The 72089-nt window shown below is 40.5% G+C and overlaps 2 protein-coding genes, 1 long non-coding RNA gene and 1 pseudogene across 7 annotated transcripts; 2 read left to right on the top strand and 2 right to left on the bottom strand.

Annotated features, from left to right (window-relative positions):
* Window positions 1–3143: 3143 nt before the first annotated feature.
* LOC130683801 (uncharacterized) lies at window positions 3144–8453 on the top strand. The gene is made up of 2 exons (XR_008997768.1): window positions 3144–6177; window positions 8064–8453. It is a non-coding gene; the product is annotated as an uncharacterized LOC130683801 (long non-coding RNA).
* An 11411-nt stretch (window positions 8454–19864) lies between these two features.
* On the top strand, window positions 19865–20147 carry LOC118918222 (small nuclear ribonucleoprotein G-like). Its single transcript, XM_036896783.2, has one exon. It carries the CDS (start codon window positions 19897–19899, stop codon window positions 20122–20124), a length of 228 nt encoding a protein of 75 aa, XP_036752678.1. The 5' UTR covers window positions 19865–19896; the 3' UTR covers window positions 20125–20147.
* A 30739-nt stretch (window positions 20148–50886) lies between these two features.
* CCNG2 (cyclin G2) lies at window positions 50887–59501 on the bottom strand. Of its 5 annotated transcripts, XM_036896785.2 has the most exons (9): window positions 59175–59314; window positions 58317–58620; window positions 58088–58225; window positions 57314–57451; window positions 56018–56268; window positions 55746–55824; window positions 55565–55663; window positions 53443–53648; window positions 50887–52314 (listed from the first exon to the last, which is right to left on the bottom strand). In XM_036896785.2, the coding sequence occupies exons 3-9, from the start codon at window positions 58223–58225 to the stop codon at window positions 52191–52193; spliced, it is 1035 nt and encodes a 344-aa protein (XP_036752680.1). In that variant the 5' UTR covers window positions 58317–58620; window positions 59175–59314; the 3' UTR covers window positions 50887–52190. The 5 variants fall into 5 exon arrangements, 4 of the variants coding, with proteins under 4 accessions (XP_036752680.1, XP_057358339.1, XP_057358338.1 ...); XM_057502356.1 differs by lacking the exons at window positions 58317–58620; window positions 59175–59314 and adding an exon at window positions 59371–59501; XM_057502355.1 differs by lacking the exon at window positions 58317–58620 and having other exon boundaries at window positions 58088–58262; window positions 59175–59309.
* Window positions 59502–60617: 1116 nt separating this feature from the next.
* LOC118918233 (U4 spliceosomal RNA) lies at window positions 60618–60768 on the bottom strand (annotated as a pseudogene).
* Between the last annotated feature and the right edge of the window lie 11321 nt (window positions 60769–72089).

Here is a 72089-nt window from a genome sequence, read left to right as displayed (position 1 = left end):
AATATAAAAACACAGCAAAACAGAAGGAACAAAACAGTATTAGACTCACAGACACTGAGAAGTGATAGTGGTTACCAAGGGGAGGGGAGTGGGAGGGGGACTGCTAAACCACTGTGATGTACATTTCATAATAAAAGAAGAGAGAGATCTAGAGGAGATTACCCCAGGGCATGAATACCAGAAGTGAGGATTATGCGGGGACACCTCACACACTGCCTACGCCATGTGGGCTATGCTTTCTCTCATTCATTAGGTCCTTATCTCAGACTCTGGCTTTGGGCCATGTTGCCTTTTGGCTTATTTACTCTGTGCCACACCTTGGAGACCTCAGAGTTGGGACCTGTACTTTCATGTTCTTCAAAGCATTCATCTGTGAGAAGGGTCAAAGCCTAAAGGAGATCATGCTCATGCTTGTGATAAAGAGTTTGATGTAATTCAAGGTAAGGGTCAGGAGTTGATTTTTCCACATAACATGAACAGGCAGCTTCCCAGAACTCCACAGCCCATTCTAACATTATCAACTCAGGAGCAGATATCACCATTTGCAAGGCTGCTACTATTGAAAGTTAAAGGCTTTGCTTAAAACATCCTTTCCTAAGAGCGATCTCTCAGGGCACCAACACAGCACTCATGGCCCCTGGCAAGCATCCATGCTTCAACTAGCACCGTTTTAGGCAGTAGACACCCCTTGTAGGCTCTTCCTTTTATTCTTTCCTTGCCATAGCTCCAAGTTGGTAAAAATCATAAGATTATAAGAACTGCCTTGACTAAGAACACTTTTACCAGTGTTCTTATCATTTACCAGTTTTTCTGCAAGAGACAAAAACCTCCAAACTTTTTGAACCAAAGTTCAACGGCAATATTCTTTGCAATCTGAACTTACCCTCTGTGATTTGTTATGATTGGCACAACGTTTCTAACCAAGAGTTGCTATGCAAAATGTTGACACTAAAAGAACCTGTGGGTGCACACCAGCAAATGCAGCTGCACAGGACAGTGGGGTGACGGTGCCAAGCTGCCATCTGCTCAGTTTCCCTCAAGGGCCACAACTCATGCTCACTGGTTTATGTGCTTTATTCAGTATCTTCCCCAAATGAGAAAAATCAGATGAGCCCTGGAGGCCTAGAAAAGCTCCTAAGTTCGAGGAATAGTAGTTTGCATTAAACGTCTTGAGAAATGAAGGCATGAAGATACACTTAACCATACCTATTCCTTCTGACACCACATTTTTTTCTATACTTGAGAGGAAAACGTGAAAGTCTATTTGCAAAAAAGAACCATTCTGCTCAAGTACAGGTACTTTTGGAAATACATCCTCCGCTACTATGACAATCTACTTGCTGGGCATCTGCCTTCGATATATGACAAGAGCTAACTCTTGCTTCTCTTGGATACGGTGCTCTGTGTTAGCCGTCAGAGTCTGTTCCCCCGCTGAGGTGTTCTTTCTGCTAAAGAGCTTCAACTTTGCATTATCTGCTTGAGATCAATTTTATTTTTGGCTTAACGCCTTCCCTTTCTAAAACACTGCCTCCATCCAGGGTCAGATATCCTTTAGGATCCCTGGGATATCCTTTAGGACCATCATAGATAATCAATGTTGGTTTTTTCTATCCAAAAGCCTTCTCAAAAGCAGTCCAGCTGAGGCCACAACCCAGTGACTCAGGGAACACAGAGCTCCCCTGTATTATCAAGTGCTGCCATCTTCTAGCCAAAATTCTCAACTCAGTCCCAGCATGCGTGCCCCATAGCTCATCTCTGGGCCTTGTCTGATTTCCCTATCTGCATTTCCAGCCAGGATGGGAGAGAAACTCAGGAATACCCCCATTTTATAAAGACATAAAACATCTTATAGTAATTTAATACAATATTCTACTGATTCAGAACCGTTTTTTCTAGACCCCTAAAGCATCTCCCTCAGAGAAAATTCAGCTCCAATAGTCCAATCTTCTTTTTTGATTCTCTGGTCAAATGAACCAGGTGAAGAGGTCAACAGAAGTGCTGCCTAGCTTTTAGATGCATAACTGCCTTCACATGGAATACAGACTTGATTCTTTGTCAACTGGGGTAAGATTGGTTCCTGTGACATGTGGAAGGCAGACCTTCTGATGGAAAACTCGTTATAAATAGAGCATCTACAGGGTAGGGTAGATGAACTTTGCTTTCTCAAAAGACAAACAACTGAAAGGCAACATCTCTATCCAGGAGCAAAAGATCTTCTACCAAGGACCTGTAACCAAGGCCAGGTCCTTAGCAACCCAGTGTATAAGAGTTATCAGTTTGAAATGTAGGTAAATAAATGAAATGCATTTACCACATCAGTAATATGCCTCTTCAACATCTGTAACAACAGAAGTGGCTTGTAGCTGCTCCCCCAGGCACATCAAGGCACATCAAGACCCCTCCTACAATTAAAGTCATAGATCTGCCTGGGATCTAGGATTGTTCCAGTCACAGTAAGTTCCCAACTCTGTATACATTTTGGCACACCAACAAAAGGTTGAGAGGAAAATGTGAAAGTGTATTTGCAAAAAAGGACCAAGAATGGCAGGTATGTTATATATCCTCTAATCTTAGCCCCAGAAAGCTCATCTGTTAGGAAATTAGAAATGTCAACCTTCATACTAAACTCAGTACAGAGATGATGTGAAAAGTCATTATACCTTTGACATAATTTGTTACATAGATTTCCAACCCATCCTGAAGGACAACAATGACAGGTGATGCACCACACTTTATCCAAATGGAACAGGGCTTCGAGACAAGGTCTACCAACTGGGTAAGAAATCCATCCCCACCACCAGAACCCCCTCTTCCCACTGACAGATGTCACTCAATTCTTGTTCCCTAGCCCTTCCTCGTACATGGCACTGCCATCAAGCCTAGTTAGTACTGTCTAGGATCCAAAATCCCCCAAGGCAGTTTTTACTTTCCACTTCGCCAATAAATAAAAGTCACAACTGTACTTCAGAAATTTCCTCATTATCCAATAATTAAGTACTTTTTTTATACCTAACCAGAAGGAGCCAGACACCAAAGGCTGCTTTACTCTTGAACTACAGCCTACATTTTAAGTATTTATGAACTATCAGCATCACTGATATTGTTTACAATATCAATGGGTATTGTAATCCATCACTGGATCAGGAAAGAGACCAAATATATTCTAAATGGTAGCTAAAGACTATTTTCAATTGCTAAGCATCTTGGCTATACTCTATGATTGTGGCAACCTTTAAATTATGCCCCACAGACCCCCTACTTAGGGGAGAATAACTAACCAACAGCCCCATATGCCATACAATGAATCATCTTTAAGTGGAATGATAATTGGCCCAAGAGGAGAATACAAACTGATCCCTGGCCATCTAGTCCAGGTCCAGAAGAAAGAGGATTAGAAAAATCAGAGATGAGGAAATACAGGAAAAGGCATATGATACAAAAAATCTGCCCATCTTGTATATGCGTATCTTAATATCCACAAGCCCTGATGAGGCATTGAACAACCAAACAGAAAAAATAATTCTACAGTTTACAGTGAGTTTTTATCAGCCAATGGGTAAGTAAGCAGTGGCCATAGTTGCAGAGATGGAAGCTACTTATGTGCCCAGCTACATGGAATGTCAGTTTTCAAAGACAATCTAGCTACTGTTGCCTCTGGATGCCCAGCCTGTCAGAAGTGACCACTGAATCCCCTATGTAGCACTATTTGTTAAGGACACCACTTGCCACTTGGTAGCAAATTGACTACCTTAACTACATTAAGCCTCTTCTATTCTAGAAAAGTCAGAAATTCAACCTCCCAGGAATAGATATCTAATATTGGACTGGGTTTATCTGGGGGCTTCTGCAGTGTTCCATCCATTAGCCTGGATGGCACAGAGCAAAGCACCTGACCAATGGACTCACTTCACAGCAAAGTAAATGTTGACTGGGTCCTCTGATCATGGGGTCTGCTGTTCATACCACAAGACACACAACCATTCAAAAGGAGCTAACCTAGCCTCTTAGACAGCTGAAAGAGCATTCAGAAAGCATAGCAGAAGCACTAACTCAGAGTTAACATGCTGTAAGTTTGGGATTAGTTCTGTCAGCATGCAGTCTGTTTATTAAAGAGACATCTGTAAAAAGAGGGGGTGGGGAAGAGATCTGTATATTATTTTGTCCCTGTGAGGGAGACCACATGGGCACAAGAACCAGGAGGTAAAAGCAAGAGCAGTCCCATTGTCCATCACTCCAAAATGGCACATTGATTTCATAAGTCATCATAGTTGCAAGGATAACTGACTCTGATCAGGAGGAGGCTGAGCTACTTTTACATGATGGAGCAAATAAAAATAGGTGAACCCAACTGATCTGCTTGGATATCTCTTCATACTTCTTTCACTGTCCCATGGTAATTGATACACATTAATACACTCAGCATCCCAGGTTTGAAAAATTTTGAGTGGTAAGAGTTCAGACCACTTAAGATAATGGTTTGGGTCATACCACCAGGTAAGTTAAACTTCAAATGAGGTGATAGCCAAGGGTGAAGAGAATTTAGAGTAAAGAGTAGAGGCAGGAGAAGATGGGTATCAGTTGTGACCCAAGGTCAGCTCCAGCAAGGGTTGCTGTATTTCATCCCATTTATCCTCTTTGAGTTTTGGTCTGGAAGAGAGGCCCATGGGAACCATGGATTTGCTGCTCTGGGGACCCGTGTAGAGAAGTAGATCTGCCAGCACAAAGGGCAGACTGTGGGGGCTGTTAGAATGCCATGCTTCCCGCAGGTTGTATCCACCCAGTGGCTGAGTGCAGCAGGGACACCTAGGCAGGCCTATTCCTGGAAGCTTGGGGCTCCTCTGAGAAGTGGTTTTTGGTCTGTTACTGTCCTTGACCTTATCAAGGCAGTTAGTGTTGCACAGCAGGCTAAGTCACTGCCTACTAAACATTTCATCCTCCTTGTTCCTTCACAGGCAATGTTCTAATGGCTATCCCGCAATCTTCCAGCTCCCTCATCTCTTTCCTTCACAGGTTTTATATCAAAAAATAGAAATTTTAAGTAATCCAATTCTGGCATCTGCATCTCAAGGGACACAAAACAACAATATAGATGGAAGTTTTGAGTCCCAACTAAAGGCTGAAGCACTATAGTCCATTCAGCTGTGAAAATAAGCCTATACACACATATAGCCTACTTATATATCCATAAGCCTGCTCCACTCAGAGCTAAGATGATCGATCATCCATCCGGGGCAGGGGAGGGCGAGGTGCAGCCCTGAGTCACCTTAGCATTATGGATAGTAACAGTCCCACACTGATGTGATTTCTGTGGTATGTGGATCTTCCTTTCCAGAAGTCATTCCCTTCCCCTTCCTATCCCAATATTTCACCATTTGCAAAGTTACCTCCTCACATTTGCTCATGATAGTTTTGGATTCTTCTGTTCCAATCTTCTCATGCTCTACCATACACTATTTCTTTCTACTGACCCAGATCAACTCATGACTTTCCTGGGCTTACTTACCCACTTTTGGCCCCCAAATGTCCCCATCCTGACAAGAAGCTAATCACCAAGTAACAAAAATAAGTGGCTAAAAGGACCCAGACTGATGAGCGTGGCCAGGACTCAGATCCATTCCTTTGGATCAATGACTCACTGGTTCCAGGCTGACAGGAGCCTGGACAGTTCTTTATTACCAGTGTTAGCAAAAGGGCTAGCCTTATTAACCATGACACCACTCAGCTAACCCTTCATATGGCATATGGTGTCACCACTAAGTTTCTTCCTTCCTTACAAGCTTCTGTCATTTCTAGATGTCCCAGAAGTGGCGGTAGCTTCCTAGGGGTTTTTTTGTTGTTGTTTTTGACTTGTATTATTCATGACATACTACTTGAAAGCACCACCTTGCCTTTATAAAAATAGCATATGCCGATAAATTGAATTTTTTAAGCAAGATAGCCATATGGCTATGGAATCATTTCCATTTATATTGGCTTTAACATAACCTTTCACACTCCCTTTAGGATATTCCTCCTTCCCACCTCATTTTGCATTATTTTAGTCTGACAGCCTTTAATTTTACTCTACTATTTAGATCCCCAAATTTCAACTAGCAAGTTGAAGAAAAACATTGCAGATGAAGAAAACCAAATAATTCTAATACCCACATTTCTGGGATATTCCATCAGGCTGTACCTGTGAGTATTCTTTTGGTTGCATGTGACGGAAACCTCAAACTATAATTATCTTAAGATGGAAATACATTGGCACAACCCAAAAAACCTCAATTTAGTGTTGTCTCTAATAAGACTGGTTTAAGAGGCTCTACCTTTTTGTTCTCCCTTTCTGAAAGCAAGTATTCTACCTTGATATCTGTTACATATTTCTTCCAAAATGCTCTTCTCAAAAATAAGTTATTCCTTTCCAGCATGGTCACCTTGGGATGTAATGGCTAATAGCATGCTTGTCCCCGAACTAATCACTATAGTCACCGGTATGTGGGTAGGGAAACAATACCCTAACGAGCTAAAGTCAGAACTCTGGCTGGGAATGACTAAGGACAGAAGGAAACTGAGAAATGATTACCTAAAAGACCAGCAGATATGTTTGGCTGAAGATGTGGGAATAAATGTTGAGAAAGCATCTGACAAGTCTCTTCTCTAAGTCTCAAGCTCAAAGTGGATAACTTTTCTCCTGAGTTCACAACTCTTTTCTACTGAGGAATTCCCACTCTGAAAATCCCAGGTTTAGCTTTGACATTAGTTATTATCCCTTGAGACTTGTCAAGTTGGCCTCCCTAAGGGCAAGAAAACACAAAAATTATAACCATTTGGTTTTGGTATGCCTACAAGCTTTATGAATTATTTCTGAGATGACTTTGATGAGGTATTATAGTTAATATAGTTAACAGCTCCTTAGACAGCTGAGGAAAATGTGGATACCCTCCTGCTTGACACCATCCCTGCCAAAGGACTACTAATTAACAGATTCCACAGTACATCCAGGGCAAAAGAGTAACTGCATCATACCTAGTTTCCAACTAGGCAGAAAGCCACTTAACCATTTAAGGACTTGAGTTGAACCACATGACACATGGAACTCAGGCATGTAGGTAACTGGTAAAATTTCTCAATTCTAAGTGCAGCTGGAATCAAGAACCATTGAACTAGTTGATTACCTTTACCCTATGGGATCTAGAGTTAAAAACATGAACACTCATACTCTGCCTCAGACATAAGTGTATTTTAAACCTTTTGAGTATCCAGAAATCTCTAACCCCATTTTCTAGGTTGCTTCTTACATTTCATAACCTGCTCCATTATCTGTACATCCTTGTCCATGCCAAAGAACCCTCATAAAAATAAGGAAGTGCTCTGGAGACCACAGAAAGGGGATCTACTCAAATACCCTGCAATAGGCAGTGTAACTGACTGACAGGCCAAGATCATGCCCCATGACAGGAAAACTGAGGCAAGCCCATTTCTACAAGACACAGGACCTCTCTCAAACAACTCTGAGTAAAAGACTCCCTGTCAGTCTATCCAAACCTCTTGTAGGTGAAGCTCCTGCTCTTTTCCTTCAATAAATTCTTACACATCCAATTCAGTCTTAGCATTTGCTTCTAAGATTCCACCCAGCTCAAGAAATCACCAGGTTTTTCCACAACCTTGCGCAAGACCCTAGAAACCAGTAAGCTCCTATATACATTCCCCAAACCTCAGCTTTATGTGCATGGTACTGAAAGAGACTTGTGGTCCTAAATTCTCACTAAGTCTGCCTTATGCTAGGCACAATCCAAGCTGACCTAGCCAAGTAAATCAGATTTGGGGTTAAGAAGCATCCAGATTATGGGAGAGACTCTAGAAAGTTTGAGACATGAGATCAAAGTGATGGAGATGCCAGCAATTGCATTTTCTGTCCTGCTCTACTGTATGTAGATCTGTGTCCAAACCAAGAGGATCCCAGCAATAGAAATAAGGGCCAGGACTACACACAAGGGCTGGCAAGCAGCAGTAGAAAAAGGGACCTATAAATCAAACCTCACCGCCAATATTTCTTCCTCCATTCTCCTACCTCTTTCTAGCATCAAGAAATCTCCTCTGAACCCTCTCAGGACAGTACCTGGAGCTGCACTGAAGCCTCAGACCTTGCTATCCACTGGGAACAGGGAAGCAGAACTTCCCCCGGACCTCTGAGCAAAGCCACGTCCCATCCTGCACAATCATGTGGTGATGTCTGAGACTCCTTAACCTGCTTCAGAGAAGGAACCAACTCATCTCATGACTTACGGTCACAAGTTATACACACAGTGTGGATGTGCCTTCAAAGCAGAGCCCCTTGACTTTCCCCACAAAATCTAGTCATCTTCTCAGGTCCCCCACCTGAGAGAACATTTAGTTCTAAAATGTCATAGCAGTGTTGTGCCCAGATTGGCTTCTCACATATAAAATTAAATGTTTTAGAAGAGATCTGATTATTGCTTTGATTATTCTTCACAATCCTTGCATACAAAGGTTTGATTTCCTCTGAGGACCCAGATCTCAGATTGTTTTGGTTGTGGAGACAGAGTAGGTAGTAATCAAAAGGGTAGAAGAGGAGACTCGGTTTCTAGTCACATGGATAGAGCTTAGAGATTGCCACTCTGTCCTAACAAGTGAAAACCTTAACAGACTGAGAAAAAAAAATTCTTCCTGGATGCTAAAGAGAGAGGAAGACACAGGGCAAACCTCTGCCCCTAAAGTGGGGAGAGAGGTGAATATAGGGAGTCCTGGCTTAAAAGAACAGAGAAAAAAGGGTAAACCACAGAGGAAACAACAGGGGGAGGAAAATTCAAACTGTGCTTGGCCAATTTCTGGAAGTTCAGTGCAGCAAGTCTGAGATTTAAGAACTCCAGGGGTCCTCAGCCATAGGGAAACACCTGCCCACTCCCCCTGCCACCAAGTACCTTAAGATTGACCTTTAAGAATTCTATTAGGTTCCCACAGCAAGGATCCTATTTCTAATAAGAGACAAATCCCATTTCTGGCAAGGAGAGAAGAAGAATCATTTGAAATATTATTCCAGAGCAGTCTGTTCTTAAAGGTTGCCCTCAATAGAAACTAGTACACCAGAGGCTAACCTGCTGAGATATTATCAGAGCCTAAGTGACCTGGAAGGGAAACACCCAGCTCCAGCCCACTCTGGCCATAATGTCCTCCCTACAGGGGGAGAAAAACAACTGATGAACATTTGTGAAGTTCATAATCCCATGGCAAAGGCTCATGGAGAGCTTGTGAGAACTAATCATACGACTATGAAACCCTTCTCTCACATCATCACCACATAACCAAGTTTATGGCAATTTGTTGTACCTAGTATGCCATGCCTCACTATCATTAAAGATCATAAGGCACACCAAAAGGCAAAATGGCAGAAGACGACACACATGCTTTTATGCTATCTCCATTATACTCATCTCTCCTTCCATCACCCCCTGCCTGGTATGGTTCCCACACTTGGGAAGACTCAAGATGACACTGATTCCTCAGTTGGCATCAAGATCTCCAGAGAAAAATCTGCTCATAATGGCCAGTACATGGGCACATAGATCTTCACAGTAAGAACAAAATCCTCTGGGCATCTCAGCAAAAAGGCAAAAAACAAAAAAATTTCATGACTTTAACACCAAGCCCGAAGACAGTGTAGAAAATATATCAAGAAAATATAACCCAAAGATTTTATGAAAGAATTGACTTTCATGAATGTGCACATAAGCTATTGTTAACATGTAAGTCTCAATATTGCTCCAATAGCCCTTCCTTAGAATCCACTAGAGAACAATCTTCAGAATCAAAATGAATGAGATGCCAGTATTGAATCTTGGCTCTACTAGAAGGCAGTACTATGATATACAATGTGCAAAGAGAAAAAGAAAAGAAAGAAAGCAAAAGTGTTTCTATAATAATCCTTTGCCTACCTCTATTAGAGGCTATGAGTGCACAGCCCACACCTCCGTAGGCCCCCTTCCAGTTTTAGGCATATAGCTTCTGGTGAATTCGCTGTCAATAGCCAGTACTTGTCTTTGTTGTCAGGGTGGGAGCAGGGGGAAGGGGCTGCCTGAAGAGGCCCATGGTCTGGAGTTTTTGTACCCTCACAGTGGGCAAGCTTTAGTCCAAGAGGGATGGACAAGATGACACCAATAATTTTGTTCTCTTTCCCTTGATTGGAACTGACATGTCACCTGTACTGCCTCCAGAGGTCCCCTGCCATACTGAACTATTTTTGCCATCTTAAGACCCTTCCTTAGCCTCCTCTTGCCATCCTACTTCTTTACTACCCTATGGTGTTTTACTTGATTCTATGTCCTAACTCATTAATTCTCATATTTGGTTCTGCTTCAGTAGAGGCCAACTTAATGCTCCTGGCAAGCTCCTGACCCAGGTAAGTTTCTCCATAACAGCACCTGACTCTCACCATAAGCTTCCATATACTCCAGGGTAGCTCCATGCAAGCAAATTATGCTGTCAACCTCCTGGTCAATTTCTATCTAAGCACCCTGTACACTGGGCGTTTATTTTTAGTGCAAGAATATGACCCTAGAGGGATTAAACAAGATGGCAGCATGAGAAGTGAGGCAGAAACCTCCCCCTAAAACTACATACAGCACAAAAATATGGAAAATACAACTAATCCTGAAAAAAGCAACCAGAAAGAAGACTTCAATAAACAGCCTACAGCTGGGGAAAAGAGAAGACCTCATGGCAATGGGTAAAGTAGCCAAGCCTTGATCTGGTGGGACCCAAGCCCTCCTCCCATCCCAGCTTATGGTGGGGTTTGTGGGGAGAAGGAAGTGAAACAGAGTGGGGAGGGAGTACAAGCCCAGGACTTCTAAACACTCAACCATGGAGATCATATCCAGTAGCACAAACCCACATTATATGGTGCTCTGCAGATTAGAGGGGTTGGAAAGCAAAGATGGGCAGAAAACTCAGAGAGACTGAGATTCTAGCCACTTGTGGAGAACAAGTACCCACAACCAGCTACTCCAGAACAAAAGAAAGGTGAGCACTTTGAAAGACTTCCCAACAGCAAGAGGGCTGCTAAAGGAGCAAGGATTACACAGAGCTTGCTGCTCAGGAGAAAGGAAAGATGGACAAATCATCTTGGCACACTCAGGCCCAGCAGGTCGGGAACTTTCAGAAGCTTCACACATTCGATCTCCCTGGCTAGCAATGCAGCCACAAGGCCCCCCACTGTGATATGAAGCCTGCTGCTCCCTCCTCCCAGCCAGTACCACTTTGCAAACCTGCTGCCCCTGCCATCACACCAGGCTAGCCAGAGGTCAGCCCCACCTATGGTAGCTACAGAGGTATAGCATAGAGGCTCCTCCTTGCATGCTCGGCCCACTGGCCATAATAGTGGAGGCAGGTAGTACAGCTGGGAAGCAGGAAAGAGCTCTGTGACCCTCACTATCCATCCAGGTGCTGGACAGCTGAAGAGAGTAGAGTTCCTGGGCACTACAGGGTGCCACCTACACAAAGTTATTATTACATAGTAATAATTAGAAATATGAAATGGCAAAAGAACTGGTACAAACCAAAATCCCTCAAACAACAGAAACAGGGTTAAGGGAAACTAAAATCACCAATCTTCCTGATAAAGATTTCAAAATAGAAATCATAAACACGCTCACAGTGCCGCAGAAAAATATTCAAGACCTCAGAGAGGACTTCAACAAAGAGATAGAAACTTTTAAGAATACAGTATCTGAAAAGAAACATACAATGAGGGATTTAAAAGCAGATTAGATGAGGTAGAGGAGACAGTAAATGAAATGGAAATTAGAGAAAGGGAATATAAAGAAGCTGAGGCACAGGGAGAAAAAAGGATGTCTAGGAATGAAAGAATATTAAGAGAACTGTGTGACCAATCCAAACAGAAATATATTCACATTACAGGGGTACCAGAAGAAGAAGAGAGAGAAAAAGGGATAGAAAGTATCCTTGAGGAAATAATTGTTGAAAATGTCCCCATCTGGGGAAGGAAATTGTCTCTCAGGCCATGGAAATGCACAGATCTCCCAGCTCAAGGGACCCAAAGAAGACAACACCAAGACATACAATAATTAAAATGACAAAGATCAAGGATAAGAACAGACTATTAAAAGGAGCCAGAGAGAGATATAACATCACATACAAAGGAAATCCCATCAGGATATCATCAGACCTCTCAGCAGAAAACTTACAGTCCAGAAGGGAATGGTATGATATATTTAATGCAATGAAAGAGAAGGGCCTCAAAACAAGAATACTCTACTCAAAACCAGCAAGAATATCATTTAAATTTGAAGCAGGGATTAAAGAATTGCCAGATAAGCAAAAGTTGAGGAAATTTACCTCCACAACCCATCTCTACAGTGTATTTTGGAGGTAGTGCTATAGATGGAAGTGCTCCTAAGGCTAAATAGCTGTCATGAGAGAAAATGAAACCACAGTAAGGAGGCACACCAATTAATTACTAAACAAATGCAAAATTAAATCAACTACCCACAAAGTCAGACAGGAGATATAAAATAGGTGTCATACAAAATATGACACCTATTATATAAAAAGTGGTGGAGAAAGAAAAAGGAAGGAAAAAACCTTTAGACTGTGTTTAGAATACCATAATAAGTGAATTAAGTTAGAATGTTAGACAGTAAAAAGGCTACCCTTGAGCCTTTCATAACCATGAATCTGAAGCCTGCAATGGCAATAAGTATATAACTATTGATAATCACCCTAAATATAAATGGTCTGAATGCACCAATCAAAAGACATAGAATTACAGAATGGATAAAAAAAAAACAAGACCTATCTATATGCTGCCTATAAGAGACTCACTTCAAACCCAAAGATATACACAGACTAAAAGTGAAGGGATGGAAAAAGATATTTCATGCAACTAATAGGGAGAAAAAAACAGGAGTTGCAGTACTTGTATCAGACAAAATAGACTTCAAAACAAAGAAAGAAATAAGAGACAAAGAAGAACTTACATGATGATTAAGGGGTCAGTCCAACAGAGGACATAACCTTTATAAATATCTATGCACCCAACATAGGAGCACGTAATTATGTGAAACAGGTGCTAACAGAATTAAAGGGGGAAATAGAATACAGTGCATTGATTTTAGGAGACTTCAACACTCCACTCACTCCAAAGGACAGATCAACCAGACAAAAAATAAGGAGACAGAGGTACTGAACAACACACTAGAACAGATGGACCTAACAGACATCTACAGAACACTCCACCCAAAAACAACAGTATACTCCTTTTCTCAAGTGCACATAGAACATTTTCCAGAATAGATCACATACTCAGCCAAAAAAAAGAGCCTCAATAAATTCAGAAGGATTGAAATTGCACCAACCAGCTTCTCAGACCACAAAGGTATCAAACCAGAAATAAATTATGCAAAGAAAACAAAACCCCACAAACACATGGAGGCTTAATAACATGTTCCTAAATAAACAATGGATCAATGACCAAATAAAAATAGATCAAGCAATATATGGAGACAAATGAAAACAACAATGCAACACCCCAAAATCTGTGGTACACGGCAAAGGCATATCTAAGAGGAAAGTATATTGCAATAAAGGCTTACCTCAAGAAAGAACAATCCCAAATGAACAGTCTAAAGTCACAATTAATGAAACTAGGAAAAGAAGAACAAATGAGGCCCAAAGTTAGTGGAAGAGGGACATAATAAAAACCATAGCAGAAATAAATAAAAATGAGAATAAAACAATAGAAAGAATCAGTAAAAGTAGGAGCTGATTCTTCAAGAAAATAAACAAACAAAATAGATAAACTCCTAGCCAGACTTATCAAGAAAAAAAAAGAGAATCTACACACATAAGCAGAATCAGAAATGAGAAAGGAAAAATCACTACGGACACTACAGAAATAAAAAGAATTATTAGAGAATACTATGAAAAATGATTTGCTAACAAACTGGATAAACTAGAGATATGGACAACTTTCTAGAAAAACAAAACTTTCCAAGACTGACCCAGGAAGAAACAGAAAATCTGAACAGACCAATTACCAGCAATGAAATGAATTGGTAATCAAAAAACTACCCAAGAGCAAAATGCCAGGACCAGATGGCTTCACTGCTGAATTTTATCAAACATTTAGTGAAGACCTAATACCCATCCTCCTTAAAGTTTTCCAAAGAGTAGAAGAGGAGGGAATACTTCCAAACTCATTCTATGAGGCCAGCATCACTATATACCAAAACAAGACAAATCAATGCAAAGACACTGCAAAAAATAAAATTACAGACCAATATCCCTGATAACATAGACACAAAAATACTCAACAAAATATTAGCAAACTGAATTTAAAAATACAACAAAAAGAGCATCTATTGTGATCAAGAGGAATTTACTCCAGGGATGCAAGGATGGTACAACATTCAAAAATCCATTAACATCATCCACCACATCAACAATAAGAAGGACAAAAACCACATGATCATCTCCATACATGCTGAAAAAGCATTTGACAAAATTCAACATCCATTCATAATAAAAACTCACAGCAAAATGAGTATAGAGGGCAAGTAGCTCAACATGATAAAGGCCGTATATGACAAACCCACAGCCAACATCATACTTAACAGTGAAAAGCTGAAAGCTGTTCCTTTAAGATTGTGAACAAGACAAAGATGTCCACTCTCCCCACTTTTATTCAACATAGTAATGGAGGTCATAGCGACAACAATCAGACAACACAAAGACATTAAAACATCCAGATTGGTAAGGAAGAAGTTAAGCTGTCATTGTTTGCAGATGACATGGTATTGTATATAAAAAAAACCCTAAAGAATCCACTCCAAAACTACTAGAATAACAGAATTCAGCAAAGTGGCAGGATACAAAATTAATACACAGAAGTCTGTTGCATTCCTATACATTAACAATGAACTACCAGAAAGAGAAATCAGGAAAACAATTCCATTTACAATTGCATCAAAAAGAATAAAATACCTAGGAATAAACCTAACCAAGGAAGTAAAATACCTATACCCTGAAAACTACAAGACACTCATGAGAGAAATTAAAGAAGACACCAATAAATGGAAATATATCCCATGCTCATGGATAGGAAGTAATATTGTCAAAATGGCCATCCTGCCTTAAAGCAATCTACAGATTCAATGCAATCTCTATCAAAATACTAACAGCATTCTTCAATGAACTAGAGCAAATAGTCCTAAAATTCATGTGGAAGCACAAAAGACCCCGAAACCAAAGCAATCCTGAGAAGGAAGAATAAAGCAGGGGAGATCTCACTTCCCAACTTCAAGCTCTACTATACAGCCACAGTAATCAAGACAATTTGGTACTGGCACAAGAACAGACTCACAGATCAGTGGAACAGAATACAGAGTCCAGATATTAACCCAACCATATGTGGTCAATTAATATATGATAAAGGAGCCATGGATATACAATGGGGAAATGACAGCCTCTTCAACAGCTGGTGTTGGCAAAACTGGACAGCTACATGGAAGAGAATGAAACTGGATTACTGTCTAACTCCATACACAAAAGTAAACTCAAAATGGATCGAAGACCTGAATCTAAGTCATGAAACCATAACACTCTTAGGAAAAAATATAGGCAAAAATCTCTGGAATATAGAGAGGAGAACCAAGATGGCAGCATGAGTAGAGCAGCAGAAATCTCCTCCCAAAACCATATATATTTTTGAAAATACAACAAATACAACTAATCCTAAAAGAGAGACCAGAAGATACAGCACAACAGCCAGACTATATCCACACCCACAAGAACCCAGCACCTTGTGAAGGGGGTAAGATACAAGCTGCAGCCCGGCGGGACCCGAGCACCCCTCACCCCAGCTCCTGGCAGGAGGAGAGGAGTCGGAGCTGGGACAGAGAGGGAGCCCAGGACTGCTAAACACCAAGCCTTAGCTGTCCGCACCAGGGCACAGACACACAGTGCGTGCATGGGTGCTGGAAACTAGGCAAACAGGATAGTAAGACCTGTGAGCAGGTCCCCACAGCCGGCACACCCGGGACAAAGAAAAGCGAGTGCTTTTTGAAAGTCTTAAAGGGACAGGGACCCCACAGCTGGACGGAAGTGCCACGGGACACTTAGCCCAGCAGCTGGGAATCCCGGGGAACTCTGGGCACCCAAACCCCCGCAGCGCAGCTCGGAGGCCCCTCACCATGATAAACAGCCTCCCGCCTGTTCCCCCTCCTATGCAGCTCTGCCATATTGGAGAAGTAGCCTGAGGCAGGCCATGCCCACAGCAACTGCAGAGCTAAATAAACTCCATAGCGGCCAGGCAAGATCAGAAGCCCCATCGACACGCAGCTGCCCAGCACAAGCCGCTAGAGGCTGCTGCTCTCCCAGGAGAGGAAGGCCACAAACTGGCAAGAAGGGACTTTCTCTTACCCAGCACACACACCAGCTCCCCACAAATATATCTATTGCCATGAAAAGGCAGAAGAAATTGATGCAAACCAAGATCACAGAGGCAAACCCTGAGGAGATAGACCTAACCAGTCTTTGTGAAAAAGAATTAAAAATAAAGCTCATAACCATGCTGATGGAGCTGCAGAGACATATGCAAGAGCTAAGGGATGATGTCCAGAAGGAGATTACAGAAATGAAACTATCTCTGGAAGGATTTATAAACAGAATGGATAAGATGAAAGAGGCCATTGATGGAATAGAAACCAGAGAACAGGAACGCATAGAAGCTGACACAGAGATATTTAAAAGAATCTTCAGGAATGAAACAATATTAAGAGAACTGTGTGACCAATCCAAAAGGAACAATATCCGCATTATAGGGGTACCAGAAGAAGAAGAGAGAGAGAGAAAGGGATAGAAAGTGTATTTGAAGAAATAATTGCTGAAAACTTCCCCAAACTGGGGGAGGAAATAATCGATCAGACCATGGAAGCGTACAGAACTCCCAACAGAAAGGACCCAAGGAGGACAACACCAAGACCCATAATAATTAAAATGGCAAAGATCAAGGACAAGGACAGAATTTTAAAGGCAGCTAGAGAGAGGAAAAAGGTCACCTACAAAGGAAAACCCATCAGGCTATCATCAGACTTCTCAACAGAAACCTTACAGGCCAGAAGAGAATGGCATGATATAGTTAATGCAATGAAACAGAAGGGTCTTGAACCAAGAATACTTATCCAGCACGATTATCATTTAAATATGAAGGAGGGATTAAACAATTCCCAGACAAGCAAAAGTTGAGGGAATTTGCCTCCCACAAACCACCTCTACAGGGTATTTTAGAGGGACTGCTCTAGATGGGAGCACTCCTAAGACTAAATAGATGTCACCAGAGAAAATAAAATCACAGCAAAGAAAGCAGACCAACCAAATACTAACTAAAGGCAAAAAATAAAATCAACTACCTACAAAAGCAGTTAAAGGAAGCACAAAAGAGCACAGAATAAAACACCCAACATATAAAGAATGGAGGAGGAGGAATAAGAAGGGAGAAAAATAAAGAATGACCAGACAGTGTTTAAAATAGCTCAATAAGCAAGTTAAGTTAGACAGTAAGATACTAAAGAAGCTAACCTTGAACCTTTGGCAACCATGAATCTAAAGCCTGCAATGGCAATAAGTACATATCTTTCAATAATCACCCTAAATGCAAACGGACTGAATGCACCAATGAAAAGACACAGAATAATAGAATGGATAAAAAAGCAAGACCCATCTCTATGCTGCTTACAAGAGACTCACCTCAAACCCAAAGACTATAGGAACAAAGAAAGACTGAAGGAACAAAACAGAAGCAGAATCATAGAACCTAAGAATGGACTAACAGTTACCAAAGGGAAAGGGACTGGGGACAAAGGGAGGGAAAGGAGGGATAAGGGTGGGGAAAAAGAAAGGGGGCATTACAATTAGCATGTATAATGTTGGGGGGGCATGGGGAGGGCTGTGCAACACAGGGAAGACAAGTAGTGATTCTACAGCATCTTACTATGCTGATGGACAGTACTGTAATGGGGTTCGTGGGTGGGATTTACTAGGTCCCATAATAAACATATTATTCTTTCCTATTTACAAGGAGGACCCTAGTAAACATAATATTCTTCATGTAATTGTAGATTAATGACAATAAAATTAATTAATTAAATAATTTTTAAAAAATCCCTGGAATATAAACATGAGCAACTTCTTCATGAACATATCTCCATCAGCAAGTGAAACAAAAGCAAAAATGAAGAAGAGCCACTATACCAAACTAAAATCTTCTGTACAGCAAAGGACATCATCAGTAGAACAAAAAGTCATCCTACAGTATGGGAGAATATATTCATAAATGACATATCCAATAAGGGGTTGACATCCAAAATATACAAAGAGCTCATGTACCTCAACAAACAAAAACCAAATAACCCAATTTAAAAAATGGGTGGAGGATCTGAGCAGACAGTTCTCCAAAGAAGAAGTTCAGATGGCCAACAGTCACATGAAAAGATGTTTCATATCACTAATCATCAGAGAAATGCAAATTAAAACCACAATGAGATATCACCTCACACCAGTTAGGATGGCCACCATCTTAAAGACAAACAACAAGTGTTGGGGAGGATGTGGAGAAAGGGGAACCCTCCTACACTGTTGGTGGGAATGTAAATTAGTTCAACCATTGTGGAAAGCAGTATGGAAGTTCCTCAAAATGCTCAAAATAGAAATACCATTTGACCCAGGAATTCCACTTCTAGGAATTTACCCTAAGAATGCATGATCCCAGTTTGAAAAGACATATGCACCCCTATGTTTATCGCAGCACTATTTACAATAGCCAAGAAATGGAAGCAACCTAAGTGTCCATCAGTAGATGAATGGATAAAGAAGATGTGGTACAATGGAATATTATTCAGCCATAAGAAGAAAACAAATCCTACCATTTGCAACAACAGGGATGGAGCTAGAGGGTATTATGCTCAGTAAAATAAGGCAGGTGGAGAAAGACAAGTATCAAATGATTTCACTCATCTGTGGAGTGTAATTACAAAGCAAAAACTGAAGGAACAAAACAGCAGCAGACTCACAGAACCCAAGAATGGACTAACGGTTACCAAAGGGAAAGGCACTGGGGAGGATGGGTGGGAAGGGAGGGATAAGGGGAAAAAGAGGCATTCTGATTAGCACACATAATGTAGGGGGGTGGGCATAAGGAAGGCAGTATAGCACAGAGAAGACAAGTAGTGATTCTATAGCATCTTACTTCGCTGATGGACAGTGACTATAATGGGGTATGTGTTGGGGCCTTGATAACAGGGGGAGTCTAGAAACCACAATGTTGTTTATGTAAGTGTATAATAATAATATGAAAATGAAAAATAAATAAATAAATATACAATGATTAGAAAAAAAAACTTCTTAGATCAGCTCCACCACCCTGCGCTTCTGTTGCAGAGGTCACTAAGATGTTACTGGAACACTAGTATGCTAGGCTTAGCATGACAGTATACTGTGAAAATACATGCCCAAGCAATAAGGGCCCATCCCTGAGGTTTTTATTTGGTCTATGTGAAGACGATAACCGATAAGATCCTCAAAGATAAGTTATTGACTGGTGTAGATCAGAAGTTTTACAGAACGCATAGTTACTTTACAGAAGACTCAGAATTAAGAAAAATGCCCTGTGGCTCCACCCCCTCCATCCTAGCCAGTCACTGGCGACGCAACCAGGAGCTAGAGCTGATCGACCCCATCAGGCTACCCCTGAGTATCGCGAGGTGAAAATGTGAAAGCTTCCAGCAACCAATTGGCTAATGGGACCGTTGACGTCAGATGCAAAACGCGTGAGGTGAGTTGCAAGTTCGTTTGGAGGCATCCTTGAGTTCCGGCATAGGCGCCATGAGCGAAGCTCACCTTCCCAAATTGAAAAAATATATGGACAAAAAGTTATCATTGAAATTAAATGGTAGCAGACATGTCCAAGGAATATTGAGGGGATTTGATCCCTTTATGAATCTTGTGATAGATGAATGTGTGGAGATGGCAACTAGTGGGCAACAGAACAATATTGGAATGATGGTAATACGACGAAATAGTATCATGTTGGATGCCTTGGAAGGGGTATAAGCAATGGCTGTGTTCACCAGCGAAATCAACTGCTTGCACATCCCCTCGCCATGGCACATGTTTTTTACTGCAATATGAAAATCAGGTGTATGTTTTCATATTGAACTTTTTTGTTAAATAAACTTTTGCAAGTCAAAAAATAATAATAAACGATAAAATATTGAGGGGAAGAAAACCTCTCTTGAAAAAAAATTAACAAGTGGTTTGAAACTGATAAAATAAATTTTGCTCAGCACTGAGAAGATCCAGGTGAATAACATCCTCAATTTTGACCCCTGTAATAAGCATAATAAAATGTATCTACACATCTCTTAAGAAAAAAAAAAGATTGTTCTGGGGGCAGGGGATGGGAGCAAGCTAACAAGGAAATAAAAGGAAGGAGCTAAAATACTGAGACAAACAAAGGACAAATGAATCAAGACTGGAAGTCCATATGAAGACATAGAACAATCTCAATACAACTTGAGGTAGAAAGACTTGCACAAGCGAGCTGGGAGGAAGACAAGGTCAGTGAAACAACTATGTTACTCATCTGGGAAAACAAAACAAAGGTGTTGGATAACCACCCATTCATAGGGAAGGAGAGGAGAAGCAACCGACAGTCAGGTGAGTCAGGGGCAGAGGGCAGTCAGTATTCAACCACTCGTCACCTCTTCGTCCAATAAAACGAGTATCTGGCTTTGGAATCAGATCTCCTCTCTTAGAAGGGAGACTCTGGGCATTTTGCCTCTAAGTATCATCTATAAAAGTTGACAATAACTGGTACTGAGTAGTTTAGATACATTTATCTGGCAGTGAGACTATACTTAAATGTTTTCTTAGGTACAGCATTGGAGGTAGAAACTGACTATTGTAGAAATCTTCCTCTGAGGTATTGCATCAATTCTAGTTTATCAGGTGACAGGTTCTGATTGCTTCACTGAATCAGGCATGTATTCTGCTAAGTGAATCTAGATTTTACTATAAAGGAGAATTATCTCATCTGTTAAATCAAGCAGCCCTGAACTGTTAATCTCAGCCCTTAAAACAACCAGAGAGATCTCTTAGATGGAATTGAACCACAAAAGAGGAAAGAGACAGCAAGATGTGGTCCAACTTACAACAGACTCATTCCACCTTTTTATGTCTACTTGGTCAGTCTGATGCAAGTGTGTACATGAATAAGTTCATTACGTTTACTCAGTCATATCACACCAACAGCTTCCGCTCACATAATGGCAGAAGCTCCATGTTACCCATCGTTGACCTGAGTCAGTGTACACAAGAGCCAAGTAAGCAGACAGGACTTTGCTACAGGAAGTGACTTGTTCCCCTAAGACATCTAACTTCCCACTGAACAAGGTAGGGATGACATCCACCTGACTATGTGTAGCTTTGGTTTAGATTGTTTGATATTTATGTTTTACCTAACCCTTTACTACAATATTAAGCAGGAGGTGGAATGTCTGTTCTAGGACCTGATAGCAAATCATTGTAAGGTCAGTTTAATCATATAAAGACAACCTAAAATGAACAATTTCCAGGGATGAGAGATTGAGAAACTAACAATCGCTGGGCTTCATATTTTTTGTCTATGAAATGATAAATCTACCCCGTCAGGTAGTTAGGGAATAAATAAACCAATATAAGTAAAACATTCAGAATAATGGCCTTAGAAGGTGTTAGCTACTGTAGCTACTACTATTCCTTGTTCATATACACATGTTTTATAAAATTTTCATGACCCTGATCTGTTCACAGAACTGACACCATGATCCTACATAACTTGAGCAACAAACAACATCTATAAACTAATGCCTATGACAAAAGGGGAACCAGAACCACCAATATCAACTAGAGTTTAAAGCAAAGTGGTAAGAGTGGATTAAGGATAGAGAATAGAACTCTGAACTTAAGAGGTGGGGGAGAAGTGGTATAAAATTAAGCAAGAGAGGTACTAGTATGAACTAGTATGAACATGAGAATGCACCCAGAAGGACACTAATGAGAACCCCAAAAGAAGCAGCTCTATACCACGGATCCAGGGCGTTTAAAAACATCTGCTTTAAACAGACCAGTAATGGAGATGCCTTCATTATGTGAAGCAACCCAGTAGAAAGAAACTTAACGGAAGCTGCATTCAGTGCAGAATTCACTGTAAGGTACACTGAATAGACATCAACCTGGCTTCCCCGACCTGAAGCTCTGTGTTATTTCAAACTTAAACATGGCTCATGTTGTTCAGAGTGTCCCTGGCACTGTGGCAGTACTCCTTTCAGGTTTATCTGGGAACTTGTCATCTACTGATCAGATAAACCTTCACCCCTGTGAGAGGTGTAGGAACCTCTGAAAGAAATATTTTAAAATATACCCAATTCCAACAAACAATAGGGATGGAGAATAGGAATGCATGAAAACACTCGGTGTGGCAGAGCGCTTCTAAGCTCCCTTTCTGAACTAATGGGTGGCTCTGTTAATTCAAGTTTTAAGAGTCCCCACAGAACTGTAGAGACATGACAACTACCAGGTTGTAAACATTCAGGCAATTCATTTAGTACCTGATCATAAACACAAACAAGCCCCGTAAAACTTAACTCTAAGCTTTCACATCTGTAAGCTTCAAGAAAAAGTGCTATCAAAGTTGTGGTTATGATTTAAAATGTCTATTTGAGGAAACTTCCATTACCAGACAAGGTACCTATTCACCCAAATTTTGTAATTCTTGGACAAAGCAAAATGTTGACTGGGCTTCATGTGTTGGCATTTCCTGACTGAGGAGACAAACTGGACATCTGACTGTTGGGGGTATAGCAGGTTAAATTTCTTTCAGCCTCTGTGTTGAGTCAAGTCAGATACTGACCAGTTCCTCATGTTTGGGTCCTTCGTCTCTTGCTAGGTTTAGGCACTTACACCCAGACTGGTCCTGGCGAAGTAGGCAAGGGCAGGGACAGGAGGGCATGTGTAAGAACTGCCTTCACTGTTAAGTCAGGCTTGCGGCCAGTTTTCAAACTTCATCTTTCAGAGTAATTTTGTATTAGCTCAAGACCATGACTAGCATTGTGGATTCATGTTGAACAAATGTTCATTGCCGGAGTGGTGGCCAAAGCTTAGCTTGGGAGATGGACTGGGAGCTTGTCTTAAGACTAGGTCGAAGGATCCATTGTCATTTTATTCTACTAAACTTGAAGTCTTCCAAGTAATTTTTGAAAGAACAAAGCAAGCATTGCCTCTAACAGTAACTTCTCAAAGGCTCAGGTCACTGCACAAGGCATCAGGCTGTAGGAACCCTTCCAGTTACCATCAAGGGTTCATTGCCATTAAGGACTGCAGCTTAACTGCTGATGGGAAGTAAACTGCTCATGCATCACAATTGGCCCTAGTCACAAGTTGGGTTGGTCCAGCACATAAGCTAACTGCTTAAGAACGTGTCTGGAAGGTACTATAAGTATTGTCCCTAGTTTAAGAACAGCCCCCGACAAAGCTGGGGGCAGTAGTTGTTGCAATTCTTCATTCCCCTCACTCAGTCACACAAGACAATCTGATCTCAAACAACCCACAGGGAACACAGTGGAGAGAAAGCATCTGAGCTTCCAGGTCAGACGGAGTTATGAGTGTGTGACAAGGTGAGTGGGGCCACAAACACTCCATACACTTAAGATCTAATTCTTTACCAGGGATGATATTCAAGGCATTTAGCAACCAGATCAGTGATGTTATAGTAAATAGTGCCACCAAGTGACATAGCGTTATTCAAAAACATTTTCACGACTCCAGTTCAGTTTTATAGTTACAGCTACTAGCAGCTGAGTTGCTCCCACCTCACTATGATTTAGCAAAAGCAGCGATTGCCTCCAGATGACTCCTCCATCAGCTAATAATCATTATGCCTCTGAAGATTTACAACACTGGAGGCAGCTACCAGCATGCACCCCACCCCAAGTGCTGCCAAGTCTCTAAGAATCAGACAGAGGTTACACATGGCCACTCAGACATCCCATACATCTTACTGGTGGCCACCTAGGCCATCAGCATCTGTACTGACAGCAACGAAGCTTCCATTCCCCAGCTTCGGGGCTGCCACTGGCCACGAGTAGGGGACTTGGCTTAGACAGCTTTCACCAATGCTGTATTTCCTTAACAAAGGCATAGTAGAGCTCACTGACTGCTTCTAGTCTAGCTGCTAAAATATCTTGCACAAAAGATCTTCTCATTATGCATTATTTGGGGTGGTAGTCCTATAAAATAAATAGGAAACCCCAGTTTGTTCACATTAAAGCCCCTCTTCACTGTCAGAGGATCATAATCATGTCAAAATCCAAATTGTTGGTTCATATCTACTACCACCACCCACTCACCCACCCACCCACCCACCCAAAACAGGTCAACCTCCCAAAGTGCCCCCAGTTATTTCTGGGCTTCAGATGGGCTCATGAAAAAGCTGGTTCAGGTTCTGCCCTGGGCTTATTTGTGTCAACTGCCCAAAAGCCCCTGAGGGAAGTGTTATTGGTTTAGGAACTTCCTACCGTCTGGAAGTGCCAGGGATCTTCTTCTCTCCATTTCACCCAGTGAGAGCTGAAGCATGGTTCTTGAACAAAGCGATCTGTGACCTTGCTTCCCTACCTTGGGCCCTGGGCCCAGCAGCAGCCCAGCTGGAGCCCAGAGCGCAATCTCCAGTCCTTCCAGCCTCACCTTGGCCCTCTGAGGAACAGACACCTTCTCTCTCCTCCACCTTCCGGTTTCTCAGACCAAAGTTTTCCCTTGGCAAAGAAATGCCTCCAGTGAATACAGACACCAGGGGAAAACTCGCCCAGCTGCTGTAAGTTCTAGTCCAGGTTGAATCAGTTCACCTAGGAAGACGTGCGGAGTAAGGAATTGTGTTACCAAGAGGAATACCCTCCCTGCTCTCTAAAGGAAACTAAATTCAGTTTGCTATCCATTTACATTGGCTCTTACACAGGAACAGCACCTCCTGTAAGGTCCTAAAGCACCTGGAAGAGTCTGTACTCCTGCTGGCTTATGAGGAGCCTCCTTAACACAGCACATCACTGAAAAGGTGCAATCTGAGCCTAATGTGAGTGTAACCCCACAGGAAGAGGCACAGTGCCGTGGAGAGACCCTGGTGTTTGTTTCAGGAGTGGGGAGGAGGAGGGGAGGAGAGTGCGGCCCTGGAAGGTACATGTTAAATGCTTAAGTATTTGATCTCTTAACACTAACTCAAACTGGAAAATCCTCAAAGATAAGGGCTACTTCTATTTTTCCAGTGTCCTGTACTTAGGACAGCCGTGAGTTACTCACGTTTTTGGATTGTGTACACATGATATTGAAGATTCCAGGACAGTTTGTTAGTAGTAATCAAAGTGATTGCTAGGGGTGGAGAAGACGGCCATACTGCTGATGTAAGATGGTGTTAAACACAGGCAGTCATTCTGACAAAGTCCAAGTAAACAGTTTCAGTGTTCCTGGGAATTTCCTTCTTGAAAGGTTTGTACTCAGCTGACAGCAATACTGAAACTGCATTCTATACAGATCACTTTAGACCAGCGTCTCTCAAGCAGATGGCAAATGAAGTTTTAGGAATAGCAGGTCCCAAAGTTACCATTTATCTAGCCCAGCACAACAGCCAGTGCCCATTGAGCACTAAAGATGGGGTTGGTCTGAACAGAGATGTGCTGAAAGTTTAAAATGCATTCCAGACTTCAAAGGAAACCAAAAACCTAAGCCCCTTTGTTTTTATGTTACATATTGAAATACATTTTGTCTATGGAGCTAAAATAGGATTTCACTTGTTTTAATGGGACTCTTACAACATACAGGATTATATATGCAGTTTGTGTTCCACACAGTCATGTCTGTTAGGCTTTAGAATGGTGCTATCATTTCTTTATAAAGACAATAAAGAGAACTTTGTTCTAGAAGCTTTCCATAAAAGCTATTTCAGGTAGAAGTTGAGGATTCCTTGGGGGTAAGAACTTCATTTCAGAGAACTAGACAAGGTCACAGTTACTCCATTTACACCATGTTCCATCCTCTATCTGGAGTCCCTAAACCTCAGATCTGAGAACAAAATGGTACATTAGATAACTTTGGACAATTATTACTTGTCCTTTAGTGATCACACCTAAAACATTCTTTGGAGAATTCTCCAAATTGCTTCAGAAAGCTCACTAGTGGTAACAGACCAGAAACCATCCTGGGCTTTTCCAAGTTTCCCCTTCATCTCAAAACTTGGCTTCCACTGGGTCATCCCATTAGGGAAGTGAGGCATTCTGTGGTCATCTGCAGGGCCTTCCTGCTTCATGCCCCTCACTCCATACTCAGTCGATTCTTCTCAAGTCCCTTCCATTACCTTGTTGAGTGGGATTGTGCCTGGATTAGACACCAATACTTAGACACAGGGGCATTTTAAGCAGAAGTTCAGGCTAAAGCATAAGTCCACTCAACAGTGTTTACAAAGTTACTTCAAAGAAAGAAAAAAAAAAGCCAGACTTGGAAGTCAGCTCTGATTCCCAGCCATTATTCCCTCACCCTCTTCTGTGGAGAGCTGCATGATGCCGTTGATTAAGCATTTTGAGCCACAGCTGAATGTTTGTGTTCCTTCTCAAGCTATGTCATAGTCTTCCAGATGGCAAGGCCTCCCTTCCAGAATGTGCTCAGCACAGGGGTGTTGACTAGAATTATCTTCAGGCCAGTCTCCCATAAGACAGAAGCTTCCGAGGAGAATGTTTGGCTACCAACCAGTCACTTGCTCCAGTCCCTGGTCTCATGACCATAGCTCCAGTTTGGCAGGTGGGAGAAAGGAAAATTGCTTGGCTTGGATAACCTCTGGCCACCACAGCTCTCCACCCACAGGCTTCTAAAAGATTGGTTGCCTGGAGGAAAAATGCCAGCCATTAAACAGAATCAGACATCTTCAAGGGCTATTTGTAAGCAAATTGCTTTATGGATATAAGGATCCAGAACTGCAGAGAAGACCTGAGCTCTCTAGGGAGAGCATTTTCTCCAACTCCACCTCCATCCCATTTAAAACCTCAGACTTGGCAGTACTGAGACAGACACTGTGGACACCTAAGATTCAGAGTGTGACCAATTATACTTAAGTTTGCCACAGGAAGAAACAAGATTAGGCCTAGATAAGGTATTTCCCTAGAGGCAGCCTGAAAATTTGGCTAAATTAACCCTAACCACAGTTGTAAGCTTGAGGTGTCTCCTTTATAGAACTGATTTTTTCAGACTCTAATGGATGAGAGTGTGGATAAAATGAAAGTTCCTGTAGCCAGGATTCTCACCTGGCCCTGGTTGGCTAGCTCACTACACACATGTGGGCAATACGTTGCTATTGACTCTATATAAAGAGCTCTGCCCAGTGGCCTGGGTGACATGGTGGCACAGCTGCAGGATAGCAGAGGCTGGAGTGGTGGCAGCGCTGAGGACAGAGGCCTAGAGGATGGCTGTGCAGGCAGAGGCCCAGAGGCAGAGACCGGCTTGCTGCATGCAGATTAGCTCCAAGTGAACAAGATTTTAGTGATTGACTTGCCACTCGGGAAATAAAGTTGGGTATAACCCTTTCACCCCAAGAATATTTTACTGTCATTTTCTTTGGTCACATTGAATCCATAGCGAACTTGCCTGGGGCTGAAACCCATTAGCAAGACAGTGAGAATCTTTCAAGGCAGAAATATATTTAAACCTTTCAAACTGTTGCATATTCTCTGGACCCTTTGGGGCAGTAAACTAGTAAGAGGGCTCTGCATGTTCCTGCTGCTCATAGAGCAGGCTTATTTTGTTATGCATCAAGATTCCATAAATAAGAGGTTCAAAAGACACTGGATTGAATTACACTCATCACTGGGTCACCTTAATGTAGATATATGGGTTGAGGGGGGTCTTGATAATCACAGAGCACTACCTTTAACAAATCCAATGATTTCAAGATGCTAACAGCTTCTCCCAGAGGCACAGGTTTGAGTTCACCTGGTTCCAATATCTATCATTGAATTCTCACTTGTGACTATATCCCTACTACCCCCTTTATGTTGCTTAGTATCTGAGTGGCTTAGTACAGTTAAGACAGTTGTCTGACTAAAGACAGTTTTGGGCAGTGCTAAATAGCATGATACATGAAACAATCAGTTCTCTAGGGAAGTCGTTACTGGACTTGGTTGAGCTGCTCTGGGTAAACAATGGATACTAAGCAGAAACCCAAGGGAGGAGTTAAAGCCAAAGTGGCTTTGGTACAACTGAGGAATTTTAATTAAGGCCACCCTAAGGGCTAGTCAGGGCAAGCTACATACAAAGAGCTGAATCCCAGAGAAGTTTAAAAAGACTAGCTCAGTGCCCAGAAAGTAGGCAAAACATGCGTCAGTCCAAAGCTCAGCCAGGTAGCCACACAGACTAAAGAGCCTAAGGCACAGCCAATTCCTATTGGCAGAGGAGCTCCTGTACTGCTCTGTCTCCTTCTCAAAGGGAGCTAATGTTTGAGAAGCTTGATGTCATTCAATCTCTTCCCACTCTCCAGTTATTGTTCTAATTTTAAAACCGTCTCCTCCCAACCCCTCATCACACCATAGTTGATCTCTAAAGCCAGGTGGCTCTCCATAAGCCTATACAGTAACATCAATATAGACACCAGCTTTATAGGACTCATCTGCAGCTGAATCCCTTAACTGGGCCAACAGCACCGAGTAATTGTTTTGTTCTGCATTTCTAAAATGAAAAGGTGAACTTTTCAGTGTCTCCTCAGTTAGTTCTCTATTGAGAGGTATTTTCTTTGCCCAATAGTCCATCGGAGTATTTTGTAGATTTGGAGTAAAGCCCTGTCTATATGTTGGCTTTTCATTTTTATTTCCCAAGGTTTTTATAGTGATTGATAAGGTTTATGGAAATGGATGGGGTCTCACAGACAAAGCATACCATGCACTTAATCTCAGAACTCACACTTAAATAAATGCCAAATACTTGGTTGACAGAATTAAGTCACTAGTATAATAACTTTTGGAATTCCTGGAAGCAGAGAAATTTTTCTACCAGTAAAGGGACAGTTACAGGTGAGAACTCTACAGAATGAGTAATCAGTGTTGTTAGGCAGGCATGGGGAAACAAAGAGCCACTTAACCACTGTACCTGCACTGCATCCTTCAGGAGCCCCCAACCCCCCACCCCACCCCACCCCCCAATGCCCCAACATTCCAGTTCTAGTCAGAGCCATTGACTAGCAGTGTTGCCTAGAAAGACTGACTCAAGATCCCAGATCTCATCGGTCAACAATTTCTGTGTCAAACAGAATGCCAGGCTAGAGCTTCATACATCTTAAAGTTATCTACATTGAGCAAGATCTTTGCTCTTCTCCTTGAGCCTGCTTCCTTCATTATATGTAAATAAAATAACTCTCCACTGATGTGGATGAGGGTAGACAAAGCTGCATGTCCTGATTCTTACCCTTTCCAGGTTTTTCTTAAAGCAGATAGACCTAGATATTTGGGCATAGGGTGATTTTTTAAGAAACACTTTATGTGGTTGACATACAGAAACTGCAGTACAACTTTCTATGTAGCACCTGTGAAATCATCATCAGTCAAGATAATGCATACCTCCGTCACATAGTGCGCTCTTGAGGAGTGCTACAGAGCTGCCATATCACCTTGTAGTATCTTTGTATGGTGAACAGATGATAACTGCACTTGTGGTGAGCATTTTGTGATGTGTGTAATTATCAAATCACTATGCTGTACACCTGAAACCTATGTTGTATGTCAACTCTACAGCAGAATAAAAAAGGCCAAATTCAGTTGAAGTGGTAAGTAGGAAATGATTAAGAAAAAGATTCCACACTATCCCCTTTCCCTATGACAGACATTTTTGTCTGTTGGCAAGTTTAAAGAAACATCACAGTTCTCTCAGTGCTCCAGGTAACCCCAATCTGAACAGATGAAGTTTTTGCTATCACAGCTGCAAAAGCTTCTCTTGACCTCTCACCTATGAGCAAAGAGCGCTCAGGGGAATGACTGACGCTACAAGGGGCCCAAAGTGAGGCAACACCTTTCCCTCACCTTCACAACCAGGTAGATTTTATATTATTTTCAGATCAGACAGCTGCTTTCAAAAGGAATGTGGTAAAGACCTTCACTCCCTTATAAGAGGGCTCAGAAGCCATATGATGAAGTTCACTTTAGTTCTATTCTTCATTAGAACATTACAAAGGACATTTCCTTCCTTCCCTCAAAGAAGTCTTATTCAGAAATGGTCTATGTGTTCTTCCCATGGTTTGCAACCAAGCTAAACCAACCTTTAGTTTCTAAAGCACAGTGACAAAGAGCTAGTTCTTCTTTACTTTCTGCATTAGACAGAAGTTTCTCTCCAGTAGAGATTTGAGGATTCCCAACGAAAGCAAGAAGAAAGGCATTTTAAAATTTTTCCTGAAGAAAGCAAAATAAGATTACCGAGTTTGCTTGAAGCATAGAAACTCTAAGCCTATGTGTTTCTAGGGTTTATACAACTGCAGTAAAAGTTACCTGCAAGAGTGATTTTGCTAGAGTATCTTTTATGCTAGAGGTTAAACAGAACAAAAAGCAAGTGACCTCTCAGAAAGTAAGATTTGAGCATGAAAAGAAACCTGAAAACACAGGATCCTATCTGAGAATTAACTCCCTTTAGACACCTCAATTAGAATAATTTCTCTTCTAACTGTACTTCAAAGAAGAGAAGACATGCCTGACAAAATGACTTCCGGAAGTTACCATGGCCTCCTGAGACGTATTTTTCTGTTTGCACACAATGACTGGTTTCCCTTCTTTCAAGTTCCTCAATTCCTGTTTGCTTAGATTCCATCACTTTTTCTTCCCCTTTTACTTCTATAATGAGATACCCAAAATTTCCTTGGGACCTAGGAAGAGTTTGGTTCTTCCCCTACCCACCCTCACTCCCTCCCTCACTCCCAGCCATTAGAGAACTTTTCAGCACCAAGATGCCTGTAACACTTTGGACTACATTCACACCCTGACCTCAGACCACACCCAGCAGCCACAAAGCAATCCCCAGCCTCCTGCGGGCTTCCTCTTTTTTATACTCAAATCCCCACCTGCTCCTTGGGTACAGACCAGTGAGGACGCCTAGGAGCTACTTCAGCTCTACAATTGGCCCCTGACTTCTGGCAGGTGAAAACAAGCCTTTGGATGCCTGGATGTCTCAGGGCCTTCTCTTTAGGCTTCCCATTTTAAAGAGGCATTGCTCCCCCTCCCTGCCTTTTTATGACGTTATAAAGGCTACTGAGTTGTTAAAGCTGTATTTTGAAGGAATAGCTTAGAGTCATCTTCAGAAAGTGGCTGACTCAACTTCCCCTCTAATATTTAGGGCTAATATAAAAGATTTTTAGTGTGCCCTAAGGAATTTGAAAAGGAGAAATATGAGTAGCTAGTTGGTCAGACACTGGTATTAGAGTAAAACATCCTTACCCTCTGACAATGCTAATGATCTTCATCTCTCACTTGTGTGTCATTCATTTATTCCTTCATTAACAAATATTATTAAAGCCTATGATTCAAAGGAGGCAAAGAAGTGGCATAGTGGGGTTTGGGTTTTATCTGTGCTTCTCAAACTGCATGCTAGGGAGTATAAAAATCCTCAAGATACACATGTCTCTGGAAAATCAATTCCACTTGTAGATTTGTGGATAAAAAGCATTTTTTTATGTTAAGACAATAGCAATCCTAATGAATATAAACAGATGATTTGATTAACTAATAAATAAGGGAAAAAAGACAAATCTTCCTTACAGAAGAATTTCAAAAAATTTATGTCTGTATACCCTCATCCAAGAGGTGGGGTTTAATTCCTTTCCCCTTGAGTGTGGGCTGGACTTAGTGACCCACACTTCTAAGGAACAGAGTAGAAAAGGGGAATAATGACAATTTTATGGTGAAGAAACCTGGCGTACACTACCCTAAACAAGTGATCAGGTTAACATCACCAGTGACACATCGTGTTGCTACTGTGTGCCCAGTAGGATGTGATGAGAAGAGCACTCCACCCGATGGCATTCCTCCTCAAAACCCATAGCCCGATCTAGTCATGAGGAAAACAGCAGACATAGTGAAATCGAGGAACATTCTACAAAATCCTGATCAGTACTCAAAAGTTAATCAAGGTCATGAAAAATAAGGAAAGACTAAGAAAGTGTCAGACCGGAAGAGACTAAGGAAATATGACAACCAGCAGTGTGTGATATCCTGTGTGGGATCCTGGAACAGAAAAAGATACTAGTGAAAAAATTTATGAAATCCAAATAAAGTTTGGAATTTAGCTCATAGTAATGTATAAATGCTGACCTCTTAGTTTTGACAAATACACCTTGCTTATATAAGATGTTAATATTAGGGGACACTGGGTGAAGGGAATATGGAACTCTTTACTATCCCAATAATTTTCCCATAAATCTAAAGTTATTCCTAAATCATTTATTTATAAGAAAAATATCAAGTAAAGGAAATACATTGCAAAATTTGCATGAATCTTTAAGCTAAGATATGAAATCAAGAAATCTTATGCTTATAGCAGAATGCTCTAAACTATGCCTCCTTGCCTAGACTTCCCAGAGGCACATTCCCATTTTTAGGGGTAATTTAGAGCAAAAATTTGAGAAGCAGCCTGTTTAGGCAGATGAATCTCATAGCTGCATGGAGGATGGATGTGAAGGGGAAAAGACTGGAGGCTGAGAGGCCAGCTGGAATTGAGCTGGGATGTTACCAGTCTTAGGCAAAGGGCCTATGGACACCTAGGCAAAAATTGAGCTATTCATTCCTGTAATTGCTACCAGTGCTTTCTGGGAACTTACTAATTCTAGCTGCCCACTTTCAACTTGAGTTTTCACATAACTATAGTCAGGAGAAAGGAGATTCTCTTACAGGGTAACCAGAGAGCACCAACAAAATGGTCAAATATGCTTGAGAAGAATGTGTTGAAAAAAAAGAACTAAAAAAAATCCCAAACCCAAAACACAACATCTATGGAAGACAGGGTAAACTGTGGTTAAGACTAGATGGGCAAACCTGGGTTTGGTTCTCAACCCTGCTGTGTATTAGCTACTAGCTAGTTAATCTTTTTAAGCTTCAATTTCTTCATCTTTAAAATGAGGGTAAAAACAGTGCTTACTCATAAGATTGTTGTGAGAGTTGATTGGTAATATGCATGGAAAGCATCTAAAATAGTTCATGGCATACACAGACAGCACGTACTATTACACAGATTGTTTTACGCGCAATCATATTGACTCATTTAATCCTCGCAACAATCCTGTTATTAGTCTCTATGTTCCACATGAGGAATCTGAGCTACAGGAGGATGAGTAATTGACCCAAGGTAACACAGACTCTAAGTAATGAAACTCAATTCAAACCCAAGTGATCCGTCTCTAGAATCCTTGCTTTTGGCCAGCACATCGCATTGCCTCTTCTGATACCAGAAAGGGAGGAAGATGAAGGCGCCATGGCATGCTGGGAAGTCCAAAAAAAGAGGTACTTCTATAACAGGGATATGGTCGGCCCTACTGCGGCATTGCAAATGTATAAATAATGCAGGGATGAAGTGGGAGCGATGCTAAATTCATGTCCATGAGCCATTTGGAATGGTAGCACTTGCTTCTGTAGGCCCCAAAGTCAGTGACTTCATCTAGAGGTCATGTAATAACATTGTTAAAGTAAAGTTTACCAAAGTAGAGAAGCTCCCTCCCCATGCTTATCGCAGTGTTTTCTCAGTCAATTTCCAGGACAGGAGGTTCAAATACCAGACAGTCCAGTTCAAAACTAGACACATGACAATCCTCACTGTACAGAAGATTGCCAACATTCCACAGTTAATCATCAGTGTGAGGCGAAAGCCAACCCAGCCCTAAGGCAATGTCTTTGAAGTCTCCCACCCCCACCAACCCAAGTAGACCCGCAAGCCACAAAAGCGAAGGCCCGTCTAGGTCTCCTACTTTGCCCACCCCATCTCCAATTTACTGTTCAAATTTTAAGTTACCACCCTCTGAGCCAGGTAACCTACATGCTTTGGCTGACTTAATCCCCACTGACCCAATATCAAGATGAATGTTGATATTCCCATTTATGAATAAGTAAACTCAAGTTCAGAGAAGATTAAGCAACATTTCCAAAGTTTCACACTAGCAAGAGGCAGAGCCCAGACTTAAATCCAGGTTGTTCAAATTCCAAGGCCCTGCTCACAAACACTAAGGGCTAGTGGGGCTGTGAGGACAGTGTGTTTGAGGGGCTGTATGGGGCCAGCAGAGCTGATAACAACTTGTCGTTGCCATTATCCTTTCTTCCCTGTGAGAGATCCCTGAAACTCACAAGACAAGAAAGACAAAAATGCGCTGCCTGCAGCAGGATCCAGAGATGGAGGCACAGAGAGAAGCTGTGGGGGGAAAGTGCCCCAGTTTCATTACTTTTGAACTAAGGCAAACTGTGGTAGAATCCAATCCCACCCATCCTTTTCTTTTCTGTCCCATCTCACCCCACCAAAACCCAAGTCAGGGGAGGAGGAAACAGAGAGGAGAGGTAGAGTTTGTGCAAAGAACAATTTCAGTCTCAGTTTTCATAACTCATGTTCTGAACTGGACTAATTCTAATAGGTTATTCACCAGAGCTAATGGCCATTCTCACTGCATTCTGATGCCTGTTCTTTGAAGAACAAAGGCAGCCAGGGGAGCAGGTGGGGGAAGGTGGCCACCATCCATACCAGCACAAGAGGGAGAACTCGCTGTGTCCTTAGTCTGTCCTTTGGAAGCTTGGATTTGTTACTCTTACTCACTGTCTGGATGGGCCTTGGTGGTATTACAAATGGATGTATCTTAGTATTTACTCAATCTTTTACAACATTAATGTGATATTAATCTTCAGGATGTTCCAGCCTAATTTAGAATATAAACAGACCTAGAACTTTCTTTTCCATGCCTATATTTCCAAGCCCTGTTTAAATAAGGAAGCAGCTGCAAGCGCTCCAGTAAAAAGCCCACACACACAGGCTTTTTCAAGCCTTCCCACCTCAGCATCCATTCTGCAGCTTCCCTAGCTCAAGCCCTATTTCTCATGCACGCCTTTGTTCCACTCTCCCAACTGTCTTCACTACCTTCAGGGTCCCACTCTTTAAACCATTCTCGACACTGAATCGAGGCAGATCTTCCTAAAATAGAAAACCCTTCCCTCACTCTCCAACATGCTCAGGATAAAGTTAACATTCCTACCATGGCTGGAGAGACAGCATGACAGGGAGAGGACTGACTGGTGCAGTCTTCCACCACTCACTCATGTGCCATCTGTACTCGGGCCCCCTGTGGTGGGTCCTCCTTCCAGAATTTTTCCAGTGCTGTTCTCTCCCCTAGTACCTCCACCTCTTGTTTCATTTTCCCCATCCACCTGATTCCCATCCATCCTTTTAGAGTCAACACAAGTTTTGTCTTTTTCAGAAAGCATTTCCCTGCTAGACTCCATCAAGTGAGTGGAGAACCTTGGTCATGTCCTCTCAGAGTAAGACTGATAACAAGCCTCCTACTACAAATCCATTGTCACCATTTCACTTGTTTCCTTCACCAGAATTGAGCTTATAGAAAATAATCTTATTATGCCTTCTTAGTCACCTTTGTGTCCCAATACCTAGCATAGTTTCTGGCCAGAAATGATTATGTAATCACAATTTTTGAGAGAATGAAGGAATGAAGGGATGAATAAATGGCTTAGTGGCTCTACCTAGAAACAAATGGTACATTCATATGGTATGACTGAGGAAGAGTTTAATAAAAGGGTTTTTTTTAATTAAAGCACCATTGATATACAATCTTATAAAGGTTTCACATGAACAACATTGTGGTTTCAACACTCACCCCCCACTCCAGTCACTGACTATCAGTGTAGTAGGATGCTATAGAGTCATTACTTGTCTTCTCCATGCTGTACTGCCTTCCTTGTGACCTGCCTATACTATAATTGCAATTTATACTGCCCCTTAATCCCCTTCTCCCTCCCAACCCACCCTCCCCACCAGTCCCTTTTCAGAGTCTGTGAGTCTGCTGCTGTTTTGTTCCTTCAGTTTTGCTATGTTTTTAATAAAAAGGATATTTATTAAAATGTAGACAAGGTAAGGGAAACCTTTAAGAGTAAAATGAAGCACCCCTACAGCCAGCTACAGCAGGAGCTTAGACCACCAGGCCTAGGAAGGTGGAGGAGTAGTTGCCAGAACCTAGCATCACTGCAGGGAAAGGCCAACCAACAGGAGGTCTGGCTTTCAGTACAGAATGCATCCGACCCGCAGTGATCTGGCATGGCGGGAGCGGAGGGAAGAAATGCCCTGAACTCACTCTCTTCCCCTCCTCCAGCCTCCTGCTAATGCCTCTCACTGGTTACGTCAGCGGGAAGTCACAGGACAAAGTGAGCCAATGATACAGTCACAATGGGTCAGCCTCCCAAACCAGAGAGCAGGCTAGGTAGGGGTTCAGCAGGAGATCTGAGAGAGCAAATGGAAAACACCCAACATCGTTTCTCTCCAAGAAAAGAATCACTGATTACATTTAAAGGTCAAGAAGTTTAAGAATGACGATGGGAGAATATATTTGTAAATGACTCATCTGATAAGGGGTTAACATTCAAAATATACAAAGAACTCATATACCTCAACACCCAAAAAACAAATAACCTGATCAAAAAATAGGCAGAGGACCTGAACAGACACTTCTCCAAAGAAGAAATACAAATGGCTAAGAGGCACATGAAAAGATACTCCACATTGCCAGTCATCAGATAAATGCAAATTAAAACCACAATGAGATATCACCTCATACCAGTAAGGATGGCCAACATCCAAAAGACAAGAAATAACAAATGCTGGTAGGATGCAGAGAAATAGGAGCCCGCCTACACTGTTGGTGGGACTGAAAATTGGTGCAACTGCTGTGGAAAGCAGTGTGGAGGTTCCTCAGAAAACTAAAAAATAGAAATACCATTTTACCCAGTAATTCCACTCCTAGACATTTACCTGAAGAAAACAAAATCCATGATTCAAAAAGATATATGCACCCCTATGTTTATCACAGCACTGTTTGCAATAGACAAGGTATAGAAGCAACCTAAGTGTCCATCAATAGATTAATGGATAAAGAAGATGTGGTACATATACACAAAGGAATATTATTCACTCATGAAAAGAAAAATCCTGCCATTTGCAACAACATGGATGGAACTAGAGGGTATTAAGCTCAGTGAAATAAGCCAGGCTGAGAAAGACAAATACCATATGATTTCATTTATTTGTGGAGTATAAAAACAAAGCAAAACAGAAGGAACAAAATAGTAGTAGACTCATAGACACCAAGAAGGGACTAGCGGTTACCAAGGGGAAGGGGCTGGTGTGGGTGACAGGATGAATGGGATAAAAGGACACAATAATTCAAAATCACAATACAAGTTGACCACAGGGATGTACAGAATGGAGAATATAATCAATGATTCTGTGACATCTTACTACATTGATAGATAGTAACCACACTAGAATGGGTGAGGATTTAATAATATGGGTAACTGTTGAACCACTGCGTTGTATATATGAAACCAACATAAGACTGTATATCAACTATAATAAAAAAAGAACTTAATTATTCTTTATCTTTTTCCATGACTCTGTCTTACAATGTGACAATTGGTGAATTTGCTCATGGGTGCTAGTACATTAATGGAAGAAGGCTGACACAGTGTGTAATCATTTTCTATAAAATAACTGCACCCACCAATCATCTTCCTAGACAGTTTATATTCCACTGTTGTCCCATAGACTATAATCAAACCTGGAGATTCACCTAAGAAGTGCTGGCTCTGCTTTAATTCTTCACTACAGAAGAAAACCAACCAATACACTACAGATTTTGGGCTGTCAATGTTTTAAAAATTGTTGCTGACTGGGACATATAACATTAGTTTACCTTGGGGATGAATAAATGCAAAACCCCTTGCAGAGACTGGAAAGCACAAGCTGAGGAAGGACACCGAGTGAATACACATTGTCACCCTTGTCCAGGTTTTGTCTCTAGGTTTTCAGGCCTCAAAACTACTTTCTCAGTGTACTTAGTGAATACTGATTTCACAAGAACTGGTTCACTCTAACTAAAGCAAAAAGAAATTGATATGTAAAGCAGAATGCCAACTTACTTATTCATAATAACTTCTATTAATGAGAAATTAATATACATGCTGTAAGTTATGGGAACCAGGCAATATGTGTATCAGTTAGCTTCAAGTAACAATAGCCAAAAAACTGAGAAGATTAAACCATAAAACCAATATGGATTGTTCATTCAACAAGAATATAGAAGTCTCATCAGTGTCACCAAGGAATTATATATAACCTTCAGCATGTTCGTGCACGGCCTTACGGTTACAAGATGGCTGCCACCCCAGACACCAACACCACTTTCAAAATCAGAAAACAAATAGCTGGTTGGGGGAAAGGAGCAATGCTTTCTTTCCATTAGGCTTTGTCTTTCTACCAGTTCGCTTCCCAGAAGTCCCATGGCTGGAACAGGGTCACATGGTCATTCTACTTGTCAGGGAGGCTGGAAAAGCAGGCATCTAACTCTCAGCCTCTGGTCTATAGCAAGAGTCAGCATGAATCAGATATTTGGAAATGTCTTGGATAGTGTGGCCACTGTGGAGGTGTGCCACACAGATCTCCTTCAGGAGACTTGCCTTTCAGCTTCCAGAAGGGCAGCCGGCTGACAGCTTCTAGGGGCAGTGCCTTCAGGCTACACCACGTGTCTGAGCCAAGGACATGCTCTTCCTAGGCAGCCCCCTGCCAATTCTGTCCCAGTGGGAGTCCTGGCGTCCTGCTGTGCCTACCCTCTGCAGGTTTCTTCCAGTCTTTGTTCCAGAGCTCCCTACTGAGTTGGTAGTGACTCATTCCCATCCACATCACAGTCTGAAGTTTTCCCCACCTAATTCTGCTTTCCTCCCTCTTCCCTTCACAGGAATCAGGTCTACACTGTGATCCAAAGACTCTCCTTACCCAGTCCTCTTTCCTTCCCTTTTCTTTTTCACAGCCATTTCACCCCAGTACACCTCTGTACTCCTAACTTCCGCAATCAGCTTCCTAGAGGAGCTAAACTGACAGCAAAGGGTTATGTCAGCATAGCTGTTCCCTATGAGGAAATCTCCATGGAAATCAAATAATATTTGTGCTAAGAGAATATAGGATCAGAACAAGCTAGGAGATTCTGACTAACCCATTTTCACTATGAGGATATTCCTAATGTGGGTACTCTTCTCTCTGATATCAGATAAGACACCCATGCCCCCAGCCTAAACTGGTAAACACTGGCAAAATTGATCTTTGATTCTCTGACTCCTGTTTTGCTGTTTTCATTCAAATCATGTCCAGTCTGTTGGCTTATACTTTCTTAGCCATATTAATTTCAATATAGAATGCTATAGCCAAACCCAGTTTTCCCCACCTTAGGGCCCAGAAGACATTTGGTTTCCTTTTTTTTCATTTGTTTTCTTGCTTTGTTTTTGCTTTAAGGAGAATATCTATTCTCTTCCACTATGTGTTGACTTTACAACTTTAATTCTCAGTGTTCTGAAGAAGTCTCACTGACACTCCCTTTTATTTTTATAGGGTCCTGCTGTAGGCCTTTAAAATAGCCTCAGTTCTAGAGCACAGATGCCTCTGAGGAACCCCTAAATAGCTTCATTTGTTTATGTGTTCATCCAACCTTTGATAATTAAGCAGCTACTAGGTGGCAGGCACTCTTGGGCAAGCAACAATGAAGAAGATAAAAGCACTCTTCCAGGAAGCTCAGGGGAGCTGTTTTGAAGTTAAAGAAAGAAAGCTAGAGAAATATCAGAAGTGGTGAGATATAAGCCAAGAGAAGAGTGAAAATCACTCATCAGAGCTTTCTGCAACCTAGATATTTTAAGCTTTCCATCCACCATGAGATACAGCCTCAGAAATTTTCAGATGGCAGCCTCTGTGCAAGCACTGGATATTAAATAAGGATGTGGCTTATTTTTTGCCAACCTACACTGCTTGTCACTGCCTGGTGCCACTGTCGGATCCTGTCTGCTGACAGCTGCCTGCCTGGGGTGGCTTCTCTCTCAGCAGGGCTTGAAAAGCAATGGAGTTGCCCAAATGGTGACTGTTTCTGCATCAGACATTCGCAGCACATTCCCAGGCATGTATTAGAGTCTTTATCCTTCTCTTGGTTTCAGATTGTATGTGCGTCAAGTGTGCTCTGTCCCGTTTATGAATGCTTATCACTCCACTTTTCCACCATAATTATCAATACAACCACATTATCAGTTCTATCCTTCTAAGTAAAAATTAACAAAGTTCAAGACAGACTTTACTGGATGTAATCAAAAGCTTGAACAGACTTAACTGGATCACAGACTGGATATAATCTTATAAAAAGATTACAACTAGAAATAATGCCAGTCCTCTACTCCAGGATTTAAGAAGTATTTTCCCAGAAGACAAGAGTCTTGAGTTACATTTTCTTCTAAGTTTTGGAATGAGAAGGGCAAAGCTACAGGAGACCTCAAAAAGTCTCAACCCAATCCCCTCATTTTGTAAAGAAGAAAGCTTGCTGCAGAGGAGGAACTTGCTTATTAGCTCAGGCAGCTTTGATGGATATGGGACTAAAACCTGGGACTCCTCACTCCTAGTCCAGACTTCTTCCAATAGCTGTCCCACACTGAGTTTGCCTGGTTTCACTGGCTTCCACAGCAAATTCTTCTCCCTCTATATTGTAATGCCCCCCCACCCCATTTCTTTCATCTTTTGTCATCTGCACCTTCCTTTCCCTCCCCCTTGCTTCTCCCTCCATAGGATTTCTGACATTCTTTTCAGTCCCATGTGTTCTCTCCTCCTGAACCCTTAGTTTTTTCTGTCTTTACCACAGTCAAGAAAAAAAACCAGTATGCATGTCTTTGTATCTCCTACATTTAGTACTTAAAAAAAAAAAAGCTTTGTATCTTCTACAGTTAGTGTTTTTTAAAAAAGAAAAGCTTAATTTTAAAATCTTTAAAATTAAAATTCTACAAATATAATTGTAAAGTCTACTGGAAAAAAACCACTACCAAGGACTTAGTACTAAAGCACTTCTGGGATGGCAGAGTAGGTTCTGAAATGATTGTTATTAGGGGCCCTCAGGACTTCAAGAAAAGATAGAGTTCCTAGAGGGCAATTATAATCTTCTATAATATGATCAGATCAAAATGTAATGGATGACAGAACAAAAAGGCATCCTACAGTATGGGAGAATATATTTGTAACTGACTCATCTGATAAGGAGTTAACATCCAAAGTATATAAAGAACTCATATACCTCAACATCCAAAAAGCAAAAACCTGATCAAAAAACAGGTGGAGGACCTGAACAGACACTTCTCCAAAGAAGAAATACAAAGGCCAACAAGCACATGAAAAGATGCTCCACATCACTAATTACCAGGGAAATGCAAATTAAAACCAAAATGAGATATCACCTCATACCAGTTAGAATGGTCACTATCCAAAAGACAAGAAACAACAAATGCTATTGAGGATGCGGAGAAATGGGAATCCTCCTACACTGTTGATGGGACTGAAAATTGGTGCAACTGCTGTGGAAAGCAGTGTGGAGGTTCCTCAGAAAACTAAAAATGGAAATACCATTTTACCCAGGATTTCCACTCCTAGGAATTTACCCAAAGAAGACAAAATCCATGATTCAAAAAGATATATGCACCCCTATGTTTATTGCAGCACTGTTTGCAATAGACAAGATATGGAAGCAACCTAAGTGTCCATCAGTAGATGAATGGATAAAGAAGATGTGGTACATATGCAAAATGGAATATTATTCAGCCATTAAAAGAAAACAAATCCTACCATTTGCAACAACATGGATAGATCTAGAGAGTATTATGCTCAGTGAAATAAGCCAGGCAGAGAAAAACAAATACCATATGATTTCACTTATTTGTGGAATATAAAAACAAAGCAAAACAGAAGGAACAAAACAGTAATAGACTCAAAGACACTGAGAAGTAACTAGTAGTTACCAAGGGGGAGGGGTTAGGGCAGGTGCTGGGGCGGGGAGGAGGGGAAGGGGATAAAAAGGCACAATAATTTGCATTCACAACATAAGTTGATCACAGGGACTGGTGAGCCACTGTGATGTACATTTGAAACCAGCAAAAGATTGTATATTAACAATACTTCAATAAAAATAAAAATTAAAAAAAAAACAATGAGAGGATAAAAAAATGTAATGGATGATAGTAACTCTCTGTAGTATCAATGGAAATGAATGACTGAGGAAACTAAAAAACAATGACCCATGGGCACTAAGACCCATCGCATTAACCGGAGAAGGATGCCTGGGGTGGAGCTCATGCACCATGTTTCATCAGGTCTACATGGCATTATGTGCAGAACAAAGCCCTCTGTTTTTTCTCCATCCATGCTTTCCAACCATACACTCTGATTACAATTAGTTTCCCATTTTTCTCTAGAAAGAAGGGTGTGTTTTTGATGGCAGACATAACATTCTAGATCCAAGGAAGGGAAATCCTCTAATACAAATTAATTAGTTAGTACCCCCATTCTTTCACTAAAAGGCTGCTCCACTCCATGTTAGACTCCAGCGTTGGGCCAGCAGGGCTCGGCTCTGGTCTGAGCTCAGTGAGCCCCCCAAAGTGCTATCACCATGAGCCCTGACCAGATGTCTAGCCAGCTTCCCTCTTTAGAATTTTAGGGTCCTCTCTAGCTTCTGCCAAGTTGGTACGTTAACAAATATCTTGAGCCTAACTGCATGGCTTCGACTATGCTAGGTTATTTGCCCTTCACAAGTGGATGGTCTCGTTGATTTAAACAAACCAGGAGTTGTGGGTCCTAATGATTTGAGGAAATAAATAGGTCTGCGTTGTGCAGTGCCATCTTTTTTCATGTTCTTCTAATAGCATCTAGAAAGGAAGGCAAAGCAGTCCCAAGAACCTTCTGGGGCTGGCCCTGGGTAAGCACACACACAGTTCTCTCCCAGACAAAGGAGAAGGGCCTCTTGTAAAACCATTTCACTTCTCACTTGAGCAGCCCTCATTTGTTGCTGGAGCTCAGAGCCCTGGAAATTGCATAGAAGAACTATGTCACTGAACCTCAAACAGGGCTCCTGCTCAAAGTCCAGGCAACAGCTGCTAAGTCAGCTGTGCCATTGTGCCTAGAACTGCTTAGTGTAAGATGTAAAGGAAAAGAGACCAGCTCTCTGAAGCTATGTGAAAAATACTAACCCCCATGACAACATTTTTATTTTAAGGCTTTTTCCCATAGAAGTATGCACTCAAATCTTTTCAATTTAAGAAAAAATAATAGGGAAGGGGGGGAAGGAGGGAAAAGGAAGAACCCTGGTGACTGGTACTACATAGGCAGGGGGGCAGGTAAGAATGTGTCCTTGGCACCTTCACCTGCTTTCCCCACCACGGTGCCCCACCCAAAAATAGCATGAAAGGCTTCCCTGAAGCAACCAAGATAAATGTCTGCTCCTGGAGCGGGACCTCAAGTTCAGGCACAGCACCACTTCTGAGAGTTGGCAGCTTGTCTTGCTTTTGATCACTGTTCCTTCATGGGACATGCCAACCTTGCTCCTCGTTAATGTACAAGATGGGGCAAGAGCTGGAGCCAGGCAGGCATAGCTCCAGGCAGGGCTTTCTCCAGTACTATACAGAAAGGCTTTTGCCTGTCCAGGCCCAGCAGGAGCTGCTGCAGTTGCTTGCCTGTCCCATCCAATGCAAAGGAGTCTGAAGTTCTGGTGGCTTAGCATGCATGTTGTCCAGTGTCAGGCAAGCTGCAACGTGGGCCCAAATAGACAGCAGGCAGCAGTTTACTTTCTGAGCCCACCCTTAGGGATCTATGATTACCCACCACCCATCTCTTTTAGTGATATGTTCCTCTGAGCCCTTTAGCAATCTAATGATCTCATTTACTTTTTCTCAGCTCTCCCCAATTCCCATCAAAACCCTCTGGTACAGAAGTAAGGAAACTCTTTGATGAGCATTACTGAAGAGTAAATCCATATAACCTTTCAGGAGAGCAGGCCAATACAAACATTTTAATTTTGATTCCCTTAGAATAGACCCAGGAAATTCACTTCTAGAATTTATCCTAAAGAAATAATTACATAGATGGGCAGAAATGTATGTGCAAGAATGTTTATTGCTGCTGATTAAAAATACTGAACAATTGGAAACAATGTAAGCATTCATTAGAAGGGGATCTTAAATAAATTATCACATTAAGCATACAATGAAATACTGCAGCCATTAAAAATAAGGAAGATCCATATCAATTAACACTGCAATATGCCCTGATATATTGTAAAGTGAGAAAAAGTAGATTAAAAATGAGTATATATAAATACAATAGGATTCCACTTCGGTAAAAAGAAAAAGTTTATTTATACTTGCATAAAATGAATGAAGTGATAAACACTATTCTGTTGACAGTAGTATCTGTGAGGGGTAGCATGGTAGTCCATTAACCACTCTCTATATTGTCTACAATTTTAGAAAGATGTCTTAGAAAAAACATCTTGATGTATTTTTTTCAAACAGGGAAATATATGCAATGCCTTCATATTGACAACTGCTGGTATTTGTAAATACCAGCTTCAAGGTTTATAAAATACTTTCATTTTTTCCATTAACTTATTCAGTCCTCATAGCCCTGTGAGGTAGGAAAGGCAGATCTTAGTATTGTCAAAAGATAAGCAAAGCCAGACATTAGCTAAAATAGTGAAAACAGACACTATTTTCTGTGAGGAGGAAGAGCTGAGCTCCATTCTGATTAATGCCAAAGTGACTAGGCATTTTAAAGGGAGAATGTTGTAGGGAAGGGAAGCATATGGAGGCTCAAGGAAAAATTAGAGTTAGTAAGAAATAACTGTGATTAAGGCAGCTGTGTCTCCTACCTGGTCATTAATAAAGCTACAATTTTGTCCTCCCATAGACAATGGGAGACAGAGGCCTTATCCTTCCTGATTTTTACATTTCAAAGGAATGGCTTTCAGAAGTTGCCAGATTACATGCACATCTCAAAGGGACAGAAAAGAGATGCACAATTGTAAGGCTCTTTTAGTAAATGCTCTAGGAAAGGGAAGTCAGGTGTTGGCTAGAACAAACAGTAAATTCTTTTGACAGCCCTGAGCTTTTCCACACAGGACCTCAAAACAGGGCTGGGTTGTCCCAGGGACATAGCCCTAGGCTGCTAGCAGCCTGTTGAAGTTTGGGCAAGTCTCTCAGTGCAGGGGCTTTGAATGGAGTGGTCTTGCCAAGACTTTCTCAGATTCTACCTTTTTCAGATTAAAAACTGTTTCTCAGAGAAGTTACATGTGTGGCACCTGAGACTCACACCACATGGATCTCCTCCAGAAAAAACCTGCCAGTCCACTACAATGACAGCAGCGAACAGCCTCCGGATGCAGCCTCTTTAAGAGCCCCCTGGGCATTCAAGCTGGAGCCATACTCTTCTTGAAAAGTCCTCACCAGCAGCGGAGCACTGGGGTGCACCCCTGGCCGTTTCCACCCAACATGGGGCTCTTCTTCTAATGGGCAATTTGTGCTCCGAAGTCCCAAGTTGGCTGAGTCTTTGTCAGACCTGCATCACAGTCTCATGCTCTCTCTGCCCAGGCCGCCTTCCCCCACTTTCTCGTTCACGGGCACCCCACCACCAACAAATTTATGGCACTCTGATTTCATCTCAGTATCTGCTTCCTGAGGTACCCAAACTTCATATTATCTTGTCCAAAACTACATTCATGCAAATAGGTACTCAAACCATAGTTTCTGAATCCCATTAAGACATAAACCCTGTTGGAGAAATTTGCATTTTAACTAGACTCAAAACCTTTAGCTAAAGGAAGGACTTACGAGTGGGAATGACAGAATGCACTAGATGAGAACAGGGACATGAGGGGCACTGGAAAGAGATCAGACCATCAGGACCTCCCTGGAATGACTGAAATCACACCAAATGGTCTCTTAGTTCTATCCGGAATATTAAAGAATCCACACAGAGGCAAGGCCAGGATGCTAACACCATACCTTGGACATATTTCTATTAGCGGGTCTCTTACGTTGCACGGTAATTGGTATGTTTGCCTCTACCTTTAGAGGATGATCTCCTCAATGGTAAAGACTTGTGTTTTGATTCCTTTCTGCATTCTCAGTGCCTAGCACAAAACCCAGTACATCAAAAAGCTCAGTAATAGTTGAATAAATAATTGAGTCTTAGCAGGTAAGTACAAGGGTAAGGCAGAAGTGGGGTATAATAATTATTATAGCCAATATTTACTTAGTGTCTATCAGGCCGTTCCAAGTTCTTTGGCATGTGTGTCCATGTGTTGCAGGTGGTGTCGTCCAGGAAGGAGATATGAAGACAAAGCTTAGGGCACAGGATATACATTAGGAAGCACCCTGGGAATCAATACCCATGGCAGGGGAGGGAGAGAAGCAAGGTTGGGTGGAGGAAAATGAGGCACAATGCAGGCCCCACAGCAGCATCTGCCAACCCCAGAGGCAACTCAAAATGATCCATGTGGACTGTCCTGTGTTGGACCCCAGTGACCAAGCCTTCACACCTCCACCTCAGTCATTAGATGTGGGTGCTCTGGAACAGTGTGTTACCTTTGGTGAGGCTGCTCTCTGGGCGGCAGCCCCAAAGGGGCTGTTAGCTGAGAGTTTGTGCTAGCAGCACTTCCAGCTGCTAGGGCACCCAGGCAGCATATTTCTGTGTCCATTAAGGTAGCTAATGTTATTGACCCCTTTATACCGATGAAGAAATGGAGGCACTTCAGTTAACAGCCAGTCAGGTCACCTAGTAAGTGGCTAAACCAGGATCAAACCCTGAGTGTCTGGTTAGAAGGCCTGTTCCTGATCACTACATCTCTCTCTTGAATAAGATGCACATAATTGTAGCAGTGGGCTATGGCCTCCTAGCAATTATTTGAAATTTTATCTTTGGAGAGGGTGAATTCATCATTGCATGCATGGAAGTTCAGCTTTACAAACTATGAATCACTGCAATCAGGAATGGAAAAGACACAGTCAGGTGTGATACATGTAGAATCAGGCACCTTGAAGAATATACAGGAAGCAGAATACATGGTCTCTTCTCTGGAGAAGCTAAGAGTTTATGCAAAAGGATAAACGACAGACACATGAAATAATAATGGGAAAAATCCCGTAACAATATGTAAGTGGGAAATGATTGCTATGTTGGATAACAGTAAAACAGGCAATGGGCAAGCAAACCTTTAACAAGACAATCCTCCATTATTGCAAAGTTCAAACCCCACTAACACTGAATGACTATGGGCTTTGGAACCTAAGATGGTAATAAATTGCAAACAATAACCTTACAAACTACAATCTAAGTGTAAAAGGAACTAGAACTATAGGGGTTGGGAGAGGCCCAGTGACCTGAGTACAAATGTTTACAGGGCAAATATCCCCAGCTTTTGTGATGAGGCTCCACCTTTACTACCACTATACTGCCTTGAATTTTTACATTACTGCATGTGGCTGCTGGGTGATCAAAGACATTTTCTCTAAATCTTAGCCACTTATCTTTTATATTGGTGACAGCACTTCAAAAATGAACAGAATACTGTGGTTTATTTTACTGGTATTACGCATAGATTTTCTTTATACAAATTTTCATTATTTCATTTGTTCAACAACTGTTTAATGAGTACCATCAATGTTTGGTTGGTGGTTTAGCATTGTGGTTCAAAACACAGAGTTTGGCAGACAGACTTGGTTAGAATCAAAGCCCTGCTACTTACCAAATCCTTGTCAAAGTACTTCTCTAATCCTTAGTTTCGTCATATATAAAATGGGACCAGTAGCAGTATTTGTCCAGCAGCACTGTAGTGTGGATTAAATAGTTAATGTATGGTGCCAACAGCCAAACGAAGAGGAGTTTGGGCCAGAAATTATGCTGGGTGCTGGGGATTCAACAATGAATGAGAAAGACAAATAGCCCCTGCCTTCCCAGCTTAGGCAGATAAACTAAGCAGTCAAAGAAGACAGACAAGCAAGGTATTAACTGTTAGGAGGAGAAAAAGTTTCATGGAAACTGTAGCACTGACAAGGAGAGGCAAGTAAGTGGAGTTCCAGAAATATTTCTTTGAAGAAAATATCATCACAACCTTTAAAAATTCTGTTCTTTGCTGTGACTTGTTTGGTTCCTCTCCTAGAATATAAGTTGCATGAAGGCAGGATATCGTGCACTGCATATGTTTTATCTGTCATTCTTATAGTGGTGCCTAGTGCATAAAAGGTATTCAAGTATCTAGTGAGTGAATGAATGAGTAAAGTGACTCCTAGGATGAAAAGCAGTTTGCCAGGTAAGGAGAGAAAAGGGGTTTCAGGCAGATGGAGTGTGCAGGAAGTCAGTGAAGCAAGCAAAAGCAGGATGAGCTGAAATGCAATTATGCTAGAAAGTATGTGTGTGGATGCCAAGAAATGAAGCTAAGAAGGGAACAGGGATCAAATCAAGCAGGGTCTTGTTAGCCATGTTAAGAACTTGATGATAAGGAGCGATGGGAAGCCATTAAGGATTCGAATCAAAGAAAGGAATACAGTGTGCATTTAAGTTCATTCCTTATTCTGTTAATATACTAACAATTCAAATCTATTTTGTGGGAGTTAAAAGTAAACTACATATATGCATTATTAGAAAAAATCATCTGTAGTCCCATCACTCAGAGATAACTACCATTTTGACTATAACAAGCAACCTATGTCAGCTATTTCCATCTAACAAACCACCCTAAAACCCAGTGGTCTGAAACAATGATTTATTATTTCATGTATCTGGGGGTTGACTAGGATCAGCTGGGTGGTTCCTCTTCTGCGGGATGTAGCTGAGGATACTTATGCAAGAGCTGCACTCAGCTGGTAGCTTAGCTGAGGTTGGAGCATTCACCGTGGCCTCTCCTCCTTCAGTAACCCAAACTTCTCTGCAGCACAGTAGCTGGCCTCCAAGACAATAAAAGGGACGCCGTCCGTTTTCTTAATGCCTAGGCTCAGACACACAACTTCCACTGCACATTAGTAGGCAAAGCCAGGCACAAGGCCAGCTGAAATTCAAGAGAAACAGACTCTGCCTCTTGATGGGGAGAGCAGTGTGAATGCACAGGGATGGAGGAATCATTGGCCTGGGGTACTACACAATCTGATTTGCTGAACAAAGACACTAAGTTGTTGACCATTAATAACTCAGTTCAGAAATGACAACTACAAAGTACCTGGTCTTTGTCCCTGTAAGAATCTGATAAATGGGTACTCTAAATAAGGTGACACTGCACAAGGAATGTAAGACCAAGGCTGGAGGAGTGGAGGTAGAGGGGAGAATTACATTAGAATTCAGTTAAAATGAAAGGAGTTGAAGAAGTCAGATCTTAGACACAGAAAATGGTTAGAATTGTCATGAGAAGTGTTCTACAACTCATGTTTCTATAGTGGGCCTGAGTGTGAGTGTGACACGTGATTAAACATGTTATTTGTCCAATCTAACTTCCTGAGGGTCAAATGGGTGGAGACCCAGGGACTGGGCAGTGGTATTTCAGAATGCACAAGGGCAAAAGCAGCTGAGTGTGTACAACACATCCTAGGATATGAGCAAGGTATTGTAGTAACCCTGCTGACAGAATGCAGGTCTGAACCAAGGCCGTGACAGAAGGGACAGAGTAGAGCTATACAGTATAGCAGAAGCAAATTAAGAGATGAATGGTGCAGGAGATGATGCAATCATTTTGAGTTTCTAACCTGAGTAGCTAGAAAACCTACCCACCAAGATAAGGTATACAGCAAGAGCAATTTGGGAGTTATCAGAAACCTCCAGGTAGGATGGCCAGTTGTTAACAAACAAGTTGGGAGCACAGTAAAGAGGACTAAATACACTGAAAACCAGAAAGAGGAACAGATGAAGCCATGTGTGGACAGGTTCACACAGAAGGAACATCTAGCAAGCAGTGAACTCCTGGAGGAACTAAAGGTTTCAAGATTTGGAGTCACAAATACTTTCACATCTCATCAAAAATCTGAAAGCAGAATGTATTATCTACTATTCATCAAAAATTTTAAGATGGGGGAGGTCATCCTCAAGCAGATATTCTCCAGTAAGAGCAGGAAAACATGCCCACATCTCCAATGGAGAAGAGGTATTAAACAAATTCAGTACCTTTTTCTAGCCAATTAGAGAAATCAAAGGTCTACAAAGTCAAACTAGAGACCTTATGCAAAAAAAAAAAGACTGTGACTTGCAATATAAGCCTAAAGCTTGGCAAGAGGTCCAAAGCACCAGAGGTTGTCTGGTGCTAACACCTCTTAAATGCTGACCTGCCAAGCAACCCTTCTGATTAGACTTTGGCTTGTCTGCAGAACTTGTACTATCTGCCAACCTGAGTATTCTGGTGTACTTCAATTTGAAACCTGTTGCCTTTCACTATAAATTAATAGGCATTGAGGTTAATATACCACTCTTTATATGAGTCCACCCCAGAGAGAGGTCAATTCTCCAGTAACAGATTTGCTTTCAGTATTCTCCAAGCTAAGGGCCAAACTGTGTTGAAGTATTACCTAGAGGCCTTCTGGTGACCAGACAGAGGGCTTCTTCTGGAGATAGTCCAGCCTCACTTCAAGCATTCCCACTGATACAGAGCAAGCACTTTGTTTCTTTTTTACCAGAAAAATAAGATGTAATTGCAAACAAGTACACAATTCACTAATGTTTTTATTTTGAGTTGTAATCTATTACTACGTCAAAAAGATCCACTTCAGGGAACATCCAATGGATGCTGACTTACTGTTAAAAAAAGTTGTCACCAATGTATATGATTTGTAATACAGAATACAATAAATTATATTTACATGCAAGGACTAAACTACCACACAAAGTAAAAAAATACAGTATTTTTATGTACAATTTTTTTAAGATTTACATTTTCATATACAATTTGTAAAGTTCAGAAAATTCTCTGTACAAAATCTCATGTGTACAGAGTTTATAAACCCCTATATTCTTATGGCTATACTACCACACAGATACACTTAAAACTGTAATACTACAATGTTTGGGGGATTTTTTACTTCATATTCAATCTTGGCACCCATATACTAATACGATTATTTATGAAATATGAACTACAAAGGAAATAAAATATAATCATGCAGACTTTTTAATATAAGAAAATGAGATAAAATGTGCTACTAGATCAATACTTAATTCCATAGCTACCTAGTTCTGTGCAACCTCCTGAACTGCTTTCACACAGGTGCATGCAAAACTAGCAGATTATGGATTTATTATTAAAATAAAACTACAGTGTGACAATACTTAGGTATTAGAAATTCAACTATCTAACAAACCTACTCTATTGGTTATTCCTGCTTTAGCAGATACCTCAAGACTATGTATTAAAATTCACAGAAATGTCAGTATTATAATTCCCAAGCTTAAAAAGTCTGCATCAGATAGTAATGATCATTTAAAAACCGTAAGGGAAAAAAACACTAAAAAAGGGTGTTTGACATTTAAGAGTATATTCTCTGTTCTGAAAATGAGGGGAGGGAGATCTAATATAAACCAATACAGGGTTATCCACTGTCCCTAAGGAAGCACTTGAACACTCCCTATTGGTTTAAATAAAGACAACAGAAGGCTTTACAAAAAGTTTAAGCTACACTATTCATCTTTAAAAATCTTGGGAAGTAGGAAATTGAAGGTATAGCACTTTCCCTCCTCCCCCAAATAGCTAAAGATCAATGAGAAAAATAAAGTGCCAATGTCTAAAGTATTGTTAATTGTTTAAGAGGCACTAACTAACCCATTTGATGGCTTAGGACTAAATATGAAAATAGGCCAGATCTGATCTGAATAATAAATAGAAGGTAGGTATTCCAGTCTACACAATTCCTGCCAGAATCGGGGCTGGACCAGGAAATTACCTACTCCCCCCCCATTTATTGCTCTGAGACCTACACTAACATTTTAAATCCTGACACAGAACAGCAAGATGTCTAAGATGGAAAGCACAGTGTCTGTGCCACTCTGAAGTTGAAAAAGAAAGTGCACTCTTGATCCCTGGGAGGAGAGCTGCTGACACTCTCTTCTCCACAACTCATATCTTCACAAGAGTCCTCACTGGAGGAAAAGAGAGGCAAACAAGATTCTGTTATTCAGAATACACTGAAATGTTTTAAGGTAAAATGAACCTGGTAAACAAGTATCTCTAGTCTCAGGATTTTAACATTCAAAATTTAGGCTTTACAGAGACAAAACCTTTAAGAACTTCCTAAAATGAAGTCCATTGTAATCTACTCAGAAAATACTTTCTTAAGAGGTTTAAACAAATTATTATCTGCCAAACTGTTATTCTTATAGCAATTAATAACTATCAGCAAGTTAATTGTAGAAATCTAAATATTTAAGATCCAATAAATGTAGACTAAGAATGTTATCTCCTAACATGTTCTGATGTCTTTCTTGGGCCAATAATTCTATCACCAATACTCTCAGATACCAAACAAAGACACCAATAGACTATGAAAATGAAACTTCTGGTCCTTTATCCTATAGCATAGAACAATCAAATTTAATGAAATTAAGTAATTCATTTTACAAACAAAACTTAAGTCTTAATAAGACAATGGCATTTGTCAAAACTGTAAAAACATTTGTCTGTCACATCTGTGATGGTAGTTCCCTTAATTTTACAATCATTTAACCTACAGCCTCTTTGCATGTTTTCATTATTAAGAATTCATGGCAAACATTGAAAAGCCCAGAATGCTGTTTCAGTTTTTTGTTGTTACTGTTTTTTAACTAAAACTGTATTTCAAAGAGCAAGGGAGATGAGAACCAGTTTTTAAAAGGGGGAGGAATAAAATTAAGTCAGAGGAAAGACAAAAATACCGAATGATCTCACATGTGGAATCTAAAAACAAAGTAACCAAAATTTACAGATGCAAAGAGCAGATTAGTGGCAGTGGAGGCAAGAGAGGTGAACAGGTACAAATTACCAGGTGTTAAGTCCTGGGCATATATTGTACAACATAGTGTTTTGTTTTAGTAAAGAAGAAAAGGGGTAAGGGGTACACTTCTAAATTATTACCTGTTTTAAGAAAACTACTTCTGGTTTGTTTTCTCACCTGAAGAAAAATTATTAGAGTAGGAGTTTTCTTGTATGTCTTGCAATATTCCTGGTTTCTGTTTTGAGTATAAAATCAGTAATATTCAGTCTGAGGAAGGTTTGTCAAGGTATCTACTTACCTTTCACTTTCATCAAAACAACCCCCCTCTGGTATCGTAGGCAGCTCAGGAACACTGTAATAGCTGTTGTGGAGGTTCTGGGCTGTGCGCCTTGAAACAATCCAAACCAATTTCTTAAGATCTGGTTTGCAACATTCAGGAGAAGCATATTCAGCTAGGCATTTAGAAACTAACTCCCTCCAATAAATGAACTCTGTGTCATTAACCTGAAAAAATATTTTAATGAAGAGGTTACAACAATGTTCCTAAACCTTAGGGCACCTTGGAACCACCCTGTGAACCTTAAAAAACACTGGTGCCTGGCTTCCACCCCCAGATGTTCATATGTAATTGATACAGGGTGTGATCTGGGCACATTATTTTTTAAAGCTCCCCAGGTGATTCTACCTGCAGTCAAAAGTATTACTCAGTATTTAAGTCACCACAGGGAAAATGAAACATTAGGAATGAAACTTACAGAGTAAAAACTGAACATATTTACCTTAGAATTTTTATTAATAAAACTGTGCTTTTGTTTTAGATCTCTTTATGACTATAAAAATTTGGTAACCACTAGTTTAAGGGGGAGCACAATAAACAATTTACAGAGCAGTCAGAACACAGAAAGCTTTGCCTATTTTAAGAAAACACACTGACCTAAAAATAGGTCTATTAGTAAGTCAATTAGCAAGCATATATAATTGTTTTAATGCAAAGGAATGTAACATAATTAATTCATGATTAAGACAAAAGCTAGAAGTTATGTTAAAAACAAAATGATTCACAAATACTTTTACCACAAATGAGAGAGAATTTTGTATCATCTTGGGCTCCATTTCCACATAATTTCAGCCACATTTTTAACCCCCTTGCAATCTGGCTTTTATCACTCCCTTCTCATTCTACTGCCATTGCCTCCTCGGAATCAAATAACCACCTCCCAACTCTCATACTGGGCCTCTCATCAAATTCAATACTCTTGACCAACTCCTTGAAAACCTCTCTCACCTCAAAGTGCTCTTGTCTTACCAGCAAACTTTCCTCACTGGCTCCTAATGCAGAAACTGCCAATGCTGAAAACCCAGAGTTTCAACAGACGCCTGTGCAGAAGACTCCCACAAGTTTCTTATGGTTTCAACTATTACATCCTCATGAAAAATTTCAAATCTCAACCTCCAACTATGATTTCTCAGTTTTTATTCCAGACTGCCAAATATCTGCTAGATACCTACCTACCTGAATAAACTTCTCTAAAATTTACCTCAATGATGACAATATTCTCTTCATCATTAGATCCAAATCTTGGTCATTTATGACTCTTTGCCTCATTTCCATGTTTGGCTTCCAAAAACCACTATTTGTGTTAGGTATCCTTACTCCTGCTTGGGACTATCCCCTAGACAGTCTATCTACAAAGCCTACCCCAAAATGCTTCCCAAGCCTTTCTAGTTCACCAACTTTGTGACCATCAGCCTTTGAGCCTTTGCTGCCCAAACTTTCACTAAGATTCTTTTAGTTTAAGCAGGCTCCCAGTCACGGTGCCTCTCTTGGTCTGGCCTACTTCTCTGCCAACAAAACCTATATTCAGTATTATCCGACACTGAGACACACAATAAAAAATAACAACACACACCACCTCATGTTAAGTTCCAAGTATCTCCAACTAGATTATTAGTTTATGAAAAAGGACTATGTTTTTTTGTATTATACACCCTGATGACTGAAAAACTCACTGGGCTGGCCTAGGTGAGTTAAAAAGAAAAACATAGATGATGTCCTTTTGGTAATGCTACTAAACGGATGATTCAATTCAGCTATACAGATGTACTGGGATGCCATTAGTGTATTCACCAAGTCTACCTCCTATTATGCATTTTAGAACAATGTGCATGAGGCAATGCAGAATCAGCGGGTAAGAACTGGGAACATCTCAATGCAGGAAGAAGCTAAGGCTAAGTGACCTGGTTCCCTTTCAGCATAATACTGTCAAAGCTGTATTGTGAGAATTTCAACACTTGAGATAATGAGTATAAAAGTTAAGAGCCCCATAAAGTTTTACTTCGTGTTTAAGTCACCACAGGGGGAAAAAGAAAAACATTACGAAGGAAACATCCTTTGAAGGGTAAGAACTGAAGATATTTACCTTGGAATGTTTTTTAACTATCAAGAGAATTTCCAGTAATTCAATGGATTTCAAAGTTTCTACTTCCAAATTGAGAAGGCACAAAGCTAATACAGATGGCTACAAGAAAAAATAAGAAAAATATTTTTTAAAAATTCAAAATAGAAACTGTGAGACATATGTAAGCAAGAAATCAACTTACTTTTGCTTTTGAAAAGGTAAGACGGCAGTTGCAAGCTTTCAGCTGAGCTTCTAGTTTATCAAGGCTCAGTGTTTCTTTCCTACATAATGAAAATAAAGGACAAAATATTTATTAAGCTTCTAAAGATTTAAATTATTTTAAGGACTTGCCACTAGAACTGCTATTTCAAAGTGTGGCAGGGGTAAAAATATAAATTTCATCGGCACGCTAATTCTTTACTATTAACTATAGCAATACTAAAGTACAAAATTTTAATTTTTGATCCCACTTACCTTTCTGAAGTGTGACAAAGTATAATTGTATGGTATAAGTGCAAAAAGTTTAAGGCAGTAGTAGCTTCTAATTCATAGTGCAATTTTTCTGAAATTATTTTTTCCATCCGTTTTAGATCAGAAGCAGTACATTTACATTGACTAATCCGGATTACATCATGAGTGGATGGAATGTTGCATTCTTCTTCAACTATTCTAGCAGCCAGCAAAAAACAACAGACTCCAATGCAAGACAGATGTTTAGGTTTCACCTGGAAAACCAAGAACAAAAGCTTCTTCTAACAGCTGAAACTCTGATTCAGCAAAGCAGACATTTAAAGTCATGTTGTAATGATGCCCCTTACAAAAAAACACAGCTACATTAAGCTGTTTCCCTAAACTTACTCTCACCCACAATTATATTTAAATTATTTTTACATTTTAAACTGCCTTTATTTAAAAAAAAAAGAAAAAGCTCTTTTGAGCATTAAATTAAATAACTGCAGGTAAAAAATGTAGTGCAAGTTCAAAAGCCAGGTTTCTAACAGAATTATATACTGCATTTTAAGCTTACAAAATTTGCAACAGTATACTCTCCTCCAAAATAAATTAAGCTTTTCAACACCAAAATAATATACTACTTCTTTGGACATAAAAATAATACAGTCTATCTTTTTATGTTCTTATTTACCTATCTTTAAGAATCATCCCATACACATCAATGCAAATTTGCCCCCAAAAATATTCCATCAGTTGTACAGATGGGAGCATATGTAAAAGCTGCCATGGACAGATGGCTGCCCTTTTCTTTTCAGTGCCCTGAAAACTGACCCAGCAGCTGAGAGCATTCCTATTGGCGGAAGAATGCCTCATTTTTCTAACAGTTGCTGGTAATTGTTACTAAGACCATGGCTCCAGTGCTCTGAAAGGACTTCTCATGGGGAAGGCAGTAGGTCACCTTTAACACACTGCTGTATTTCCCTTTGTCATGTTTCAGTATGAAAAACACTTAGGCTCCAACAGAAACATGATGGAAAAATATAAACAACTCATTTTGAAGGACTGCATACACATACAGAAAGAATACCTAAAAACAGTAGTCTTAGTTATGTCACATCCGCAAAGAGAAGCTCTATTAACAGGTATAGCAAAACCTAACTTAGAACACAATTTTGTAGTCTCTTTATCGAAATGTTCACCTTATGTCACGTAATTACATTCATTTGCCAAATATTTACTGAATCCTTGTGTGCAAGGTATTGTGCAAGGCACCAGGCACAGAAAAATGAAGGTATATTTATAAAGTTGGTTAAATACCTTCATAAGAGCCAAGAATCTGTCCAAAATATTGACAGCCAGGACAAACGTTTCAGTGCAAGATCCAAAAAAGTTGGTTAAACTCCTTAAATCTTCTACTTTGGCATTTCTCAATCTTGAACACAAAGTGTTCTCATTCTGCAATAAAAACCAAGAGCCAAAGTTATGATTTTCTGAGAATTATATGGTAATACACACAATCCAAAAAGGCAATTTTCCCCCCTTTATCTTCAGGAATATGGGGCAAAAGAGTAGTACCACTTAAGTAAAGCTACAGTTTTCCAAATACAAAATTTATATATGTTCACGCTTTTAAAAAATTTGCATGAGAGTTTCAACAGCTGAATATACAGTGAACTGTTCCCACAATTCCAAAGGCTTTTATAGCAAATATAATTCCCTTGTAATGGATAGAATGTTTTGGTTTCTTTTTTGTTTTTTATTCATTTAGAGTTTACTATAAAGTTCTTTCATAGGCAGAGGGCATTTCCACAAATGAACTGCTGAACTCCGAGGGAGTCTCCCACCCAGAAGCTGCAGGCTGATGACGACACATTTGATGAAACACCTCCCCAGATTTAGTACCGCTAACTCTTGCCAACTTGCTAAGAAACAAAGGCATGACCCTGTATATTAAGATTTATGTTAGTCCTCCAGGAAGACCGATTTTGGTCTTAAGAAACTCTGCAGCCTTTAGTCCTGACTCAACTCAAAAAGTTACCGTCTCCAGCCCTATCAGCTGCTTAAGCAAGTTAACCTTTCCTGGGAACTTACCTCCGCGGTTGCCTCGATCACGCTTAGCCCTTTTTCTCGAGGTTGGAATTTCTGTTCCTGCTGTAGGTAGAGGTTTAGCAATCCGAAGAGCTGGACCCCTTCATGACCTGCCAAGTACTCTGCCCCCAAATTCTTCATCTGCAGCAAAGATACTACACACAGTTACGAGTGTATCCTGGGGAGAAGGGGGAGGGGACAAGGGAGAACAGAAAAGAGCCGATGCCAATACCTCCAGCGAGAGGCGCCCCAGCACACCCCGGCGACGAGCGGGTGAGGGGTTCAGTCACGTCCTCCAGAACCCCAGCGCAATTCTCGACCAAGGAGGTGTGGCAGGAGGAGGGGCCGTAGGCACGTCCACCGGCTACGGCTGGGTCAGACCGCCCAGCCCCAGCCTCCGGCGGTTTCACAAACAGGAAACTGTCCCGGGGCGGCTGGGTCCGGACGGTGGGCCCCACCTGAAGCCGTGGGGGAGGGGCCTCTGCCCCGCGGAACGCACGGGGGGCAGCTACTGCTGCAGGTTCTGTGAGTGGGCGCTTTACACAATAGGGGGAAGGGGAGAAAAGTCTCGTGACTGAACAAAGAACCGGAGGGAGGAGACTTCCGAGCCCCGCCCCTCCCAGGGAGCCCAGCTCCAGAAGCCCCTCTCCGGAGTCCAGCCCCCAAGCCTTCCCCATCCGCTACGGCAGCGCCAACTCCGGATACACCCGATCGACAGAGCCCCGGCCCACAGGAGCGGTGGGGCGGCGCTGCCCCCCCCGGTGGACAGAAATCCAGCTCGCCCCATGCCCGGACAACACCCGACCGTCTCCTGACGGCCCGTTTCCGCAACTGTGCGGAGCCCCGGGGCTGGAGATCCGAAAATCACCACCCCGGCCAGCCGCCGCGACAAAACGGGGGTGGGGACCAGAGCGCTGTTTTTAGCCTCCGTGACTCTCCATCGTTTCCCCCTCCGGGGGCCCCACTCCTCCAAGCTGGAGTTGAGGACAGGGCCGGGGTCGCTCCCGGGGCTGAGGGGCGGGCACTGACACCCCTCCCCCGAGTCCGACCGCGAACAAAGAACCCCGCGAAGCCGAAGAAGCCCCCTCACCGTGCGGGATGCACGCCTCCACTGGCCCGCGGTGCCGCGGCCCGGAGGGCGCTGGGTGCTGCACAGGCGTCCGGACCTGCCCCCGCGGTCGGCAACCCGCCGCCTCAGCGGTGCCCCCGGGCCGCCATCCGAACCTGCTGCCCTGCCGCCGCCGCCTTAGCCTCACGGTCGCTGCCTCATCCCGCTCCCCGCGCACCTACGTCTGGCTGCAGCGCAGCGCCGGCCCCTCGAGCCTTGCTCCTCAGTCCGGAGTGCCGCCGGGGAAGCACTGACCCAAGCAAACCCCTTGTTTTTGTTTTTGAGTTTCCGACGCCCCCAGGGGGGCGGGGCACGTGACTACCCGCGGAGGGATCCTCTGCCTTCGCAAAAGTATTTGAAAAAGAGTTCCTCCCCGAAATCACTGTGTCCGGGCGGTTCTGCGGGATCTTCAGCTCGCCTTTGCTTTACCGAGCCGCTCCTCCCTCTCGGTTCCTGGGCGGAGGGTGGAACCTGGGCGTTGGCTGTAGTTCTGCGATTGATCCGAAGCGGGGAGGAAAGGGAGCGACAGGATTGAAGGCGGAAGGAGATTGTTTCTGGTAGCACTGCAGCTTTTAAAGGTCCTTGATGTGTTTTGTTTTAGCTGTTTTGAAAAGTCCGCCCAAAGTAGCCGGCTCTCCAATTGGATCCTGGGGGCACGAGCGTAATGTTGAGGCTCTGATTCATTCTCGAAATCGGATTGGCTAGCTGATTACTCTTTTGAGCTCTCTGATTGGTATGTGTCGTATCCGGTCTCTCTCTCTCTCTCTCTCTCTTCCTTGGGGCCCTAGCAACGCCGGGTTCGGATTGCGCATGTACGCCTTCTGCCTCTGAGATGGAATTTTTTGGCTTGGCCCTGGGGTAGGCTGCTGCTCGCCCGCCACCTCCGCGGGTCCCAGGGGAAGGGCACAGCTCGGTGCTCACCCACAATGAGCCGTAACACATAAATAACCTTTGTGACAATTCTTCCATCACCAGCGGAGAAATCTGTGCGTTATTCATTTTGTCCTGTGGGTCCATTTTTCAGTAACCAAGTCATCACCAGTGTTCGGGTGATTACGGAATACTTACGGAGTAAAATGCTGTCACCTTTAGTATTTGCCTTAAAGTTTTCTGACCAAGAGGAAAAAATGGAGAGGTGAAACAAGATGGGCAAAAAAATTGAGTTGCTGAAGCTGGGTGATAAGTACAAGAGGGTTCGTTATACTATTTTTTCTACTTTTGGGTACCTTGAAATTTTTCCCTAATAAAAATAGTTTAAATGTTCAATGAAGGGGCTTGTAAAAAATTACCTGTGCACACTGAAGAGGATACATAAATATCTAGTAATTATAGTAGCATAACTCCAGAGGTTGTAACTGTGCTGTTTTAATAAAGACTCCAAGAGGCCTCCTGGTCCTTGGTCCCCTATTTATCATTTGTTTTATTCATTCATTCATTCATTCATTCATTCATTTACTTACTTATTTACTTATTTATTTATTTACGTCATGGCGGGGTATTGGGAAAAGTTTTCAATTAGCAATAATCGCGCCTCGGATAAACCTCATTGGTTACAATACTGCCACTGTACAAAGCTCCATTTGTCGTTTATTGTCCTTTATAATTAGTATTGTTATTGAAAGGTGACACTTAGGCTAGAGAAACTTTCACAAGGAAAATCTTTGGAGGATGTAAGAAATTCCCCTCCAACATTTATGGCTACTTTATTTTCTCCCTAAATTCCCAACACACAAATCAGTAAATAACATATTCTCGAGTTATAATCTAAATAATTAGCCCCTAGAAATAGGTATCTCTTTTCCACTCTTCAGCTTGTTTTCTGTGAATTGTTTTGTAAAATATGAGAAGGCACATAACAGCTTTAGCAGCAGCTTTTTCTTCTTTCCAAAGCAGCTAAGGAATTTTAGAAATAGATCCCTTTGCATATTAACTGCAGCTGGACACATTAAGTCTGGAGTACAGAGCAACCCAGAGGAGAGGAGCTCAAACTACTAATCCTTGTATTTCAGAGATGTGGCCTTGTTAGGGGTTTGGAAAGTAAATGAATAGGCTACTTTTAAGTGATTTACAGGTTGCATAACTTTATTCAATGCTTGTTTGAGTCTTTAAACATTATGAAAACTATTATTTGACATAAACTTGCTGGAAATCTATGATGAAAAACATAAGGGCATGCAAGTAACATGGAAAATACAGTTGAGATTAGAATTACATAGATAACAGCGCATTGTACAGTGCATAAAGAGGCTCAGCAGAGTCCAAACAGAGAAACAACTGGACAGAAAACATAACACCATGAGAAAAAGGAGTTTGTAGCCAAAACATGAAGGAGATTGGAGACTTTTTTCAAGTAGTAGGGCGAAGGTAGAAAAGGAACATGAGATATAAAATAAGTGATGTGAAAGAGGAAATGTAAAATTATGTGGTAGAAGATTTTTAAATAATAGAGAAAGTGTAAGACAGAAAGAAATGGATTGAGAAATTGCCTTTTGTTTAGATCACTGTTGTAAAGTTATACAAAATGTATATATGCAATTTCATAACTGGTATTTTATGTACCTGTTAACAGGCAGCCTCTTTTTTAAACTAATTAATTAAAAAATTTTATTAAGGTATGATTGATATACACTCTTACGAAGGTTTCACAGGAACCTTCAGCCACAGTGACATATCTGCTCTGTTCAAAATTCAAGGGGAGGGAAACAGACCCCACCTTGTGATGAAAGGAATGTCAATCATCTTGTAAGAAGAGCATGTAGGATTGGAGATGTGGGGATCATCTCTGGAAAATAAAATCTTCCACACTCACAAACATCAAAAATCTGAGTAATGCCATAATTTTTATTAATAAATTGCCTGATACATGGCTATAAAACTTTTTGCCAATTTTTTTGGCTGCAAAGTCTCTGAACACTTCTTTATAATACTTTACAATGTTGTATAATATTGTAACATAATTTTCTATAGAGAAAAATATTTTTTAGTCTTTATTCCAGCATGGATAATTTTTTTAAATTATTGATATCTAAAAATATTCCACTTTTATAACTCCTTGTTAATATCATTATCTTTTAGGATTGATGTCTGATTTGAGAAAAACTATCAAAATTTTTTCATGTGTGAGCTGTAAAAATTCAGGGCATCAGTGAAAGCTGGCCATACTCACTAATTAGCTTGTTATCTGTTTCCTTATTACAGAAGCATATTTTGAGTTTATTAATTGCTATCTTTGCCAATGTCAATATTTTGTTTCAAATCAAGAAATTTCCGTTTTTTCCAAAATGATATTATGATTCCTTCCTCCTCATTAATTAGAGTATCAAACAATCCAAGAGCCTATCTATTACTTCTGCTAAAAATTTCTATCTTCCTTTTGAGGAAATACTGCTTTTGGAATAATCTGAAAAAAATAATCTGTTACAATGTTGTCTTTATGTCTAAGCACATTCTATTGATTTCCTCACACATTTATATCACTTTTATTTTATATCTCATTAATTTGTTATCAGAATTTTCTCTTCTTTAAAAAAACCATTTATAGGTGACAAAAGAAGGCACCTTTCTTCCAGATTAGGAGTTTGTAATTTCTTAGTTGTTTTATTGAAACATCTTAAAATGTGTTTCCAAATTTCAATTAAAATGGTATGGTATGCCTTGCTCAGCTTCCCCTTACCCAGATGCCAAAATAATGGTGGAAACTCAAGCACCTGCAAACATGAGGGAAAATGGTACAGTGCAATTTGATATGGACAGAGATAAAGGCCTTAACTGACTGCCGTTTAAATGTCTTAATTCAGAGAACTCAAAAAAAAATGTATGTGAGCACTCTGTTAGGGCTCATCTTGAGATCTTGGAAGGAGCCTGTGCAAGGGAGAGGCCCTGAAACCAAATTTCATTAGCTTCACAATAGATGCACACTTAGTACAGTGCTTGACAGTTAATTATTGATGACCAAGTGATTTTTATATGTATTGACACAATTTTAATGCCTATAACACACACAGAGAGTTTAACTAACTTGATCCCACAGCCAGCCAGTGCTGAAATCGGTAGTCACTAGCAGATAATTTGACTCTAGGACCCACACTTTTAACCACTATTTTACACAATTATTCTGGTATTCAGGAAGAAGGAGAATGAAACTCCAAATCAGACAGAAGCTTGATCTGTTTGGCTATTTTTATTAAATTCTGTGCAAAATAGTTGCATCAGTAGTTTAGATTAGCCTAAACCAAGGAATTTGGATTTGGATGTTTGATTAGGAAATTTAATCAATGAAGTGTTCACCTGCATGCTTTAGTGTATTATTTTCTCCTTTGTTTTTTCTTAATAAGAAGTGAATATACTACTGAGAAATATTATTTTTCTCTACCAAACTAATCTGAAAAAAAGAAAAAGGTCCAGATAGAGACCAGGCCTGCCAGGATTAACTGCCTTCACCCTAGAGTTTTGGATTAACGTTTCTAGCAAAGCAGACTGATTGTTTCTATCCCACTACTCCAGCCAGTAGAGGAAGAAAAAAAGAGGCTCTTTCTTTTCTGCCTTTCTCTAGACATCACAGGGAGCTGTCTAAAGACTTTGAAACATGTGAGTTTGTCGCACTGGTAGTTAGCAAATGTTTAGGCATCGTGGGAAATGGCTGCTGTGTTCCTGTTGGTTCTAATAAAGGCTATTTTGCATACATTTGGGCTATTTTCCATCTTATGACATGGGAGCATTTTTTGTCTTTATAACAGAAGGTTGTAATAGGCAAATATTCTGATTGCCCTACCATGGCAGGTTCTGCTTTCTTATTCTCAGAGCCTGCATGCCATTATTGTAAGAAGTCAAGGCCCTCTCCTCACTACTAAAAATAGCAACTTTGAACTGTATAACCTGTACTGGATAGAAGGAGGATGCAGATGGGGAGGGGTGGCACAAATACAATATGTGAAGATCCTTCTCTTGGCATGTACCCAGAAGTTACCAGTTTATCATGTTGTGCATGTTTGTAAGTTTTTATGATGGATATAATAATGTTATCTCTGATCTTATATTTAAACATTATAGAAACCTACTGACTCATTGTACATGAAGATTGGCTTCCAAGAACATTCAGGTTTCTGTGTTTCAGAACATTTAGCCATGTGTTTTATAAATGGAGCCCATGGTGCATTTAAAAATCTTCACTGCTTTCAGTTTAGTAAACATTAACTGGGCAGTGGTGTTTATTCAAATCTCAGTGGTGGACATAGGAGACACAAAACAATTACAGTTAGACCCTGCCCATAGGAAGCCCATTCAGGGTGAACAGAGTCTACACATACCAATATTATTATGTGATCTGGGTAACCATAAGATTGTGTACAAAGTATAGCAGCAAGACTGGGAGAGAATAGTTATTTCAGAAGGGAGAGAGAGATTAGCCAAATCTGTACAGAGGAAGTGATCCTTGGTGCCTTCTAAAAAAGTTGCTTTTACTGCATGACTGTGTCCCTTCAACTCTGAATGTTATATTCATTTTTAAACGTTGAAGAGCTTCTGCCCTAAGATTAACAGCATCTGAGCTACTCAAGAGTACAGGTTGGTAGAACCCTCAAGATGTTCTTTTAACACCAGTATTTTTCAGCTGTTTGTGAACTTCATTATCCTATCTAAAACTACTCTCAAGGTACATTTGTGAGTTATATTTTAGGCTACATGAGAATATTGCCATTTCCCCATAAATGGATTACTTTGATATATTTTAATCATGAAAATAATAAAAACACGTTACAGAAAATGTGGAAAAAGCAATCTTCTGAAACCAAACAAGCTAGCACAAGTAATGTTCTCATGGTGATGTGAAATCTTCTGGTCTGTTTTCAGATATATGTATTTTGAAGTGTATTGTGAAAAACACATACAAGAGAGTATAGATAGTGTAGGTAAAACTTAAAGACCACTGATGAAGCAAGTGATTGTATATCCACCCCCTAAGCCAGTAAACAGAACGTTATCTGTCCCTTTGAAACTTCTGGATGTCTTATTCAGATTATATCTCCCACTGTCTCTCCCTAAAAGTAGCCCTAATACCAAATTTTCAGTTAATCATTCCCTTCCTTTTTGAAATAGATTACTTTATATATATTCCTAGATTATACATAGTTTAGTGTTTGAATTGTATGTAAGTGGACTCACATTAAATATATTTTTCTGTGACTTTTTTGGTCAACATTATGGTTGGTTTTCCTTTTTGGGAGAGTATCTGATGGGGTCCTGACCTGAGAAACCAGGTGCGGTCAGCTTTGCCACCCTCCCCTGCTCAGCATTATGCTTGTGAGCTTCATCCATGTTTGCATATAACATGGCAATTTTCACTGCTATGTAATTTTCCACTGTATGAAAATGGAACACTCTATCCATTTTGCTGTGGATAGACTTTGGAAATCATTTCGGTTTATTGCTATGTCAAAAACTGCTGCAATTCAGGTTCTCCCAAACCCATCCCACCCTGCATCCAAGAAACATCCAAGAGTTTTTCTATAGTATACCTATAAATGGAATTGCAGGATCTCAGGGCATGTACATTTTCAGCTGGATCAAGTAGACTTAATGAGTTTCCAGAGCAATTGAACCAATTTCCTCTATCATCAGCTCTCTGTGAAAGTTCCTATTGTAGCACATTCTCACCAACATGTTACCTATTTTCATGATGTTTAAAAACACAGGCCAGATGACTTATACCTCTGATTGTTCTCTTTACATAAAGCTAAACACTGAGCATATGCTCAGTAACAATTCTCTGGTTGTTTGGCTTTGGGGACTATACTCCAGAAAGTTCAAGATAATATACTTAAATATACAATTATTATTTCCATATATAGGAGAAAACTTTGCTTTTATTCTTAATATATCCACACATAAACATATATTCAGATACACACACACACAGTTGGAAACACATAAATACAAAATGCATATTTAATAACACAAAACACTGGAGCAAGGAAATAGTATTTCTTCAACTAATAAAAAGGTATCCTAAAATTTTTTACCTCACACACACATATATATATGCATGCTGCATGAGTGTGCATGTGTGTGTACCTCCTTAGCTATTTTCATCTGTGAATAAAATGTGTTTTAAAACACTGTCATTTGAACATAGTAATATACTTCATAAGCTCATCATTTGGAATCACTGATTAGAAGTTCTCAGTTGTCAATTTGTAGAGAAATCAAATTAAAAATACATAGTTTAAAGTGAGCTTAAATATGTATCTAAGTAGAAATAGGGCTTCAATGAATTACTTGAAACTCCAAATTGAACTTTTCTCTACCTGTACTAGATATTCATCATCCTGCAATACCCACCAACTGAAAACCAGCTTTGTTTTATTTTATTTTACTTTTTTATTAAGGTATCATTGACACACAATCTTATGAAGGTTTCACAAGAGCAACACTGTGGTTACTACATTCCCCCTATTATCAATTCCCTCCCACATACCCCATTACAGTCATGGTCCATCAAAGTACTAAGATATGATAGAGTCACTACTTCTCTGTGCTATACTGCCTTCCCCATGTCCCCCATACATTATGTGTGCTAATCATAACACCCCTTAATCCCCTTCTCCCTTGCTTCCTGCCCACCCTGCCCAACCCCTTTCCCTTTGGTAAATGCCAGTCCGGTCTAGGAGTCTGTGAGTCCGTGGTTGCTTTGCTCCTTCCGTTTTTGCTTTGTTGTTACACTCCACAAATGAGTGAAATCACTTGGTACTTGCCTTTCTCCAACTGGCTAATTTCAATAAGCATAATACCCTTAAGGTCCATCCATGTTGCTGCAAATGGTAGGATTTGATTTCTTCTTATGGCTGAATAATATTCCATTGTGTATATGTACCACATCTTCTTTATTCATTCATCTACTGATGGACACTTAGGTTGCTTCCATTTCTTGGCTATTGTAAATAGTGCAATAAACATAGGGATGCATATGTCTTTTTTAATCTGGGATCTTGTTTTCCTTGGATTAATTCCTAGGAATGGAATTCCTGGGTCAAATGGTATTTCTATTTTTAGTTTTTTGAGGAACCTACATATTGCTTTCCACAAAGGCTGAACTACTTAACATTCCTCCCAACAGTATAGGAGGATTCCAAAATCAGCTTTATTTCAAAACACAAACCTTTTATTCGTCTGTCAAGGTAATCAATTTCAAGACAAGCTTTAAGACTTTTAAAGCTAAAGATAGTGTATTTGTGTAATAGTGTATTCCAAAATAGGCAAAACATAATAATTCAAATTATTACTTCTAAAAAGGAAAGTCACTTATTAGTCAAAAACATGGTTTTCAGCTAAAATTTAAGTGACTTCTAAATGGCAAAATACCTAAAAGGATAAACCAAATGCATTTATCAAATAATTTTGAGAATTGTTAGGAAAACAATTCTTTTCAGATTTTTCAATTGCAGAAAATATATGCTACACCAGTTAGAAAAGGTAATGAAATAAGTAGCAGATAATATAAGCTGTCTAGTATCATACCTGAGATCTCATATTAAAATATTATAGGAAGCAGGAAACAGCTCTTTCCTCCCCATAGGCACCAGCACCACTCCCATGTGACTACCAACATCACTCCAGGGGCTGAGCAGCACCAGGGAGTAGAGCTTCTGGGTACTAGATGGTGCTAGAGACAAATATGAAATGTCAAAGGAACCTGGTTCAAACCCAAATCCCACAAACACCAGAAAAAGGGCCAAGTGGAAAAGAACTCATCAATCTTCCTGAAAGAGAGTTCAAAATAAAAATCATAAATATGCTCATGGATATACAGAAAAATATTCAAGAACTCAAGGACAAATTTAGGAAGAAGATTCAATCATTAAGAAATTCTATATCTGAAATGAAACATACAATGGAGGGATATAAAAGCAGATTAGATACAGTAGAAGAGATGGTAAATGGAATAGAAACTAGAGAAGAGGGACACAAAGAAGCTGAGGCAGAGAGAGGAAAAAGGATCTCTAGGAATGAAAGAATATTGAGAGAACTGTGTGATCAATCCAAACAGAGCAATATTCACATTACAAGGGTACCAGAAGAAGAGAGAGAAAAAGGGATACAAAGTGTCTTTGAGGAGGTAATTGATGAAAACTTCCCCAATTTGGGGTAGGAGATAGTCTCTCAGGCCATGGAGGTGCACAGGTCTCCCAACACAAGGGACCCAAGGAAGACAACACCAAGACATATAATAAGTAAGACGGCAAAGATCAAGGATAAGGACAGACTTTTAAAAGCAACTAAAGAGAGAAAAAACATAACATACAAAGGAAAGCCCATCAGGCTATCATCAGACTTCTCAACAGAAACCTTACAGGCCAGAAGGGAGTGGAATGATATATTTAATGCAATGAAGCAGAAGAGCCTCAAACCAAGAATACTCTACCTGCCAAGATTATCATCTAAATTTGAAGGAGGGATTAAACAATTTCCAGATAAGCAAAAGCTGAGAGAATTTAACTCCCACAAACCACCTCTACAGTGCATTTTGGAGGGACTGCTATAGATGGAAGTGTTCCTAAGGCTAAATAGCTCTCACCAGACGAAATAAAACCACAGTAAAGAAAGGAGAACAATTAATTGCTAAGCAGATGCAAAATCAAATCAACAACCCCCAAAGTGAGTCAAGGGATAGACAAAGAGTACAGAATATGATGCCTAACATATAATGAATGTAGGAGAAATAAAAATGAGGGAAAAAAAAGAACTTTAGAATGTGTTTGTAATAGCATCCTAAGTGAGTTAAACTGTTAGATAGTAAGAGAATTACCTTGAACCTTTGGTAACGAATCTAAAGCTTGCAATGGCAATAAGTACATACCTATCGATAATTACCCTAAATGTAAGTGTTCTGAATGCACCAATCAAAAGACATAGAGTCACTGAATGGATTAAAAAACAAGACCCATCTATATGCTGCCTACAAGAGACTCATTTCAAACCCAAGAACATACACAGACTAAAAGTGAAGGGATCAGAAAGAATTACATGCAACTAAAAGGGAGAAAAAAGTAGGAGTTGCAGTACTTGTATCAGATAAAATAGACTTCAAAAGAAAGACAGTCACAAGAGTCAAAGGACATTACATAATGATAAACGGGTCAATCCAACAGGAGGATATAAACATTATAAATGTCTATGCACCCCCCAAAAAAAGAAAAAGCCTGCAATAGCAAAAAGTACACACCTATCGATAATCAACCTAAATGTAAATGGTCTGAATGCATCAATCAAAAGACATAGAGTCACTGAATAGATAAAAAAACAAGACTGATCTATATGCTGCCTACAAGAGGCTCACTTCAAACCCAAAGACATACACAGACTAAGTAAAGGGATGGAAAAAGATATTTCATGCAACAAATAGAGTGAGAAAAGCAGAAGTTATATTAGACAAATTAGACTTCAAAACAAAGTAACGAGAGACAAAGGAGGATATTACATAAAGATAAAAGGGTCAGTCCAACAAGATGATATAATTATTATAAATACTTATGCACCCAACATGAGAGCACCTACATATGTGAAACAAATACTAACATAATTAAAGAGAGAAATAGAATGCAATGCATTCATTTTAGGAGACTTTAACACACCATTCACTCCTAAGGACAGATCAACCAAACAGAAAATAAGTAAGGAGACAGAGGCACTGAACAACACATTAGAACAGATGGACCTAACAGATATCTACAGAACACTCCATCCAAAAGCAACAGAATATACATTCTTCTCAAATGCACATGGAACATTTTCAAGAATGGAACATATACTAGGCCACAAAAAGAGCCTTTGTAAATTCAAAAATATTGAAATTGTACCAACCAGATTCTCAGACCACAAAGCTGTGAAACTAGAAATAAATTATGCAAAGAAAATGAAAAAGCCCACAAATACATGGAGGCTTAAAAATATGCTCCTAAATAATTAATGGATCAATGCCCAAACAAAAACACAGATCAAGCAATATATGGAGACAAATGACAAGAATAATTCAACACCACAAAAATCTGTGGGATGCAGCGAAGGTTGTGCTAAAAGGGAAGTATATTGCAATACAGGCCTACCTCAGGAAAGAAGAACAACTCCATATGAGCAGACTAAACTCACAATTAATGAAACTATAAAAAGAAGAATAAAGGAGGTCCAAAGTCAGTAGAAGCAGGGGCATAATAAAGCTCACTGAAGAAATAAATAAAATCAAGAAGAATAAAACAATTGAAAGAATCAATGAAACCAGAAGCTGGTTGTATGAGAAAATAAACAAAATAGATAAACCCCTAGCCAGACTTATCAAGAAAAAAAGAGAGTCTACAAACATAAATAGAATCGAAATAAGAAAGGAAAAATCACTACAGTCACCACAGAAATATAAAGAATTGTGAGAGAATACCATGAAAAATTATATGCTAACAAACTGGATAACCTAGAAGAAATGGTCAACTTTCTAGAAGAATACAATGGCTTGACCCAAGAAGAAACAGAAAATCTGAATAGACTAATTACCAGCAAGGAAATTGAATTGGTAATCAAAAAACTACCTAAGAACAAAATGCCTGTACCAGATAGTTTCACTGCTGAATTTTATCAAACACTTAGTGAAGACCTAATACCCATCCTCCTTAAAGTTTTCCTAAAAGTAGAAGAGGATTGAATACTCCCAAAGACATTCTACAAGGCCAGCATCATTCTAATACAAAAACCAGGCAGACACCACAAAAAAAGAAAACTACAAACATCCCTGATAAACATAAATGCAAAAATACTCAACAAAATATTAGCAAACCCAAATAAAAAATACATCAAAAAGATCATCCTTCATGATCAAGTAGGATTTATTCCAGGGATGCTAGGATGGTACAACATTTGAAAATCCATCAATATCATCCACCACATCAACAAAAAGAAGGACAAAAACCACATGATCATCTCCACAGACGCTGAAAAAGGATTTGAAAAAATTCAACACCCATACATGATAAAAACTCTCAACAAAATGGGTATAGAGGGCAAGTACCTCAACATAAAAAAAGCCATATATGACAAACCCACAGCCAACATCATACTTAACAGCAAGAAACTGAAAGCTTTTTCCTTAAGATCAGGAACAAGAAAGGATGCCCACTCTCCCCACTGTTATTCAACACAGTTCTGAAAACCCTAGCCATGACAATCAGACAACACAAAGAAATAAAAGGCATCCAGATTGGCAAGGAAGAAGTTAAACTGTCCCTGTTTGCAGATGACATGATATTGTACATAAAAAACCCTGAAGAATCCACTCCAAAACTACTAGAACTAATACCTGAATTCAGCAAAGTTTCAGGATACAAAATTAATACACAGAAATCTGTTGCATTCCTATACACTAATGATGAACTAGCAGAAAGAGAAATCAGGAAAACAATTCCATTCACAATTGCATCAAAAAGAATAAATTACCTAGGAATAAACCTAACCAAGGAAGTTGGTTCTAACCTATATTCTGAAAACTACAAGACACTCATGAGAGAAATTAAAGAAGATACCAATAAATGGAAACACATCCCGTGCTCATGGATAGGAAGAATTAATACTGTCAAAAAGGCCATCTTGCCTAAAGCAATCTACAGATTCAATGCAATCCCTATTAAAATACTGACAGCATTCTTCAACGAACTGGAACAAATAGTTCTAAAATTCATATGGAACCACAAAAGACCCCGAATAGCCAAAGAATTTCTGAAAAGGAAGAATAAAGCTGGGGGAATTATGCTTCCCAACTTCAAGCTCTACTACGAAGCCACAGTAATCAAGACAATTTGGTACTGGCACAAGAAAAGACCCATAGACCAATGGAACCCACTAGAGAGCCCCGGCATAAACCCA

This window comes from Manis pentadactyla, chromosome 5 (genome assembly GCF_030020395.1).
Source record: "Manis pentadactyla isolate mManPen7 chromosome 5, mManPen7.hap1, whole genome shotgun sequence".
Lineage (NCBI taxonomy): Eukaryota > Metazoa > Chordata > Mammalia > Pholidota > Manidae > Manis > Manis pentadactyla.
Note: the sequence above shows the minus strand (reverse complement) of the source record. Positions and strands in the feature narration are given on the sequence as shown.

Excerpts from the sequence above, each read along its gene's own strand:
- CCNG2 (XM_057502356.1), bottom strand. The coding sequence starts at position 58,225 with ATGAAGAATTTGGGGGCAGAGTACTTGGCAGGTCATGAAGGGGTCCAG. Across the intron at positions 56,269-57,313 it reads GATTCTTGGCTCTTATGAAG|GTGAAACCTAAACATCTGTC; the intron begins GTATTTAACCAA and ends TTGGTTTTCCAG. Across the intron at positions 53,649-55,564 it reads TAGTTAAAAAACATTCCAAG|GTTAATGACACAGAGTTCAT; the intron begins GTAAATATCTTC and ends ATATTTTTTCAG.
- LOC118918222 (XM_036896783.2), top strand. The coding sequence starts at position 19,897 with ATGAGCGAAGCTCACCTTCCCAAATTGAAAAAATATATGGACAAAAAG.